This window comes from Tachypleus tridentatus, chromosome 2 (genome assembly GCF_004210375.1).
Source record: "Tachypleus tridentatus isolate NWPU-2018 chromosome 2, ASM421037v1, whole genome shotgun sequence".
Taxonomy (NCBI): domain Eukaryota; kingdom Metazoa; phylum Arthropoda; class Merostomata; order Xiphosura; family Limulidae; genus Tachypleus; species Tachypleus tridentatus.
Genome location: NC_134826.1, coordinates 146233788 through 146293039, shown reverse-complemented (window position 1 = coordinate 146293039; position 59252 = coordinate 146233788). Strand labels below are relative to the sequence as shown.

The window sequence follows — 59252 nt, the reverse complement described above, 5'->3', positions numbered from 1 at the left end:
ACCACACCAGTCTGCAGAAGAGTGGTGGTAAGAGGGCACTCCTGTTTCTCTTGAAGTTATGTTTAAAAATGATAAGGATCTGTCAAGTCTCTGGCCTGTTCTCACTATGACTGATGTAAGAATGACAAACTGTAAACCCGGTAAAGGAGAAGGTGATAGTTTGAATTTTAACACTTTATCTTACATCGAACCTTAATGAGTCATTTATTTTGGTGTGAATTTGTTTTAAAGACCAGCTTATAGGTTTTGGTACAAGTAGAAACATCTTGAATAGGAATAAAATATGAGTTTGATCCCTTTGTGTTTTCAGAAATTAGTAATTTAACTTTGTACGAGGTCTGTTCAAAAAATACGCGGACTGTTTGAATTGCGCGGCTCCAGTTGGTTCCAGTGGAATCCGCTTGGTGTCGCTAGGTTCGCACAGATCAGCTGATTACAATGCCATTTCCCGATTGCAGATATCTTCATTTGTGTATTAGCTACGCGGTTTTAAGTGAAGTGCGATTTTTTTCGTTTGGCGGATTTCAGAATGAATGACCTGAAGGAGCAACGACTTGCTGTGAAATTTTGTGTTAAACTTGGAAAATCTGCGACTGAAACTTTTGCTATGCTTAACACGGCTTACGGTGATGTTGCTATGAATCGTACGGCATGTTTCAAGTGGCATGAACGTTTTAAGGATGGTCGACAGTCCATTGAAGATGATGAGCGTCCTGGACGTCCTTCCACGTCAACTGACGATCCACACGTCGATAAAATCAACACCCTGGTGCGGGCAAATCGACGTCTGACTGTTAGGGAGCTTGCTGAAGAGTGTGGGATATCAGTTGGATCTTGTTACGAGATTTTGACCGAAAAATTGAAGATGCACCGCGTTGCTGCGAAATTTGTGCCTCAGAACTCGTGCGTTTTTGGCCAAACACTCGATCACTGTTCTTCCCCACCCCCCGCACTCACCTGACCTTACTCCTTGCGATGTTTTCTTGTTCTCCAAACTCAAAAGACCCTTGAAAGGAAGAAGATTTGAGACGATTCCCGAGATTAAGGCAAATGCGACGAAGGAGCTGGAGGACATTACAAAAGAAGCGTACTAGGACTGTTTCAACAAGTGGAAACACCGTTGGGATGAGTGTGTGCGTTGGGGAGGAGAGTACCTTGAAGGGGTCCCAGACCTGTAACTTCTAAATAAAGTACATTTTGTTTTATGACGTCAGTCCGCGTATTTTTTGAACAGCCCTCGTATACCCATAACTACAGGCAGCTAATGTTCCTTTCTATCATTTTTACAGGGACCATGGATTGAACACTTAGATTACATTGGTGATGTGTTAAATATTTAATACGTTACTCTCTCTAAAACCCTTTACTGGTCCATCAAACGTCAGTTTTTATGACAAACAGGTGTGTAGTTTCTAAGAGTGTGTTCATCCTATAATTTTTCTGTGTGATAACATTTATGATGTGAAAAATAAAATACTGATAATGTTGCAGTTCACGCGAAGTTTATTTCATTAAAACATTCAGAAACTGAGCAAAACTCATAAACTCATTAATACACATATATTCCCTATTTTTACTTATGCAAATTTAAATATTTATCTATTTATAGACAAAGTCATTCTTTTCTCTGAAACTAAAAAAACAAACAAAAGGTATTTAATATCTCATTCAAAATATAAATAATGTTTTTTTTTCTTACAGTAATATTAGAAATTAATTTGAAATTTTATTTGTAGTTATTAGATTGTCGGGTTTGATTTTATTAATTTATATATTTGTGAATAGCTTATTCTTATTGTACATAGGGTATATGGGTAAGTGCTTTTCATGATGACAAGAAACCTATTAGAAGTTAGAATGTATTCTCAAGATGGCTGGTATGGTATTACAACTTTACTTAAAATAAAGTACAGAACAACGTTTTAACCTTCTTTAGTAATCTTCGGGTTAGGCCATCTTCTCTTGTTTATTTTGTAGGGGTATTGTTCCTGTCGGAGCCACTTCCTTTCTTTTCACATATTTGACCTGCTCTTTTGGATTCTCTTACACAACATTCAAATCATATCATGTTCTGGATACTCTAAGTGGAATCACAGTTTGTTTTCGAATTGCATGTCCTTCCATGGCTTCACAATGCTCACTGGCAACTTTGGCTGTTCCGCAAGATTACTTCAAGGTTAATAACCTTGCGAGGTTTTAGCTTCACGAACATGCCTGTTATGGAGCATATCAACCATGGACTGCATGGGTAAAGCAGAAGAGGATAGCTATCCATTCCTACCATGCTTTCATTGAATAAATTGGTATGGTCTGCTTTCTAGAATAGGGTTTCTTTGTCAGCCATTGCCCTATCTCTGATAATGACATTCTTCCGGACTTTTTACCACCTGTTCGACCTGGCATGGCCAGGTGGTTAAAGCACTCGACTCGTAATCTGAGGGTCGTGGGTTCGAATCTCCATCACAACAAACATGCTTGCCCATTTAGCCTCGGGGGCGTTATAATGTGACGGTCTATCCCATTATTAGTTGTTAAAAGAGTAGCCCAAGAGTTGGCGGTGGATGATGATGATTAGCTGCCTTCCCTACAGTCTAACATTGCTAAATTAGAGATGGCTAGCGCAGATAGCCCTCGTGTAGCTTTGCGCAAAATTAAAAAACAAACAACCCACCAACCAAGTATTCACCCTCCTGTCTTTTAATGGAGTGTGGGAGTTCTTATCACTTTCCAGTTCCAAGTGGCTGAGATGGTTGATCGTGAAGACACAATCCTGAATGGTTTTACAAAAAAAGATGGCTATAACCATTCAGTCGAGAGTAGGGCAGTGGTATTCTTCTGATAAAGATGAGATGTGGTATCCAGAGGAGTTGAGCTGTAACTTTGGTAAATAACGTGACTTCGTGATACTATTTACACAGTCACTGAAGTTGAACCGTCAAAAATGCAGATCACTCATTCGATTGGAAATCCTCATCTTACTGCCTCATGGATGTCAGTGTCCCCTGACCTTGTGTTGGATCCAGAATAAACCAATCAACAAACGTCCTCACATATGTTTTTGGATTGTCAATCTTCCTCCTTCAAAGGAAATCAATTTCTTCTGTGTGTGTTGTTGGTCATGGCGGTGGTATGTGGGATTGTTCCAGTGCTATCCTTAGCTATGCCTTGTTCTCTTTTATTACGAGAATATTATTGGTATTAGGAAGGTCCCAGCCTGTTTCACGCTTGGCGGAGTTGATAACGTGCAATAGGCATCCTTTTTTTTACCAGATGTCAAGTTCCCAGATCAGTAGTGCAGAGGTAGTCCTTATTTCATACCTGGGAATTGGAGCGGTTCTTTGGTTTGATATGAAGAAAGTATGGCCATCATCCTTTTCTCACACAGATGTCGGTACTCCACAAGGGGGTGTGGAATGTAGTTAACTTATTGAGTACAGTCCACCAAGCTGTAGTCACTCTACGTCTAGGAGAACTTCTTTCATTACCCAATTTTCTCATTGTGGGATTGACTTACAATATGTTTCCCTAGTTGGGATCTCTTTCCTACCACATTCTTTTTCATTTGGATGTGTTCCATTCTTATTTGACTTTTTACTACTACACACGTAACTGATGGAAGAAGATTATACCTGGCTCAGATGTGGTGCAGTTTCTTTCTTCAGATCTGGCTCTCTCATCTACGGTTTGTTTCTTTGTTGTTGTTGTTTTTTTTAATTTCGCGCAAAGCTACACGAGGGCTATTTGTGCTAGCCGTCCCTAATTTAGCAGAATAAGATTAGAGGGAAGACAGCTAGTCATCACCACCCACCGCCAACTCTTGGGCTACTCTTTTACCAACGAATAATGGGACTGACCGTCACATTATAACGCCTCCACGGCTGAAAGGGCGAGCATGTTTGGTGCGACAGGGATTCGAACCCGCGACCCTCGGATTAGGAGTCGAACGCCTTAATCCACCTGGCCATGCCGGGCCCTAATCTATGGCGGTATCCTTTGAATGCTTTTTCTTGTGGGGGGGGGTACCTCTGTTCTTCTCTTACACTGTGGGATTTTAGCTAATCCTGTCAGGGGAGGAAAGTACCTTATAGGGAGTTATAATTTTACTATACTGAAAATATATTTCCGATAGATACTTCCATTCTCTCACACTTCCGGCCTGTCATCCCTACACATTTCCAGTGCTCCCGTTTTCTATAATACTTCGAAGTAATAATTCAGTTGGAATATACAGAGAGAATCACGTGCATCGCTTGAGTGTACTGCACTCCTATTGGTGGAGAGGTAATGCGCGGTGATTTACATGAGAGACACACTGAAATCATTTGGTTTCGGTAAGAGAGCAAATGGCATGTAGTTCACATATAGGGGGCAGCAGTGAATGCCAATAGCTAATCTTGTGAAAGGTTTGTTTTTAAATTTCGTACAAAGCTACACACACGAGGGTTATCTGCGCTAGCTGTCCCTAATTTGCAGTCGTCACCACCCACCGCCAACTCTTGGGCTCCTTTTTTACCAACGAAAAGTGGGATTGACCGATACATTATAACTTCTTGTGAAAGGAGAGAAGTACGTATCGAAAACAAATTTTCAGTAAAGGAAAATTATAACTTTCTTGGCTGTTCAAAGTACAGTTTTCATATTTCTGTGTTACATCATTAATTTGATTTCACACTTTCTGTTTATGCAATATTCAAATGTTTTTCAATTAATTACTTAGAATAGTTTCAAAATATGTTAATTAAACATGATTCATCAATTACTTTTGCTTCAGTCTTTAAATCGACATTACCAATTTTGTGTCAGGTTTTCTACTTTCTGAATAAAATCTTAACATTATTCGCAGACAGAAAATCTCTGTATTTGACACTTGTGAAAATTCCTATATGTATGTTCTTACAGAAAATCTCTGTATTTGACACTTGTGAGAATTCCTATACGTATGTTCTTACAGAAAATCTCTGTATTTAACACTTGTGAGAATTCCTATTTGTATGTTCTTACAGAAAATCTCTGTATTTGACACTTGTGAGAATTCCTATTTGTATGTTCTTACAGAAAATCTCTGTATTTGACACTTGTGAGAATTCCAATTTGTATGTTCTTACATCTGGTTGTCTTAATTAAGTTAAGGCACTCAACTTGTAATTCGAGGGTCGCGGGTTTGAATCCCCGTCACACCAAACATGCTCGCCCTTTCAGCCGTGACGGTCAATCCCACTATTCATTAATAAAAGAGTAGCCTCAGAGCTAGCGGTGGGTGGTGATGACTAGCTACCTTCCCTCTAGTCTTAAACTGCTAAATTAGGGACGGCGAGTGCAGGTAGCCCTCGTGAAGCTTTGCGCGAACTTCAAAACAAACCAACATTATTAAATATATTTTGAAGAGTTTGAAATTCGTTATTCGGGATATTGATTCGGTTACAAGAGCTGTTACGTCTCACTTGCAGACATGTGGCCACACTGTAGTTATAGTAATATCAAAGGGTAGTTTTGAAGAAGGTAGGTCTAGTTCTCTGAAAACGCATTCGGAGACAAAGGAAAGCATGGGAACGACCTAGTAAGTTTTTTTAGGACAAAATGAAAGTAGGAAGGCCTAGTTTTAAAATATGTAAATAAACTTGGATCTGTTTCTGATCAACGCTGCAAATCATGTTTTCTAAGAAGTTATTATTTCATCCGTTGTACTTAATTGCATTATACTTAGAAATTATTTTTTTCAAACTGAGTGTGAACAGTGCCATTAGAAGCACTTTCTTCACCATGACTACTCATAAAGTATGACAACATTTGTAAGATGTCTAGAACATACGTCGTTGTTGTAAACGTACTAAATCTATCTATCTATCTATCTATATAAATTTCCGAGCACTATATTGAATTAAATGACCAGAAGGAAGTATGCTTAACTCTGTATAACTGTAGTCATACATTTTTGTACCTATAGAGAATACGGACGTAGCTAGTCCGATCGATAACTGGCTGCGCACCAGTTTGTAACTCGTCGTAATACGAACTCAGCCGTTGAAAAACCTGGAACGGTAGTGGTGAACAAACGCGTTCTTTCACATAAATGATGTTACCATGTAATTGTTAGTTATATTGTTTTTGGTGCGACAGACGAACCACTGGAGGGTCATGCGCCATTTTCTTTTATTCATTATAATATTATTCAACGTCGACTTTATCGGGGGTTTAAGCACTTTGAGGAACGACAAGCGAAAGATTAAGGGCGAAACGAAGAACTTGGACATTGCCGTCGTCTACCCGATCAATGGCACGGGCGGCTGGTTGGGTGGACAAGGTTGTCAACCGGCGGCAGAAATGGCTCTTACTGACGTCAACAATGAGCCTAACCTCTTGCATGGATACAGGCTATGGATACACTCGAGGGATAGTGAGGTAACGCATTTTGAAACCTCACACGTATAGTAGGTAAATGTGAGGATATTATATATCTTATATCGGGCTTGTTGTGTAAATGTAGATGTGAGGATATTATATATCTTATATCGGGCTTGTGTAAATGTAGATGTGAGGATATTATATATCTTATATCGGGCTTGTGTAAATGTAGATGTGAGGATATTATATATCTTATATCGGGCTTGCTGTATAAATGTAGATGTGAGGATATTATATATCTTATATCGGGCTTGCTGTATAAATGTAGATGTGAGGATATTATATATCTCATATCGGGCTTGTTGTGTAAATGTAGATGTGAGGATATTATATATCTTATATCGGGCTTGCTGTGTAAATGTAGATGTGAGGATATTATATATCTTATATCGGGCTTGTTGTGTAAATGTAGATGTGAGGATATTATATATCTTATATCGGGCTTGCTGTGTAAATGTAGATGTGAGGATATTATATATCTTATATCGGGCTTGTTGTATAAATGTAGATGTGAGGATATTATATATCTTATATCGGGCTTGCTGTGTAAATGTAGATGTGAGGATATTATATATCTTATATCGGGCTTGTTGTGTAAATGTAGATGTGAGGATATTATATATCTCATATCGGGCTTGCTGTGTAAATGTAGATGTGAGGATATTATATATCTTATATCGGGCTTGTTGTGTAAATGTAGATGTGAGGATATTATATATCTTATATCGGGCTTGTTGTGTAAATGTAGATGTGAGGATATTATATATCTTATATCGGGCTTGCTGTGTAAATGTAGATGTGAGGATATTATATATCTTATATCGGGCTTGTTGTATAAATGTAGATGTGAGGATATTATATATCTCATATCGGGCTTGTTGTGTAAATGTAGATGTGAGGATATTATATATCTTATATCGGGCTTGCTGTGTAAATGTAGATGTGAGGATATTATATATCTTATATCGGGCTTGTTGTGTAAATGTAGATGTGAGGATATTATATATCTTATATCGGGCTTGCTGTGTAAATGTAGATGTGAGGATATTATATATCTTATATCGGGCTTGTTGTATAAATGTAGATGTGAGGATATTATATATCTTATATCGGGCTTGCTGTGTAAATGTAGATGTGAGGATATTATATATCTTATATCGGGCTTGTTGTGTAAATGTAGATGTGAGGATATTATATATCTCATATCGGGCTTGCTGTGTAAATGTAGATGTGAGGATATTATATATCTTATATCGGGCTTGTTGTGTAAATGTAGATGTGAGGATATTATATATCTTATATCGGGCTTGTTGTGTAAATGTAGATGTGAGGATATTATATATCTTATATCGGGCTTGCTGTGTAAATGTAGATGTGAGGATATTATATATCTTATATCGGGCTTGCTGTGTAAATGTAGATGTGAGGATATTATATATCTTATATCGGGCTTGCTGTGTAAATGTAGATGTGAGGATATTATATATCTTATATCGGGCTTGCTGTATAAATGTAGATGTGAGGATATTATATATCTTATATCGGGCTTGTTGTATAAATGTAGATGTGAGGATATTATATATCTTATATCGGGCTTGCTGTGTAAATGTAGATGTGAGGATATTATATATCTTATATCGGGCTTGCTGTGTAAATGTAGATGTGAGGATATTATATATCTTATATCGGGCTTGCTGTATAAATGTAGATGTGAGGATATTATATATCTTATATCGGGCTTGCTGTATAAATGTAGATGTGAGGATATTATATATCTTATATCGCGCTTGCTGTATAAATGTAGATGTGAGGATATTATATATCTTATATCGGGCTTGCTGTGTAAATGTAGATGTGAGGATATTATATATCTTATATCGGGCTTGCTGTATAAATGTAGATGTGAGGATATTATATATCTTATATCGGGCTTGCTGTATAAATGTAGATGTGAGGATATTATATATCTTATAACGGGCTTGCTGTATAAATGTAGATGTGAGGATATTATATATCTGATATCGGGCTTGCTGTATAAATGTAGATGTGAGGATATTATATATCTTATATCGGGCTTGCTGTGTAAATGTAGATGTGAGGATATTATATATCTTATATCGAGCTTGCTGTGTAAATGTAGATGTGAGGATATTATATATCTTATATCGAGCTTGCTGTATAAATGTAGATGTGAGGATATTATACATCTTATATCGGGCTTGCTGTGTAAATGTAGATGTGAGGATATTATATATCTTATATCGAGCTTGCTGTATAAATGTAGATGTGAGGATATTATATATCTTATATCGGGCTTGCTGTGTAAATGTAGATGTGAGGATATTATATATCTCACATCGGGCTTGCTGTGTAAATGTAGATGTGAGGATATTATATATCTCATATCGGGCTTGCTGTGTAAATGTAGATGTGAGGATATTATATATCTTATATCGGGCTTGCTGTGTAAATGTAGATGTGAGGATATTATATATCTTATATCGGGCTTGCTGTGTAAATGTAGATGTGAGGATATTATATATCTTATATCGGGCTTGCTGTATAAATGTAGATGTGAGGATATTATATATCTTATATCGGGCTTGCTGTGTAAATGTAGATGTGAGGATATTATATATCTTATATCGGGCTTGCTGTGTAAATGTAGATGTGAGGATATTATATATCTTATATCGAGCTTGCTGTGTAAATGTAGATGTGAGGATATTATATATATTATCTCGGGCTTGCTGTGTAAATGTAGATGTGAGGATATTATATATCTTATATCGGGCTTGCTGTGTAAATGTAGATGTGAGGATATTATATATCTTACATCGGGCTTGCTGTGTAAATGTAGATGTGAGGATATTATATATCTCACATCGGGCTTGCTGTGTAAATGTAGATGTGAGGATATTATATATCTCATATCGGGCTTGCTGTATAAATGTAGATGTGAGGATATTATATATCTTATATCGGGCTTGCTGTGTAAATGTAGATGTGAGGATATTATATATCTTATATCGGGCTTGCTGTGTAAATGTAGATGTGAGGATATTATATATCTTATATCGGGCTTGCTGTATAAATGTAGATGTGAGGATATTATATATCTTATATCGGGCTTGCTGTGTAAATGTAGATGTGAGGATATTATATATCTTATATCGGGCTTGCTGTGTAAATGTAGATGTGAGGATATTATATATCTTATATCGAGCTTGCTGTGTAAATGTAGATGTGAGGATATTATATATATTATCTCGGGCTTGTTGTGTAAATGTAGATGTGAGGATATTATATATCTTATATCGGGCTTGTGTAAATGTAGATGTGAGGATATTATATATCTTATATCGGGCTTGCTGTATAAATGTAGATGTGAGGATATTATATATCTTATATCGGGCTTGCTGTATAAATGTAGATGTGAGGATATTATATATCTCATATCGGGCTTGTTGTGTAAATGTAGATGTGAGGATATTATATATCTTATATCGGGCTTGCTGTGTAAATGTAGATGTGAGGATATTATATATCTTATATCGGGCTTGTTGTGTAAATGTAGATGTGAGGATATTATATATCTTATATCGGGCTTGCTGTGTAAATGTAGATGTGAGGATATTATATATCTTATATCGGGCTTGTTGTATAAATGTAGATGTGAGGATATTATATATCTTATATCGGGCTTGCTGTGTAAATGTAGATGTGAGGATATTATATATCTTATATCGGGCTTGTTGTGTAAATGTAGATGTGAGGATATTATATATCTCATATCGGGCTTGCTGTGTAAATGTAGATGTGAGGATATTATATATCTTATATCGGGCTTGTTGTGTAAATGTAGATGTGAGGATATTATATATCTTATATCGGGCTTGTTGTGTAAATGTAGATGTGAGGATATTATATATCTTATATCGGGCTTGCTGTGTAAATGTAGATGTGAGGATATTATATATCTTATATCGGGCTTGCTGTGTAAATGTAGATGTGAGGATATTATATATCTTATATCGGGCTTGCTGTGTAAATGTAGATGTGAGGATATTATATATCTTATATCGGGCTTGCTGTATAAATGTAGATGTGAGGATATTATATATCTTATATCGGGCTTGTTGTATAAATGTAGATGTGAGGATATTATATATCTTATATCGGGCTTGCTGTGTAAATGTAGATGTGAGGATATTATATATCTTATATCGGGCTTGCTGTGTAAATGTAGATGTGAGGATATTATATATCTTATATCGGGCTTGCTGTATAAATGTAGATGTGAGGATATTATATATCTTATATCGGGCTTGCTGTATAAATGTAGATGTGAGGATATTATATATCTTATATCGCGCTTGCTGTATAAATGTAGATGTGAGGATATTATATATCTTATATCGGGCTTGCTGTGTAAATGTAGATGTGAGGATATTATATATCTTATATCGGGCTTGCTGTATAAATGTAGATGTGAGGATATTATATATCTTATATCGGGCTTGCTGTATAAATGTAGATGTGAGGATATTATATATCTTATAACGGGCTTGCTGTATAAATGTAGATGTGAGGATATTATATATCTGATATCGGGCTTGCTGTATAAATGTAGATGTGAGGATATTATATATCTTATATCGGGCTTGCTGTGTAAATGTAGATGTGAGGATATTATATATCTTATATCGAGCTTGCTGTATAAATGTAGATGTGAGGATATTATACATCTTATATCGGGCTTGCTGTGTAAATGTAGACGTGAGGATATTATATATCTTATATCGAGCTTGCTGTATAAATGTAGATGTGAGGATATTATATATCTTATATCGGGCTTGCTGTGTAAATGTAGATGTGAGGATATTATATATCTCACATCGGGCTTGCTGTGTAAATGTAGATGTGAGGATATTATATATCTCATATCGGGCTTGCTGTGTAAATGTAGATGTGAGGATATTATATATCTTATATCGGGCTTGCTGTGTAAATGTAGATGTGAGGATATTATATATCTTATATCGAGCTTGCTGTGTAAATGTAGATGTGAGGATATTATATATCTTATATCGGGCTTGTTGTGTAAATGTAGATGTGAGGATATTATATATCTTATATCGGGCTTGTTGTGTAAATGTAGATGTGAGGATATTATATATCTTATATCGGGCTTGCTGTATAAATAGTTGTGTATAGTTTGTGAAGAAGTAAAAGTAACACAAGGGCGCTCTACTAACACTGATCACTGATATATTTTTGTAACACGAGGGCGCTCTAGCAACACTGATATATTTTTGTAACACGAGGCGCTCTAGCAACAGTGATATATTTTTGTAACACGAGGCGCTCCAGCAACAGTGATATATTTTTGTAACACGAGGGCGCTCCAGCAATACTGATATATTTTTGTAACACGAGGGCGCTCCAGCAACCCTGATATATTTTTGTAACACGAGGGCGCTCCAGCAATAATGATATATTTTTGCAACACGAGGGCGCTCCAGCAACACTGATATATTTTTGCCCGCTTACCTTTTAATCAACAAAATATTTTTCCTAAATTTTATTTTTATTAAACGTCTGTAGTGATCAGGAACAAACTAATTTGTTCAATGTCGTTGTTGGATTACGTTGCATTGTTAGTACTAATACGGTTGTAGAAACCGGGTTTAAATACTCATGATGGGCAGAGCATAGATAGCCCATTGTGTAGCCTTGTGCTTAGATCCAAACAAATCAAGCCATATTACTAGCACTACACTTTGATTTGAAGTTAATAAGAAAGCTACGCAATGGTGTATCTGTGCTCTAACCACCACGGGTATCGAAACCCAGTTTCTAGCGTTCTAAATCCGCAGACATACCACTGTGCCACTGGGGGGAGGGCAATGGTAACCTGTCCACGTTACCAGTTAATAACGAATAAGCCACATACTGCAATATTATCCAGGGTTTGGGCCTAATAAGTATCATGCATGTGCCCATTCATATTTGCCAACTTGCACTATAGGAAGAACAATGTGGTTTGTGCGGTATGGCGCGCACTAAATAATTTCAGAATTTGGCCTTTTACATAATTAAAGTTTTCATGTTTAGTCAGTTAACACGATGACGTAAGACTTTCTTTTGTGTAGATACGATAGCAAGTGATATTCAAAGACAACTGTTACATCACAAATAACTGAAATATTTTCAGTTATTTAAATATTTACCGACTACAGTATAGAACGTTCAGCTGTTTGAACATTACGTGTCATGGTTAAAGTTTGTTTGTTTGTTTTTAAACGAGCAAAAGACGAACTCGCTTTGAACATAACAGTACACATTACACACAAGGATGAACCACATTGAGCTTCTGTCATTCACTTTGAGATTTCAGACATTAGAGGTTTGAGTTTACATCTTCACAAAGGACTGTCTATAGGCAATTGTCATTAATTTCGAATTAAAGGAAAAGTAGCAACCAACATCAGTCACCACCGACGCTTTAGACACTCTTGTCTGACCGACTGGGAATGAAACTACCATTCTTGTAACGCCCCCTACCACGGTGCACACCGAACTTGTTAATACAATTCACTATTGTTTTACGTCTTTGTAGGTTATTAAACGAGAAGCTGCATAGTGAGTTATTTGTGTTGTTCCCACCAAGAGTACAAAAAATCCGATTTTTGGTGTTGTAACCCCACTGACTTACTGTTGAGCCAACGAAGGGAGGGGCGATTTAAATGTTAAACATTTTTGTTTTTGCAAAGCATTAAACTCTTATTAACTACGGTATAAACGTGTTATAGTAAATACAGGCTTGTATATAAACCAAAACACCATAAGGAATGGTTTGGAAGAGATAATCCTATGTTGTTTCTGGAACATTTCATGATAAGGTCCGGGTGTTCGACAATTTTCGACTTCTATTAAAACAAACATACATATACGTAGGTTGAGAAGATATTTATAACAGTTGTATATTGACGCTGTAAGTTTACACATTTTTAAAAAGGAAATTATAACGTGTAATCAGACGAGAGAGCTTTCTGGATAAATTTTTAATGACATAATTTTACAAACATACATTTAACGAATATTGTAGTTTACATAATTATACACGGACCTTTCTCTACGTTAAAACAATTACATTTGAGAACTTTCGGACCTTATACCGGAGCCTTCAAAACAATACACTGAGTGATACAAAATCGTTTAACTGTGGAACACTTTTAAAATACGAACCTAGGCACCAGTTACAACAACAACTGACATCTGACAGTAATGTTATTAACCACTAGCTAGAGTACTTGTTACATGGATACAAATTTATGTAATTTATGAAAGGTTATCTTAGAACACGAAAAGTTTCTTCCCTTATACGCTATCGTAAAAGCTGAAAAATGCCCATAAAAACTGCAAAACTAAAAATGTGTTTCTATCTCTCCGTGGAACCAATGAACCTCCATACCAAACTTGGTGAAGATCCGTCTACAGAGGGAAGTAGTCGTAAAAAAAGCGCAAAACTTATATGTAAATCGAATGCTTCACATAATAAATACAAGGAAAATACAGTTACAGCTGTTACTTAGAGAGAAAATAATCAAGGAATCTTCCACACTTCAAGCTGCAATTACAACAAACGATATATTTTATTAGTTTGGTTTGTTTTAAATTTCCCGCAAAGCCACACGATAGCTATCTGCGCTAGCCATTTCTAATTTAGTACTGTAACACTAGAGGGAAGGAAGCTAGTCATCACCACCCACAACCAAATCTTAGGCTACTCTTTTACCAACGAATAGTGGGACTGACCGTCACTTTATAACGCACCCACAGCTGAAAGGGCGAGCATGTTTGGTGTGACGGGGATTCGAACCCACGGATTACAAGTCGAGTGCCTTAACCACCTGGCCTATTTTATTAATGGGGTCTACAGTATTTAGTAGTTGTTAACCGTTGTTTTGATTAATACCAACTCAACTGGTGGTTCACTGTCGTGTACTTGACCGTTGTTGTTTTGATTAATACTAACCGGTGGTCCACTGTCGTGTGCTTGACTGTTGTTTTGATTAATACTAACCGGTGGTCCACTGTCGTGTGCTAGGATAACAATAGCTTCCTTTTCCCCGTACGTTAGTTTCATATTTTTTAGGTCTATGATGTGGTCGTTTTCTTGAACGTGAAAAGCTATAGCTGATGTGTTTATACCACAGTTCTTAATATCTCTTTGGTGTTCTTTGAACCTTACCTGTAATATTCGATGTGTATCGTTTAATAAACTCACGTCAAGTCTTACAAATCCCTGCATCTCAGTCCTCTCACAGAGAACGTAGTTAAACCACACTAGCCCTTAAGATAAAACAAGTTATTTGTTGTGGTTTCGATGTAAAATTAAACCTTTAATTTAAGAATGTATTATTTGAATAATGAAACTTTCCTTTTTATCTTATTTTAAAATTATTATTTGATTTATGTTTATTATACTGAAGCAATCGATTTATATTCATCATAGTTGTATACGTTTATAAACTTCAGTACGAGATCTTAGCTATGGTTATCTAAACCTTAAATATAAATAACACGAGACTGGAAGTCACGTGGTATTTAGCTCGCGCAAGTGGCCGCCATTGTTAGTTGTTGAGTTTTCATAGGTCGCTAAACGAACTGACAATAGCAACGCGATCCCGCCTTACATGTTACGGCCATTTTCCATATAAACTAGACGTCTGGATAATTTTATTTGATTTTAATATATTTGTTGCGCCAAGGTAATCTAAACCTGATTTTAACTAAGACATTTGTGGAAACATTTTCCACAAAACAAACACATCTGATTTGTCATATGAAAAAAATAAATAAATAATAGGTTTTGCTCAGAGGGAAATCTTAAGATTAAAATCCGTTACTTTACCTCAATTTTTATTATCTGTCACAGAAAAATATACATCTCTAATACTGTTGTCAATGGATAACAGGTGGCGCATCATGTCGTTTTCAAGGGGAGAATAGCATGAGGCATCTTCACCTCCAAAAACTTAATGTTCTTAATTAAAATAGGTTGAATTAATTAAGAAAATTTATTATCTAAATATAATAAAATTTATTCGGATTTATTTGAGACGTTGTGGTAAAAATTCATACAAATGATTCAAATATATACGATAAAACATGGAGTCCAAAAGAAGCAACACAAAATCATTACACATTCTTCATCAATGGTACATTACATGTGGTGTAATAGATCTAAAGACAATTAATTTAGCAATGCTACTTTTCAAAGACTACCTGTATCTCTTTTTATCGAGCTATGACCGCATGATCATGTTCTCTTCTCTTTATCCACTTCTCTCCAGGATCTCATAATTAAAAGATTAAAGTGTAGGAAAAGATTTATCACAATAATCCAATTTTTATTGCAGTTTAACTCGAGTATATAACTAGTCTCATGTTATAATGAATAAATAAATAATTTATCATCACGTTAAAATCCAGTTTCAAACAGTTCACTAACATTATTATTATTCTATAATCAGAACAAATATTTTGGACGAAATTACTAATATTTTCCTCATTAGAACAGCGATTCTCAAAATAACCCTGCCATGAAGACCAAATATAAGTTACTGTAGTGGAATTTACCCGTGACTGTTTGTTTATTTTGAATTTCGCAAAAAGCTGGACAAGGGCTATCTGTCCTAGCCATGCCTAATTTAGCAGTGTAAGACTAGAGGGAAGGCAGCTAGTCATCACTACCCATCGCCAACTCTTGGGCTACTCTTTTACCAACGAACAGTGGGATTGACCGTCACATTATAACGCCCTCACGGCTGAAAGGGCGAGCATGTTTGTTGCGACGGGGATTCGAACCCGCGACCCTCAGATTACGAGTCGAACGCCTTAACTCACCTGGCCATGCTGGGCCGGAATTTACCCATGAATGTCAACATAACATAGTCAAGTTACTTAATTATGCAAAACGTTTTATCTTACATGAAAACCATATATTACCGGTGTATTTCATTAAATCACGAAAATAGTGTTTACATTTGATCTGATATATTTAACCGATGTTGACTTAAAAAAAATATGACAAGTTATGAAATTACAAATTACATAAACTTTCATGTGCAAATAAAGTTCTAAGTTTTAAATACGCCAGATTAATGGATATATACTTGAATAGTTAGAAACGTGTCACTTTTCAGCACCATTTTATTAATATGGCGTTGTCTAATCTGCATACCGTAATATATGTCCAATATTTCTTTTAAGCACCCGTCTTAATAATTGTAGTCTACCAGAATTTATAATAACAAATAAAAAGAACAAACAATTTTCATTCGATACCAAAACTTTTTTTTTTCAGAAAATGGCCGTTTATGTTTATAAGGTTTGTGAAATTACTATGTGGCATACATTATTTAGTGGCCCGGTATGGCCAGGTGGGTTAAGGCGTTCGACTCGTAATCTAAGGGTTACAGGTTAGAATCCCCGTCGCACCAAACATGCTCGCCCTTTGAACCGTGGGGGCGTTATAATGTTATGGCCAGTCCTACTACTCGTTGGTAAAAGAGTTGGCGGTGGGTGGTGATGACTAGCTGCCTTCCCTCTAGTCTTAAACTGCTAAATTAGGGACGGCTAGCACAGATAGCCCTCGTGTAGCTTTGCGCGAACTTCAAACCAAACCAACACTAAATAATCGTTACAAAATAATAAAATAACAATTCGAAGAACCCCCTAGTGGCTGAGCGGTATGTCTGCGGGCCTACAACGCTGAAAACCGGGTTTTGATACCCGTGGTGGGCAGAGCACAGATAGCCCATTGTTTAGCTTTGTGCTTAATTCAAAAACAACAACAATTCGAAGATAGTATGAATTAAAAATTGCTGATTAAAGGTTAAAAGTATTATTTTTACTTAAACTGTTATTTCTGATATGGAGGCGTACACTTGATATTTGTAAGGCGCTCTCCAATTCGAATAGGGTTAAATGGAATGACTGGAGGGTATTATAAGCAGGAAAGAGGGTTTGGTAAAATAACTTGTTTTGTTTTTGAATTTCGCACAAAGCTACTCGAGGGCTATCTGTGCTAGACGTCCCTAATTTAGCAGTGTAAGACTGAAGGGAAGGCAGCTTGTCACCACCACTCACCGCTAACTCTTAGGCTACGCTTTTATCAAAGAATAGTGGGATTTACCGTAACATTATAACGCCCCCACGGCTGAAAGGGCGAGCATGTTTGTTGCGATGGGGATTCGAACCCGCGACCCTCAGCTAACGAGTCGAACGCCTTAACACGTTTGGCCATGCCGGGACCCGGTAAAATAACTACTAACTTGATTAAGTGTTAATTTTTCAGAAATCTTATTTATGTCGCAACACATGAGAATTAGTGGAAGGATATTTTAACATTATATGGTGCTGAGGTATCCAACATGTACATGTTACATTACGTTATCATATGGAGTTTTAGTCGATGTAATATAAAGTGCCATTAGAAAATTGAAAGTTTGATAAATTTTAGTGATAAATAACTTTAATTAGTTACCAATGGTATTTTTACCACAGTTCTGAAAGTTAAGAAACAATAATATCACGACTTAACCTCTGAAATCAAAGTCACGTACTACAGTTAATTGCGATAAAGAGAGAGATAAAAAAAAACACATTAACTCAGCTACATGCATAATTTAATTAACTCAGCCACATGTATAATTCAATTAACTCAGCCACATGTATAATTTAATTAACTCAGCTACATGTATACTTTAATTAACTCAGCCACATGTATAATTTAATTAACTCAGCTACATGTATATTTTAATTAACTCAGCTACATGTATAATTTAATTAACTCAGCCACATGTATAATTTAATTAACTCAGCTACATGCATAATTTAATTAACTCAGCCACATGTATAATTTAATTAACTCAGCTACATGCATAATTTAATTAACTCAGCTACATGCATAATTTAATTAACTCAGCCACATGTATAATTTAATTAACTCAGCTACATGCATAATTTAATTAACTCAGCCACATGTATAATTTAATTAACTCAGCCACATGTATAATTTAATTAACTCAGCTACATGTATATTTTAATTAACTCAGCTACATGTATAATTTAATTAACTCAGCCACATGTATAATTTAATTAACTCAGCTACATGTATACTTTAATTAACTCAGCCACATGTATAATTTAATTAACTCAGCCACATGCATAATTTAATTAACTTAGCTACATGCATAATTTAATTAACTCAGCCACATGCATAATTTAATTAACTCAGCTACATGCATAATTTAATTAACTCAGCCACATGTATAATTTAATTAACTCAGCTACATGCATAATTTAATTAACTCAGCCACATGCATAATTTAATTTACTCAGCTACATGCATAATTTAATTAACTCAGCCACATGTATAATTTAATTAACTCAGCCACATGTATAATTTATTTTCATTTGCTTCATTATATATCTTTTAAACTTTTACCCCATAAGGTTATTCTAGCATTGTGTGGAAAAACCTATACTATTACAATTAGAATTCTTATCCATTTCTGTTAATGTGTATAACTGCACATTCAAGGCATTTTGAACATTATTAGTAAAGATAACAAGTACTACAATAAGTTATAATTTCGTGTGTACTTTTCAATGAAATAAATAACTATTTGAAATCACTCAGTAAAATTGCTACTTGTTTTCTTTTTATAGATTTTGGCATTAGATGTATGACAGTAAATTCTCAAAATCTTTTTTTCAGTTCTTGTTGTTAAATCGTTTTTGTTTTTTTTTTGTCATCTAAAACAATCCATAATATAAACATATTATTTTTGTTAACAGTGCAATCCAGGACTTGGCGCAAACGCCCTCTATGATCTTCTTTACAACTTGCCAATTAAACCGATATTGTTGTGCGGCTGCAGTATCGTCTGCTCTACTGTCGCCGAAGCTGCGAGAATGTGGAACTTGGTTGTGGTATGTTCACTGATTTATTATTGTTATTAACATGCTATTAAACTTACATTGTGTAATAGCGTTGTTGTTTGTTGTTTTTTGGGTTGTTTTTTTCAGAATATTTGTATTTTCTGTAAGTAATCTTAAAGTGTGAAGCGAGTTACCTTGAAAAGATCCATTTAAATCAAATATAAAACAATTATAGGACGAAACGACTGAATTAGAGAAGTATTTTCTTTAGGCGTACAATGTTTTTCTAAATAACACGTGAAAAAATGTCTTTGGAGTATTTGTTAAAGAATAAAAACATGGTGTAGTCTTTTCTTCGTAATATAATTTTCAACTGATCTTTTCCACAACTTGCCATTAAAAAAAAAGACTTGGTTTTGGTTCAAAATGTTTGTTATTGATTTTCTTAAGGAGAAGAATAATTGAATATAAAATTGATATAATTTTAGGTCTCCTATGGCTCCAGTTCTCCAGCCCTCTCAAACCGGAAACGTTTCCCGACATTCTTCCGAACTCATCCCTCAGCCACAATTCATAACCCGACTAGAATTAGATTATTTGAAAAGTTCAGTTGGTCTCGGATTGCTATAATTCAGGAAGCAGAGGAAGTGTTTATGTCAGTGAGTAAAACAGAATTACTTGAGTTGAAAATATACTACTAAAGAAACAAGAAGAAGAAATAATGAACGCTGCTACGTCGGGCGTTGTCCTCGATGTTTTTTGTTGTAGTTTCCATATGAAACTAAATCGACTACTTTTTTTACAGTATTTAATTGAAAACGCTTAAATAAATTCTGCCTTTTTAATTATATATATATATATATCTGCCTTTATTTAAAATGAGGAATTTTAAATGAAAATTCATGGTTAGTGCGTCAGGTCGTTCATGAAATATTCAGAAGGTTAAAATATTCCCTTTCTTCCCCCAAACTTATTTTACGTAGATCAACGCTCTGATCAACGTCCGTGGAAGTTCACTTTATATGTAGCTTGAACATTATTACATCATTTATTATTCTACTTAGATATTAATATTTTATATGAAATAATACATACTTGTTTCTGTCAAGACTGGCGAGGACCTAGAAGAACGATGCAAGATAGCTGGGATCGAGATTGTTACCAGACAGAGCTTCCTTACCGATCCAACAGATGCTGTCAGAAACCTGGTGGTAAAAAAACAAATTACGTATATGAATAAAACAATGCCAGAAATAAATTAATAATAATAAAAATTATATATTATTATTATATACTAAATATCATAGTATCTATATATTTTTTCACTCATGGAAACACATCTAACTTTAGATATTTAGAAATAAATACGTAACTAAACTTTAGATGTCTTTGAATATTTTATTGAATTTTGATGATTAGAGACAAAGATTACAATGCTTCTTCATTAAATTCAAATAGAAACTTCTTATATATTATAAAAACATAAAATGTACAAAAAAGATTCATCTTGTTTAATGTTTGTGTCTTAACTGGAAGAGAAAATACACTTATGTAATACAGTGAAATTAACTTGGAAGTTGCGCTACAGTTCTACATTGTCTTCACATACCACAGTTGTTGTTGCTTTTGTGAGTTATAAGTTGTTGTTCTGATTTGAAAAGAAACATAAACAACAACTTTACAAAATTTTAACGATGATTAGAGATTATGATCTCTTTATTTTTTAACATTCTGATAATTAAAATATGTTTCCATATGTTAAGTCGTGATTCAAGATCTCTCCAGTTCTTCTTCTAAAGGCCCGGCATGGTTAAGCGTGTTAAGGCGTTCGACTCGTAATCTGAGGGTCGCGGGTTCGCATCCCCATCGCGCCAAACATGCTCGCCCTTTCAGCCGTGGGGGCGTTATAATGTTACGGTCAATCCCACTATTCGTTGGTAAAAGAGCAGCCCAAGAGTTGGCAGTGGGTGGTGATGACTAGCTGCCTTCCCTCTAGACTGCTAGATTAGGGACGGCTAGCGCAGATAGCCCTCGAGTAGCTTTGTGCAAAATTCAAAACACAAAACAAATTGTGCAGGTCTACAGATCCCCTTGTCAAATGGTTTTTGTGCCTAACTGAACAATAGATTTAAGAAGAACAGGACACGATCTGTGTATGCGAAATCAGAGATAACTATATTCAAAATATAAAGTAGCAAAATTGTTGACTTTCATAACATTGAAAATGTAAAGCAATGATGGTTTTGATCACTAGTACTTTCACAATAAACGACAGTTAAAACTATCACTGTCATAATAATCTAGATATACAATCAAGAAAGTTCCAACCACTCATACATTCACATTTGTTGGTGTAAGCTCTTTAAAATGTTTTTCTTTTTACATTACGTAGTACTGAAAGCTAGGAATTCCACGTTTCAATATTTGGACGTGTTATTTGAGTGAAATATATTTATTTAATAAGTAATAGTACTGTTGGAACGAAAGACTAAACTTTAACATTTTCATTTTATCTCACTTCAGCGTGCCAAACATGCTCGCCCTTTCAGCCGTGGGGGCGTTATAATGTGACGGTCAATCCCACTATTCGGTAGTAAAAGAGTAGCCCAAGAGTTGGCGGTGGGTGGTGATGACTAGCTGCCTTCCCTCCAGTCTTACACTGCTAAATTAGGGACGGCTAGCACAGATAGCCCTCGAGTAGCTTTGTGCGAGATTCAAAAACAAACAAACAAACTGGTCATATAAATTTAGAAACAGGAGTATATGATACGATGTTATTGTTACTACATGCGTTCAGGTGTTATCTACATTCGGAGATAATATCCAAGTAATTGGAGAGTTTTAAATCTACAGTTGCCAATAAGGACACCATTACATTTTAAAGTGATTTGTAATATTATTTATTCGTCTATTACTTTGTTGATTATAGGGTCACGATTAATATGTGAACTCTGCAGTCTACTCGGTATTTTGGGTTAATTATTTACAATTAACAATGTGATAAGGAAAAACATAAAATAATTCAATAAGGTATAACAGTAGTTTACATTAGTAAACAATATGTAAACAGACGGGTAATTCAAGGGTTAACTGTTCACAGTATGTAAAGAAGTTGGTAATCTAGAGGTTAACTGTTTACAGTATGTAAATAAATTGATAATTTAAGGGTTAAATGTTCACAGTATTTAAATAATTGGTTACTTATGGATTAGCTGTTCATAATATTTAAGAAAGAATCGGTAATTTGAGGGTTAACCGTAGATTTAAACAAACTGGCCAGTTGAGGGTTAAATTTTCGCGAACGTTATGAAAACCAATCGATAATTTAGGGAATAGCTATTCATGATATGCAAACAATTGATACTTTGGGGGTTAAATGTTTAACATCTGTGGTGTGGCAGTTTCGTTTAATTCAAACTAATTATCAAACTAGGATCATTCTGTGATTAATCAACTGAATGTTAATTATCAAACTAGGATCATTCTGTGATTAATCATCTTAATGTTAATTATCAAACTAGGATCATTCTGTGATTAATCATCTTAATGTTAATTATCAAACTAGGATCATTCTGTGATTAATCATCTGAATGTTAATTATCAAACTAGGATCATTCTGTGATTAATCATCTGAATGCTAATTATCAAACTAGGATCATTCTGTGATTAATCATCTGAATGTTAATTATCAAACTAGGGTCATTCTGTGATTAATCAACTGAATGTTAATTATCAAACTAGGATCATTCTGTGATTAATCATCTGAATGCTAATTATCAAACTAGGATCATTCTGTGATTAATCATCTGAATGTTAATTATCAAACTAGGGTCATTCTGTGATTAATCATCTGAATGTTAATTATCAAACTGGGATCATTCTGTGATTAATCATCTGAATGTTAATTATCAAACTGGGATCATTCTGTGATTAATCATCTGAATGTTAATTATCAAACTAGGATCATTCTGTGATTAATCATCTGAATGTTAATTATCAAACTAGGATCATTCTGTGATTAATCAACTGAATGTTAATTATCAAACTAGGATCATTCTGTGATTAATCAACTGAATGTTAATTATCAAACTAGGATCATTCTGTGATTAATCATCTGAATGTTAATTATCAAATTAGGATCATTCTGTGATTAATCAACTGAATGTTAATTATCAAACTAGGATCATTCTGTGATTAATCAACTGAATGTTTTAAGCTACATGTAAACATGATTTTTAATAGCTGTATCAATACAGTCCTTAAAATAACAAATAATGATTTCTTTAGAGGCAGGATGCACGAATAATTGTCGGAATGTTTTATGGAGCTGCCGCTAGGAGAGTTCTGTGTGAGGTGAGTTTTCTGTACTCCGAAATTTAATACATTTACCTATGTATGAACTATCTAGTTCTTTGATAATACCCTTTAAATGGTAAACATTATCATGAAGTTCGTGTTTCTGTTTTTGATAATGGTATGAATATTCTCGACCCTAATACTTAGGCTTATAAACAAAAAGTTTACGGGAAGCAGTACGTGTGGTTTCTTATTGGTTGGTACGAAGACGACTGGTACACCATTCAAGAACGTGGATACAACTGTAGCGTCGAACAGATGAAGGAAGCACTTGAAGGCCACTTCACGACGGAAGCGTTGATGTTGAACCAGGGAAGTGAACATACTATTTCTGGAATGGTCAGTAACACTTACTTATCGTGGATTTAACATAACGAAAACACCAAAAATTCAAATGTCTCAATAAAGCTACAGTGTAAATACAAATTAGTGATAAATATTGTATGAAAAACTGTTTTGAAGTATTTAGAGCTTAAACAATGAAAATTAACCTGTTTTGATCCACACTGACCTTTTCTCGTGAGCAATGGCGTACCTTTCTAACAGAATGTTTAATCAGAGATATTGTTAAACAAACCTCAGAACGGCGTCTCTCACTCAGTTCGTCTTGTATTACCAAAAATATTATTTGCAAAATAATGTAACAGGCCAAATATTAATATTTTATTTCATGTATAATTATCTTTAAAATATATTCAAACCTCTGTTTAATTAATGATAACGAAAATTATTTTATTTCGATAAAAAAAAAAAGACTACAGTTCACGAAGTTATACATCTGAGTGTAATTGGTTAATTTATTGTTTTTTATCCATTTTTAAAACTTTTCTTCGCTGATGAGTTTTAATGTATTTTGTTTGTTTGCTTTCATTTGTGGAACTATAATTACAGACGTCCAAAGACTTCCTTAGACGTATTTTGTTTGTTTGCTTTCATTTGTGGAACTATAATTACAGACGTCCAAAGACTTCCTTAGACGTATTTTGTTTGTTTGCTTTCATTTGTGGAACTATAATTACAGACGTCCAAAGACTTCCTTAGACGTATTTTGTTTGTTTGCTTTCATTTGTGGAACTATAATTACAGACGTCCAAAGACTTCCTTAGACGTATTTTGTTTGTTTGCCTTCATTTGTGGAACTATAATTACAGACGTCCAAAGACTTCCTTAGACGCTACTTTCATTTGTGGAACTATAATTACAGACGTCCAAAGACTTCCTTAGACGCTACTTTCATTTGTGGAACTATAATTACAGACGTCCAAAGACTTCCTTAGACGTATTTTGTTTGTTTGCTTTCATTTGTGGAACTATAATTACAGACGTCCAAAGACTTCCTTAGACGTATTTTGTTTGTTTGCTTTCATTTGTGGAACTATAATTACAGACGTCCAAAGACTTCCTTAGACGCTACTTTCATTTGTGGAACTATAATTACAGACGTCCAAAGACTTCCTTAGACGCTACTTTCATTTGTGGAACTATAATTACAGACGTCCAAAGACTTCCTTAGACGCTACTTTCATTTGTGGAACTATAATTACAGACGTCCAAAGACTTCCTTAGACGCTACTTTCATTTGTGGAACTATAATTACAGACGTCCAAAGACTTCCTTAGACGCTACTTTCATTTGTGGAACTATAATTACAGACGTCCAAAGACTTCCTTAGACGTATTTTGTTTGTTTGCCTTCATTTGTGGAACTATAATTACAGACGTCCAAAGACTTCCTTAGACGCTACAAAGAAGCTTTAGTGGAGTTCGGTTACGTTGATCGACTACCAGAGGGACACCAGGAGGCGCCACTAGCGTACGATGCAGTGTGGGCTGTAGCGCTCGCCTTAAACAAGACCATAAAGAGACTGTCTGAAATGGGCATATCGTTGGACGATTTTACATATGAAAACTCGAAAATCGCCCAAGAAATTTATTCAGCCATGAACTCGACCCAGTTTCTGGGCGTTTCGGTAAGCATCTATTAGGTTTTGTTAATTTATACTAAGTATGATTGATACAAATGTCGTCTGACTGCGTGTGTGTTGAACTCACCACTTGCGTGTTAAGACACTTCTGTGTTTCTTCATAACAGTTATTCTATTGAAAAGAAAAATAAGATATATTTCCGAAAATATTTCGTTAATTTCAAACGCCATCTGATGTGTTTCGTTCGTTATACGTAGAATAGTTCTCAATATACTCTGTAAGCGATTTATAAAGATGAATATATATTTGTACGTATAAAGAAATAATAAATATTTAGTGAAAGGAAACCAATGACTAGTTTGGGGTTGTTTTGCAACAACACATGTTTGATATAATCAGATAATTATAACATTAAATAAGGAAGGAAAGTAGAAAAAAATGAATTGATATTTATATATATATGTGTGTATTCAGTCTTGAATTTTCAGAAGGTTTTAGGTTTTATAAGTTACACACACGTATATGTATAAACATTAAAATATAATCATCTCTTTTAAGTGTGGTCCATTTGAAAATAAGTTTTCCTTGCATTTCACGACTTTTTATTATAGTAGAGATACTGTGAAGACAATAAGGTTTTAAAGAAATGAAATCGAATACTTTGGATCACATTCGATATTAAACTGTGAGGAGACAATATCACGTAGTACGTTGTACTTAATATAACCTGAAACAGTAAGAATATCTTATGGAACTGTAGGAAAACAAACCTTTCTTTTATCTTTAGGGCAGTGTTGCATTTTCTTCTAAGGGAGATCGTATTGCTCTGACACAAGTCGAACAAATGATAGGTAAGAAATCTTTCCAGATGTTAACGGGTTATTTGGTAAAAAAGACAATTCGCTTTGTATTACATTCAAACTTTCTATTATATGCCAAAGAAGCATTAGAAACAGCTTTCTGCGGTATACAAGCTTGTTGACCGTAATCAGTAATGTCGAGAAACCCACTTGTAGAGAAATATATATGTAAAAACGGTTCGTTTGGGTTGAGAAAATATTTTACATAGAAGAGCGAACAACGTTTCGACCTTCTTCGGTCATCGTCAGGTTCACAAAGAAAGAGGTAACTCACCGGAAGCTGGCCACATCTTTGGAAGGGTTGTGTAAGTGAGTGTCGGAATGTAGAGGGCGATGTTAGATGCTCACCAGATAAAATTAACGATGAATTAGACAAAATAAAACAATACTTCATCAACATCAATAAGTTTCCTCCACAAACCGTAGAAAACATTATACGTACCCCCCTGGACAGAAAGCAAAATCAACCAACAAAAGTAAATATATCTCACGAATCAAAAATCACAAAACCATATACTGCTGTATACCATATATTCCCGACATCAGCAGACAAATAACCAACATTTGGCAAAAACTAGTAACAAAACACAACATTCCAGTGAATACCAAATTTATTCAAAAACCAGATACAAAACTGAGGTCTATACTATGTAAAAACTACACTGACAAACACCACACCAACATTATTTATAAAATACAATGTGATAACTGCCACGACTTCTATATTGGAGAAACAAGTAGAAAAATGGAAACCAGATTCAAAGAACATAAAAAGTAACCTTCACACGTTTTCGAACACTGCAAGTCAAATAAATACAACATAACCATAGAAAACACTCAAATACTAAATAAAGAAACAAACATAAACAAACGCAAAATTAAAGAAGCTTTACTTATACAACAACTTAAACTCAAAATAAACCAATACAAAGGAACTCCTTTATATCTATATTAAAAAAATATAATAAATAATAATAATAAAATAATATTATATATTATATATTCAAACATCTAAGCCCGCCCTCTACATTCCGACACTCAGTTACACAGCCCCTTTCAAACATGTGGTCAGCTTCCGGTCAGTTACCTCTTTCTTTCTTTGTGAACCTGACGATGACCGAAGAAGGTCGAAACGTTGTTCGCTCTTCTACGTAAAATATTTTCTCAACTCAAACGAGCCGATTTTACATATATATAGCATCTATTGTTTGTCAGTGAGAGAGTTCTTCATTCATACGAGTTTGGAGAAAAATACTGTTTCGCAGTGTGTCCAGTCTCTTTCAAACTCAGTCGAAGTTAAGCGAAATCAGTTTTACTCAGTTAAGCATCCTCCAGAGCTTCCAGTTATTCTGGGGCTCCTACCCGATTACTCAGTAAATCTGAGAATACAACGCTTCTAACGTATCTTTATCATATCATAAAATATTTATCATAACTTGTCAAAACTTTCAAGGATCGAAACATTACATTGTAAATACGTGGAATTTTATTTCGTTAGGCCTACTTAGAATACATATATTTACAACTACTGTTTCATTTTTCTGTATCATAAGATGGTTATTAATTTTTACTTTTTCTTCAGTTTCTACTAAATAAATTTTGAACAGCTGATAAATAGAAATAACAGTGGTAAGTCTACGGATTTACAACGCTAAAATCAGGGGTTCGATTCATCTCATTGGGCTGAGCAGATAGCCCGACGTGGCTTTGCAATAAGAAAAAACACACACACAAGACGACTGCATTAGTTCCGAGCTAGTTAAGAACAAATTGGGAAGTTTATAAAACAATAAGGCTCCTGGACCAGATAATATTTTCCCAAGGATTTTGAAGTAAGTTAAGGATTGGACATTTGAGCCATTTACTACTGTTTTTGTCAGTCCTTGAAAAGAGGACAGGTACCAGTACCACACGATTATAAGTCAGCTGATGTCCTCTTTTGAAGTGGAGTGATAAAAATTGTCCTAGTAATAATAGAGCTGTTGGAAGTTACATTACACGCTGGAAAAGTTTTGGACGGTCTGGATTCCTTACCTTAGGAAGGACATTGAGTTCTTAGATTGGGTTCGTAGATAGGTTACTAGAATGGTGCCTGGGATAGAGGACTTGTTACATGAGAAAACGTTGAAATCTCTCAAATTGTTTTATCTTGAAAAGGTAGAGATCGAAGTGTTTAAGATTGTAAATAGAACTGATACTGATGATGTATCAACATTTTTGTTTGATAATTAACAGTGAGAACAGTAGGACTAGTGACAAAAATATAAATTTTGGCAAGGTAGGAGTCATCTTCAGTTAAGACAGCTATTTTACTAACAGGGTGGTTGACCTTTGGAGTGGTTACCTACTGATGTTATAGAGGCAGTAAATATAAGTGAGTTTAATAGAAAGCTTGATAGCTATATGAGTGATAAGGGTTGGCTTTAAAGTTTTGTTTTTAAATTTGTACATTAATATTTTTAGTTTAGTTTGGAGGATGGGACAGCTGAGATGAACTAACATGTTCCATGTTGTCCCAAAGCATTATGTTAAGTTTTACTTCAGGTAAGCCTTCTTTGAGGCCATAGTTGAGTTAATGGAAGCAAGGCTTTATGGTTTTCTGAGCTTCTAATACACGTATTATCTTACTCGTGAGGCTTGTAAAGCTTGACTTAAAAACAAATCTTAAATCTTGTCAGAATTAATACATGATGTACACCTTTATACAGTACATTGCTAAATTAATGTGAATATATAGTATAGTATGTTTGGTTTAGTTTGAATTTCACGCAAAACTACACGAGGGCTATCTGCGCTAGCATCCCTAATTTAGTAGTGTAAGACTAGAGGGAAGGCAGCTAGTCGTTACGACCCACCGCCAATTATGGGGCTAGCCTTTTACCAACGAACTGTGGGATTGACCGTAACATTATAACTCCCCCACGTTTGAAAGGGCGAGCATGTTTGGTTTGACGGGGATTCGAACCAGCAACCCTCAGGTTATGAGTCGAGTGCTTTAATCACCACCTGGCCATGTCGGGCCTACGTATAGTATGTTTAGGGTTAATTGTAATAGCAAAACTGTTGAAAAGTATAATATATTATTGAATTTATGGCTTTAAATGTCATTAGTAGTATTGTATAGCCTCTCGCTAGTGCAGCGGTAAGTCTACGGATTTACAACGCTAAAACCAGGGGTTCGATTCTCATCGATAGGCTCAGCAGATAGCCTAATGTGGCTTTGCTATAAGAAATCACACAGTACTGCATATAATATATATTATATAATATTCTTACTTTTAGTATTAATCGATTTTAAATATCTTTTATTATACCACCACCACCACCCCCTAAAAATATTATTTCATGTTGGCTTAAAACTCCCGTATGATAGACGTGTTTAAAAAGATAATTTTCATCATATTATGTAAATAAAACAAATGTGATAACAATGATTGTTTATACCTGTACTTCAATATTTTCTATCAATACTTTAGAAAATAATTGTTTAAATCTTCTTATAAGTAACATATTTACTTCATGGTTCTATCTTTAGACGGTCAGTATAATCTACTGGGATACTACGACACCCAGATGGATAACCTGACCTGGTTTAAGAGAGCAGTGGAAAGGTAAGGTCATTAATATTACATGATACGTGTTTGAGTAGATGTTAGAAAACATCCTTTGTTGTTGTGATTTATAGTTACTGTTTGTAAAATATTAAAGACAATTCTAATATTTACAGCAACATTTAACACATTTTTACCATTTGAGTATGTGTAGTTAAGGTTTAAAAGTGGTTCATATCAGGTAAGATTACACCTTCACTCGACGTGGAACTTTTAATAACTAACACTGCTACAACTTGTATTCTCAAGATGTCTGGCATAGGTATTAACATGTTAATACCCATACCAGCCGTCTTGAGGTACATTTTTACTTCAAGTGGGTTTCTTGTCATCACGAACTTGAGAGTTGAAACATTCGAACATTCACAATTACTGAAAACACGCAAAATCAAAAAAGTAGCATGTGTTTATAGTTTAAGTGTGAAATAATAGAGGCTGCTTGGTATGCATCCCCTGGTGGTACAGAGATAAGCCCGAGGGCTTATAATGCTAAAATCAAGTTTCGATACCTAATGGGCAGAGAAAACATAGAATAGCCGATTGTGTAGCGGGTTGTTCATATGCTTAACGTTATTTATTGACAAATACAACTCTGTGTGAAAAAATGTACAGCTAGAGAGTGAACCATCCAGGAAACTTAATGAGACAGTTTCGCGAACATACATTTATTATCTTAGTCGTAGCTTCTTGTCACTGTAATATTCAATTATGATGGGTTTCATTGTGTATACACCCATGAGTTTAAAGACAATAGTAACATCTGATCGACCTAACACGTCAGATTGGAGTTACACAATCACAGTTTTAATGGCTTATATGTCAGATATCCTTTTGCAGCTCAAATGATTTATAGACGTAGGTGTACAAGGGATTATTCAGAAAAAGTGGGTTGTAAACTTTTTATGTGAACGAGGTTATAGTAAGAAACTTCTGTTACAAGTTTTATCCGAATGAACATGTCCCTCCTCCATGTATAAGTTGGTTTTACTGAATGAAACCTATAGTTGAGTGACAAATTCATCATGAAAACTTATTAATGTGCTGTACTCTTAATCTGTAGAAGTTCAACAAATATTCGTGTTTCTTGTAGCCAACGAAATGTATTTAACAGCTCAGTAAAAATAAATTTATTTTGCAAAATAACGAGTTATTACTCTAAGTGAAGACGCTAGATGGCGCTTAAAATCAGTACAAAACAACAATCTGTGTTACAGATGACTCAACTTGTTTCCGGTGTAACACAAGTTCAAGTTAGAAATAACACAATCATTGTGAGCATAAAAAATAACGCATTGTGTTGTATTTTATACGATCAAGATACATATAATAAAACACAATAAATGATTTAAATAAACACGCGTTTCAGATGGAAGCCACACGTCAACTGTATTTATATCGTTACAACAGTAAGTTGTGATATATATCGCAAATATTGTGTTGTGAAATAACACAATGTCTCTACTGAATTAGAACACTTTTCTATACTGACTGCTTAACAACCAGTAAATTCATGCTTTGGATGTCTATAGCATAATTTTCTTCAAAATTTTGAAAAACATCTGAATCTCAGAAGGAATAACCTAAATCACCAAAATGTATACGATAGTTTGTTGAATATCTCTGAAATCTGCTCGACAGCTATCTGTGCTACCAGTCCCTATACTAAAGCGATACACCTGGAGAGAAAGCAGTTAATCAACATCACCCACCGCCAACTGTCAGGGTACTTTTTACGAACGAAAAGGGAGTTGAACGTCACGCCACAGCAACCTCACCAGGCCATGTCAGACCTCCTATAGACGACTATTATTAGATAATTGACGATAGGGCTTATATTAGTTTTTGTGTATTGTGAATATTCGAATGTTTATAGAAATTTTTGAACTTGTAATATGATAATCTATGTAAAATATCTAATTAAATAAGATTTTATTTACACAAGCATTATGAAATAAAAAATTAAAATGGTTTTTATTTCCGAATTTCGCCGAAAGGGCTATTTCTTCATGGCAACTTACAGCAGAGCATGTTTTTACAGTAATGGGCTGACAAATATAAACCAAGTCTGATCACATTAAGCATCAAGCCATGCCCAGTTCCTATGCCGGTGGATCACACATAAATTGGACTTCACATACCTAATTAATAACTCATGTTAAAAAAAAATCCAGTAATGTTTGCAGCATAATCCTTAAAAATGTCAGTTAATGTTGAAACACCGTACTTAACAAATAATTATTTTTGATTTATTTCCTGTAGATGGCCGGCCACCCCCTGACCGTACGATTATCAAACATACATTAAGAACAGTGTCCTCGAGTCTGTTCATCAGCATGTGTGTTATTTCGTTCATTGGAATCATTTGGGCCATTGGACTATTATTGTTTAACTGGGCTTTCCACATGTCAAGGTGAAGATGTTTATATTTATACGTGAGAAATAAAGGGTATGATAGAACTGTTCTGGTATGTTAAGGTAAAGATGGTTATATTTATACGTGAGAAATAAAGGGTATGATAGAACTGTTCTGGTATGTTAAGGTAAAGATGGTTATATTTATACATGAGAAATAAAGGGTATGATAGAACTGTTCTGGTATGTTGAGGTAAAGATTGTTTTATTTATACGTGAGAAATAAAGGGTATGATAGAACTGTTCTGGTATGTTAAGGTAAAGATGGTTATTTTTATAAATGAGAAATAAAGGGTATGATAGAACTGTTCTGGTATGTTAAGGTAAAGATGGTTATATTTATAAATGAGAAATAAAGGGTATGATAGAAATGTTCTGGTATGTTAAGGTAAAGATGGTTATATTTATACATGAGAAACAAAGGGTATGATAGAACTGTTCTGGTATGTTGAGGTAAAGATGGTTATATTTATACACGAGAAACATAGGGTATGATAGAACTGTTCTGGTATGTTAAAATAAGGATTGTTATATTTATACGTGAGAAATAAAGGGTATGATAGAACTGTTCTGGTATGTTGAAGTAAAGATGGTTATATTTATACGTGAGAAATAAAGGGTATGATAGAACTGTTCTGGCATGTTGAGGTAAAGATGGTTATATTTATACATGAGAAATAAAGGGTATGATAGAACTGTTCTGGTATGTTGAGGTAAAGATGGTTATATTTATACGTGAGAAATAAAGGGTATGATAGAACTGTTCTGGTATGTTGAAGTAAAGATGGTTATATTTATACATGAGAAATAAAGGGTATGATAGAACTGTTCTGGTATGTTGAGGTAAAGATGGTTATATTTATACATGAGAAATAAAGGGTATGATAGAACTGTTCTGGTATGTTAAGGTAAAGATGGTTATATTTATACATGAGAAACAAAGGGTATGATAGAACTGTTCTGGTATGTTGAGGTAAAGATGGTTATATTTATACATGAGAAATAAAGGGTATGATAGAACTGTTCTGGTATGTTAAGGTAAAGATGGTTATATTTATACGTGAGAAATAAAGGGAATGATAGAACTGTTCTGGTATGTCAAGGTGAAGATGGTTACATTTGTATATGATAAATAAAGGGAAGGATAGCAATATTCCTGTGTATTATAAACGTTATATGCTTCTATGGGTTCTATTGTAATTAAACAATGAATTTAAACTGATCTTAGGTCTCAAATACTGTTAACTTTCTACTATTTGAATGTATAACTTCTGGTTATCTTTCTCTCTCTAAAAACAGTCCCCCCGCTGGGACAGCGGTAAGTCTTCGGATTTACAACACTAGAATAAGGAGTTCGATTCCCCTCGGTGGACACAGTAGATAGCCGATGTGGCTTTGCTATAATAAAAACACACACTCTGAAGAAAAGCGACTACAACTGACTACTCAGGGACAATTTGCTTTGAATAAATGCAAAAATTAATTTTTTTACGCGTTAATAGTTTGTGAATATAATAATAGACAATAATATGGTAATATATACCTCAGTTAAAATACATCTTGAATAATACACGTTCATATCTTTTGTATCTTCTTTCCCTGATGAGGATATCGCGAGTTTTGTTCGCTTTTTTATAACGGATTGTATACCTATTTAATATTAGACCATACATGAGACTCAACATTCCTGTTTTTATCTCAGTATGTTGTCATTAACAGTTATGTATTTGAATTTTGTGTTTTTTTACAGGTATATTCAACTGTCACACCCAATGTGTAACAATATTATGTTAGTCGGAATTATTATCTGTCTGTTATGTGTTTGTCTTCTGGGTCTCGATGGGAAATTTATCAGTCCTAGCGGTTACGGACACCTATGTGAGGTAAAACGCTGGACAAGCTGTTTAACAACTATATTCAGTTGATGAAGATATATATATATTTAGTTAGTAATGAATTTCAGTAAAGTAGTGGACTGGTGGTTAGGGTGCCAGACTCGCGGATTCGAATCACATCACCCTTTAAACCGTGGAGGCTGTACAATGTTATAATTAATCCCAATTTTTATTGATAAAGATTATTCAGAAAGTTGGCGGTGGGTGATGATGACTAGTTGCCTCTCTACTAGTCTATCACCTTTAAATTAGAGAGGACTAGTGCAAATAACCGTTGAGTAGCCTTGTGCGAAATTCAACAAATAAACGGTGCACTTTTTTAAGGTAAAAATTTACGTTTCGGAACATATTAATTTACCAGTGAAACTCGCCAGTTCTTTGAAATATTATTTGACCAGCTGGTGTATACGTCTTATGGACGGAAATAATGTAAATCTGCGATTAATGAAAGGTTATCTTAGGACATGAAAAATTGCTTCCTTTATACGTGCTAAGGCGTGCGACTCGTAATCTGAGAGTCGCAGGTTCGCATCCTCGTCGCGCTAAACATACTCGCCCTTTCAGCCGTGGGGGCGTTATAATGTGACGGTCAATCCTACTGTTCGTTGGTAAAAAGAGTAGCCCAAGAGTTGGCGGTGGGTGGGGATGACTAGCTGCCTTCCCTCTAGTGTTACACTGCTAAATTATGGACGGCTAGCACAGATACCCCTCGAGTAGTTTTGTGCGAAATTTAAAAACAAAACAAAACAAAACAAATCCTTTATACGTAATTGTAAAATACCCCAAAATTCAAATAGAAAATTTGTGGGTATCCCCGATTAACCCTAATGAGCATCTATACCATTTTCTTTGTGAAGATTCACCCACACCCTGCGAATGTCAGTATTTACACGGACGTACAGTCATATTATATTTGTACAGATGCTGTCAAACAAATATTTGTTCGAGTTTTCAAAACGAGGAAATGTATTAACTACATCATAATGTTTTCAAGTAACTTAAAAACACATTTATAATAAACCAATCTGACTCTTAGGAAGAAGTGATTATAAAATGTATCTAAGTATATTTTAACTATAGCTTTATCCATTCGAGAATCTATGAATATTTAGTTATATAACTTGATAACAAACAGTACACTCATACACTGTTTATATAACTAGATAATAAACAGTACACTCATACACTGTTTATATAACTTGATAACAAACAGTACACTCATACACTGTTTATATAACTTGATGGTAAACAGTACACTCATACACTGTTTATATAACTTGATGGTAAACAGTACACTCATACACTGTTTATATAACTTTATAATAAACAGTACACTCATACACTGTTTATATAACTAGATAATAAACAGTACACTCATACACTGTTTATATAACTTGATAATAAACAGTACACTCATACACTGTTTATATAACTTGATAATAAACAGTACACTCATACACTGTTTATATAACTTGATAATAAACAGTACACTCATCACACTGTTTATATAACTTGATAATAAACGGTACACTCATCACTGTTTATATAACTTGATAATAAACAGTACACTCATACACTGTTTATATAACTTGATAATAAAACAGTACACTCATACACTGTTTATATAACTTGATAATAAACGGTACACTCTACACTGTTTATATAACTTGATAATAAACAGTACACTCATACACTGTTTATATAACTTGATGGTAAACAGTACACTCATACACTGTTTATATAACTTGATGGTAAACAGTACACTCATACACTGTTTATATAACTTGATGGTAAACAGTACACTCATACACTGTTTATATAACTTGATAATAAACAGTACACTCTCATCTACTGGTTATATAACTTGATAATAAACAGTACACTCATACACTGTTTATATAACTTGATAATAAACAATACACTCATACACTGTTTATATAACTTGATGGTAAACAGTACACTCATACACTGTTTATATAACTTGATAATAAACAATACACTCATACACTGTTTATATAACTTGATGGTAAACAGTACACTCATACACTGTTTATATAACTTGATAATAAACAATACACTCATACACTGTTTATATAACTTGATAATAAACAGTACACTCATACACTGTTTATATAACTTGATAATAAACAATACACTCATACACTGTTTATATAACTTGATGGTAAACAGTACACTCATACACTGTTTATATAACTTGATGGTAAACAGTACACTCATACACTGTTTATATAACTTGATGGTAAACAGTACACTCATACACTGTTTATATAACTTGATAATAAACAATACACTCATACACTGTTTATATAACTTGATAATAAACAGTACACTCATACACTGTTTATATAACTTGATGGTAAACAGTACACTCATACACTGTTTATATAACTTGATAATAAACAGTACACTCATACACTGTTTATATAACTTGATGGTAAACAGTACACTCATACACTGTTTATATAACTTTATAATAAACAGTACACTCATACACTGTTTATATAACTAGATAATAAACAGTACACTCATACACTGTTTATATAACTTGATAATAAACAGTACACTCATACACTGTTTATATAACTTGATAATAAACAGTACACTCATACACTGTTTATATAACTTGATAATAAACAGTACACTCATACACTGTTTATATAACTTGATAATAAACAGTACACTCATACACTGTTTATATAACTTGATAATAAACAGTACACTCATACACTGTTTATATAACTTGATAATAAACAAGTACACTCATAAACAGTACACTGTTTATATAACTTGATGGTAAACAGTTTACACTCATACACACTGTTTATATAACTTGATAATAAACAGTACACTCATACACTGTTTATATAACTTGATAATAAACAATACACTCATACACTGTTTATATAACTTGATAATAAACAATACACTCATACACTGTTTATATAACTTGATAATAAACAGTACACTCATACACTGGTTATATAACTTGATAATAAACAGTACACTCATACACTGTTTATATAACTTGATGGTAAACAGTACACTCATACACTGTTTATATAACTTGATAATAAACAGTACACTCATACACTGTTTATATAACTTGATAATAAACAGTACACTCATACACTGTTTATATAACTTGATAATAAACAGTACACTCATACACTGTTTATATAACTTGATAATAAACAATACACTCATACACTGTTTATATAACTTGATGGTAAACAGTACACTCATACACTGTTTATATAACTTGATAATAAACAGTACACTCATACACTGTTTATATAACTTGATGGTAAACAGTACACTCATACACTGTTTATATAACTTGATAATAAACAATACACTCATACACTGTTTATATAACTTGATAATAAACAATACACTCATACACTGTTTATATAACTTGATAATAAACAATACACTCATACACTGTTTATATAACTTGATGGTAAACAGTACACTCATACACTGTTTATATAACTTGATGGTAAACAGTACACTCATACACTGTTTATATAACTTGATAATAAACTGTTTATATAACTTGATAATAAACAGTACACTCATACACTGTTTATATAACTTGATAATAAACAATACACTCATACACTGTTTATATAACTTGATAATAAACAGTACACTCATACACTGTTTATATAACTTGATAATAAACAGTACACTCATACACTGTTTATATAACTTGATGGTAAACAGTACACTCATACACTGTTTATATAACTTGATGGTAAACAGTACACTCATACACTGTTTATATAACATAAACAGTACACTCATACACTGTTTATATAACTTGATAATAAACAGTACACTCATACACTGTTTATATAACTTGATAATAAACAATACACTCATACACTGTTTATATAACTTGATAATAAACAATACACTCATACACTGTTTATATAACTTGATGGTAAACAGTACACTCATACACTGTTTATATAACTTGATAATAAACAGTACACTCATACACTGTTTATATAACTTGATAATAAACAGTACACTCATACACTGTTTATATAACTTGATAATAAACAGTACACTCATACACTGTTTATATAACTTGATTTATATACACTCATACACTGTTTATATAATAAACAGTACACTCATACACTGTTTATATAACTTGATAATAAACACTGTTTACACTCATACACTGTTTATATAACTTGATAATAAACAATACACTCATACACTGTTTATATAACTTGATAATAAACAATACACTCATACACTGTTTATATAACTTGATAATAAACAATACACTCATACACTGTTTATATAACTTGATAATAAACAATACACTCATACACTGTAACTTGATATAACTTGATACACTGTTTATAAACAATACACTCATACACTGTTTATATAACTTGATAATAAACAATACACTCATACACTGTTTATATAACTTGATAATAAACAATACACTCATACACTGTTTATATAACTTGATAATAAACAATACACTCATACACTGTTTATATAACTTGATAATAAACAATACACTCATACACTGTTTATATAACTTGATAATAAACAGTACACTCATACACTGTTTATATAACTTGATAATAAACAATACACTCATACACTGTTTATATAACTTGATAATAAACAATACACTCATACACTGTTTATATAACTTGATGGTAAACAGTACACTCATACACTGTTTATATAACTTGATGGTAAACAGTACACTCATACACTGTTTATATAACTTGATGGTAAACAGTACAGTCATACACTGGTTATATAACTTGATAATAAACAGTACACTCATACACTGTTTATATAACTTGATAATAAACAGTACACTCATACACTGTTTATATAACTTGATAATAAACAGTACACTCATACACTGTTTATATAACTTGATAATAAACAGTACACTCATACACTGTTTATATAACTTGATAATAAACAGTACACTCATACACTGTTTATATAACTTGATAATAAACAGTACACTCATACACTGTTTATATAACTTGATGGTAAACAGTACACTCATACACTGTTTATATAACTTGATAATAAACAGTACACTCATACACTGTTTATATAACTTGATAATAAACAGTACACTCATACACTGTTTATATAACTGATAATAAATGGTACTCATACACTGTTTATATACACTCATCATACACTGTTTATATAACTTGATAATAAACAGTACACTCATACACTGTTTATATAACTTGATGGTAAACAGTACACTCATACACTGTTTATATAACTTGATGGTAAACAGTACACTCATACACTGTTTATATAACTTGATAATAAACAGTACACTCATACACTGTTTATATAACTTGATAATAAACAATACACTCATACACTGTTTATGTAACTGGATAATAAACAGTACACTCATACACTGTTTATATAACTTGATAAATAAACAGTACACTCATACACTGTTTATATAACTTGATAAATAAACAGTACACTCATACACTGTTTATATAACTTTATAATAAACAGTACACTCATACACTGTTTATATAACTTTATAATAAACAGTACACTCATACACTGTTTATATAACTTTATAATAAACAGTACACTCATACACTGTTTATATAACTTTATAATAAACAGTACACTCATACACTGTTTATATAACTTTATAATAAACAGTACACTCATACACTCTTTATAACATTAACAAAGGTATTTAACCACGATTTATTCTATTACACTAATTCGTAAAATTATGATGTCAGAGAACTTCGCGCAAAGTTACACGAGGGCTAACTGCGCTGGTCGTCCATAATTTAGTTGTGGAAGGAAGGCAGTTAGTTAACACCACCCAACCCCGACTATCAGACTGCTCTTCTTACTACCAACGAATAATAAATTGACCATAACATTATTATACCCCTACGGCTGAAAGAGCGACCATGTTCTTTATGACGGGTATTTGAAATCGGTGGCCCTCAGATGATGAATGAAGCGCTCTAACCATCAGATCACGTTAGGCCTTATATACAAGAGCCTGGTGTTAATAATTAAGAGGCTTAGATAACACATATATATAGCATGAAATGTTTACGAATCACTGTGTGTATCAATAAACTAGAATAGACACTGACAGTTTTTAATATTTTTCTGTATTAATAAATATTTTATTTTGAGAGTTAATTGTCCATATATATTATCGTGTTTTTCATAGGATATACGAGTATTAGCGCTATAAACGACAAAGGGGAGCACAATGCTGTTTTGTTTATTTGTCATTAAGCCCAGAGCTACACAAAGGGCTCTGACTACCACGGGTATCGAAACCCGGTTTCTAGCAATATAACTCTACAGACACAGCACTGTCTCACTGGGGTGCAGGAACACAATGAATTTTGATGGTTCAAAGATAGTAACCGTCTCGAAAAAGTGATAACAATGTTATCCCAAACCAAAAAACCGTAATATTAATAGTAAAATACCACAATAGTACGAGTTATTTAAATTTACAACATGTTACAAATTAGTGATGTCGAGAAAACCCACTTGTAGAGAAATATATATGTAAAAACGGTTCGTTTGGGTTGAGAAAATATTTTACGTAGAGGAGCGAACAACGTTTTGACCTTCTTCGGTCATCGTCAGGTTCACAAAGAAAGAAAGAGGTAACTGACCGATAGATGACCACATGTTTGAAGGGGGTTGTGTAACTGAGTGTAGGAATGTAGAATGCGTGCTTAGATGTTTGGTTATATTTATTAATATAGGTATAAAGGCGTTCCTTTGTATTGGTTTATTTTGGGTTTAAGTTGTTGTATGAGTAAGGCTTCTTTAATTTTGCGTTTGTTTATGTTTGTTTATGTTTGTTTCTTTATTTAGTATTTGAGTGTTTTCTATGGTTATGTTGTGTTTATTTGACTTACAGTGTTCGAAAACCAGGCACAAAACTGAGATCTATACTATGTAAAAACTACACTGACAAACACCACACCAACATTATTTATAAAATACAGTGTGATAATTGCCACGACTTCTATATTGGAGAAACAAGTAGAAAAATGGAAACCAGATTCAAAGAACATAAAAAGTCACCTTCACACGTTTTCGAACACTGCAAGTCAAATAAACACAACATAACCATAGAAAACACTCAAATACTAAATAAAGAAACAAACATAAACAAAGAAACAAACATAAACAGACGCAAAATTAAAGAAGCCTTACTTATACAACAACTTAAACCCAAAATAAACCAATATAAAGGAACGCCTTTATACCTATATTAATGTAATAAAATAAATAAATAGTAATAATAGAATAATATTATATATTCAAACATCTAAGCCCGCCCTCTACATTCCGACACTCAGTTACACAACCCTTTTCAAACATGTGATCAGCTTCCGGTCAGTTACCTCTTTCTTTCTTTGTGAATCTGACGATGACCGAAGAAAGTCGAAACATTGTTCGCCCCTCTACATAAAAAAATAATAAAAAAAATCTCAACCCAAACGAGCCGTTTTTACAAATATGTTAGAAATTTTTATGCCAGAATATTAAAAATGATGAGTTGTTTGTATAAGACACTTACTTTAAAAGTGCCTCCTTCCCTCAGCGATAAACCCAGTGATTTACAACTCTGCAAGTCGGATTTTGATATCCGAAGTTGACATATAACAGATAGTTCATTGTATAGCTATGTGCTTAACAAAAAAAAACCTAATTTATGTTAGTGAGACCTGAAATGTTAAACTGGTGAGCGTCGGGTTAATAAGATTCAAAATGTTAAAACTTGAGTATACAGTAACACATCAAAGTGAAGTATTTTTTAAAGAAATCAAAATCGTAAATATCTAGATTTTTTATCATTTTTAAATAAGAATAAATCTCATAGTTACTTCACCAAATAGAGCCACAAATGTTTTTTTATACATTTCACGTGTAAAACTTTATATATCTAACACTGAAAAACAAATAAACTGATATTACAATTCTCATATAGTCGTCATCTTTTGAAAACTCTTTGATTAAAGTTCTTTACCGGTGGTCAGCTGTAATTTTCTGGACTTATAACGTAAAATTTGGGATTTGATTTTTCGCAGCAGACGGAATACAAATGATCTACTGTGCAGTTAGCTTTTAACAAAAACAAACACATATTTTTTGCTACATCTCCCAGTGTTAAGCCTAAGAGCTTATGTCCCTAAAAATTGGATTTTAGGCTTAACACGAAACAACAACAAAAAATGTTTATTTCAAATTACATAAAACGAAAGTTTAATATATTAAAAACTTGATAATTATTTATCTTATTATTATGGAAATAAAAATCTTTGGTACATTTTCCTTATTCTCATAGATGCAGTCAACTTCCTAAGTAGAATTTTTTGTTGTTCTAAGATCTGAAAATTATTGAAGTCCGCCTGTAACGTTTGAAGCCGAATAAGTCATTTTCTAATTCACGTATACCTGGTTTTGAGACTAAATTGTTTTTTTCCTATTCAGATAGATCACCATTTGTAACACATTGTGTTTAAACATGAATAGATTAAAGTCACTCATTTCGTTTTCCCTTTTCTGAACACAGGCGAGAGCCTGGCTGTTGAGTATAGGTTTTACCTTGTCCTACGGAGCCATGTTTTCCAAGATTTGGCGAGTCCATCGGCTTACAACCAAATCAACCAACGACAGCAAAGTAAATATTAATGTTTATTAAATAATTTGTTTGAAGAAAAGTTAGCGTAAATAAAATACGTTTAAATAATAAAATAAAATACACATTTCATGTAAACTAAATTTGTTTTTAATAAAAAAAAGTACTGTTATATCCTCTGGATGACTTCAAACCCCTACCTTTCTGTTCTTATGTCCGCTAAATGTCCTTCGTCTCAGGTCCGACATAGCCAAGTGGTTGAGGCACCCGACTTGTAAGCTGAGGGTCGCGGCTTCGAATCCCCGTCACACCAAACATGGTCGCCTTTTCAGCCCTTGGGGGCGTTATAATGTTATAGTCAATCCCACTATTCGTTGGTAAAAGAGTAGCCCAAGAGTTAGCGGTGGGTGGTTATAACTAACTGCTTCTCCTCTGGTTTTACGCTGCTAAATTACGGACGGCTAGCACAGATAGCCCTTGAGTAACTTTGCGCGAAATTGAAAACAAACCTTTCTTCTCAGTTATAAAAATATTTACATGATCAGCCCATGTGTAACTTAGACAACCCAAAGTTTTTCTTGACTGCAGACTCTCTGAACGCGAGATAGAGTATAAACTTTCCGAGTACGTTTCAACTATCACAAAGCGTTCAATAAAATGCAACGTAACGTTTCTCTCTACCTGCCTTACTGGTTGAATCAAGTCCACGGGTACTCGAAACCCAAGCCTACAGTCTCTCGGGCTCTCTCATATTAAGAATTCCAGCTAATTTTACTCACCTAATTGCGCCAGTGTTTCTTATATGACCCCAGCGGCATGTCTCGGATTTACAAAGATAGAAACCAGGTTTCGATACCGATGTTTGGCAGAGCACAGATAGCCCACTGTGTATCTTTGTGCTTAACTTCAAACAAATAAACTTTATACATTATTAAATACAATCAAATATTAGCGTGTTTATTAACTACAAATCAGGCGTGATATAAAATAAGTGTAATAATTACTCCTACTAGTGCAGTTTATCAAAACTGTTTAAAACCTTTTAGACACATATATATATAATTACTTTAATACTGACTTAGCTCACCTGTTACACGGGAAGCTATTTTTGTTTATGAATTTTGCGCAAAGCTACACGAGGGCTATCTGTGCTAGTCGTCCCTAATTTAGCAGTGTAAGACTAGAGGGAAGGCAGCTAGTCGTCGTAACCCACCATCAACTCTTTGGCTTCTCTTTTACCAACGAATAGTGGGATTGATCGTCACATTATAACGCCCCCACGGCTGAAAGGGCGAGCATGTTTGGTGTGACGGGGATTCGAACCCGCGACTCTCGGATAGGGAATGTTTGCATTCAATCCTTTTAATTCGATATTATTTAAAGAATGAATCCTGTTTTCAAGAATAATTATTACCATAGGATTTTGTTGTAGACTCTAAAAAGAACAAATTAAGAAATTTCTTAATTTTTATTTATTAGTGAAAAACCCTAGAACCGTTTATAATGTTTCTTTGTTGTCGTTGTTTTTAAAAATATGCTTACGTGCAATTTAACTTTTACACAGTTATAAAATTATCAAACTCTCTTTAATAGTCTAAATTCTATCAAGCAGTTCGGTAATAAGACGTTACCACGTAATTTCACTATTAATATTTTTCTTCAGAAAGTAGAAAGCTGGAAGCTGTATGCCTTGGTGGGATTTCTCCTTTTTTTGGATATATTAATTCTCACAGTGTGGCAGGCCACAGATCCTCCTAGGAGAAAACTCGAGTTGTTTCCTTTAGAAAATCCAGAGATTTTGGACGAGGACATTAAGATACAGCCAGAACTGGAACACTGCGAGTCTGAAAACAACGCCATCTGGCTTGGTGAGATTAAAATACTAATAATATTTTAGCAGTGACTTCACAATGATTATAGTTTGCACATTTTAACTAACTTCTCACGTTATTACAAATCGCCAGTGTTTAGTCTGTTCTAAACAATAAAAACAAATAAACTAAAAATATTCAAGCTAATATAAATGTATGAATCGAAGGACACGTTGTAATTAGGTAACGGAAACAAGCTATTTATGTTACAAAGATAAAAAGAAACACCATGATGGGTTGACCACTATGAAGAGACGCGTTTTTAAAATTACACGAATTAATTTACACCGGATAATGTTTAAGTTTTCTGTACCAATCAAACATTCATTCAAACGTCTTGCGTAATTATAAGTTTCGAATATTTTATATTAGGACTTGTGTTTCTGGTATTAAGTGGTAAATAAATTATAGTAAATTTGTACAGAAAACTTAATTAATCTGGGTTTCTGGTATTAAGTGGTAAATAAATTATAGTAAATTTGTACAGAAACCTTAATTAATCTGGGTTTCTGGTATTAAGTGGTAAATAAATTATAGTAAATTTGCATAGAAAACTTAATTAATCTGGGTTTCTGGTATTAAGTGGTAAAGAAATTATAGTAAATGTGTACAGAAAACTTAATTAATCTGGGTTTCTGGTATTAAGTGGTAAATAAATTATAGTAAATTTGCATAGAAAACTTAATTAATCTGGGTTTCTGGTATTAAGTGGTAAAGAAATTATAATAAATTTGTACAGAAAACTTAATTAATCTGGGTTTCTGGTATTAAGTGGTAAAGAAATTATAGTAAATTTGTACAGAAAACTTAATTAATCTGGGTTTCTGGTATTAAGTGGTAAATAAATTATAGTAAATTTGCATAGAAAACTTAATTAATCTGGGTTTCTGGTATTAAGTGGTAAATAAATTATAGTAAATTTGTACAGAAAACTTAATTAATCTGGGTTTCTGGTATTAAGTGGTAAAGAAATTATAGTAAATTTGTACAGAAAACTTAATTAATCTGGGTTTCTGGTATTAAGTGGTAAATAAATTATAGTAAATGTGTACAGAAAACTTAATTAATCTGGGTTTCTGGTATTAAGTGGTAAATAAATTACAGTAAATTTGTACAGAAAACTTAATTAATCTGGGTTTCTGGTATTAAGTGGTAAATAAATTATAGTAAATTTGTACAGAAAGCTTAATTAATCTGGGTTTCTGGTATTAAGTGGTAAATAAATTATAGTAAATTTGTACAGAAAACTTAATTAATCTGGGTTTCTGGTATTAAGTGGTAAAGAAATTATAGTAAATTTGCATAGAAAACTTAATTAATCTGGGTTTCTGGTATTAAGTGGTAAATAAATTATAGTAAATTTGTACAGAAAACTTAATTAATCTGGGTTTCTGGTATTAAGTGGTAAATAAATTATAGTAAATTTGCATAGAAAACTTAATTAATCTGGGTTTCTGGTATTAAGTGGTAAAGAAATTATAGTAAATTTGTACAGAAAACTTAATTAATCTGGGTTTCTGGTATTAAGTGGTAAAGAAATTATAGTAAATTTGTACAGAAAACTTAATTAATCTGGGTTTCTGGTATTAAGTGGTAAAGAAATTATAGTAAATTTGTACAGAAAACTTAATTAATCTGGGTTTCTGGTATTAAGTGGTAAAGAAATTATAGTAAATTTGTACAGAAAACTTAATTAATCTGGGTTTCTGGTATTAAGTGGTAAACAAATTATAGTAAATTTGCATAGAAAACTTAATTAATCTGGGTTTCTGGTATTAAGTGGTAAATAAATTATAGTAAATTTGCACAGAAAACTTAATTAATCTGGGTTTCTGGTATTAAGTGGTAAATAAATTATAGTAAATTTGTACAGAAAACTTAATCTGGGTTTCTGGTATTAAGTGGTAAATAAATTAGAGTATATTTGCATAGAAAACTTAATTAATCTGGGTTTCTGGTATTAAGTGGTAAAGAAATTATAGTAAATTTGTACAGAAAACTTAATTAATCTGGGTTTCTGGTATTAAGTGGTAAATAAATTACAGTAAATTTGTACAGAAAACTTATTTAATCTGGGTTTCTGGTATTAAGTGGTAAATAAATTATAGTAAATTTGTACAGAAAACTTAATTAATCTGGGTTTCTGGTATTAAGTGGTAAATAAATTATAGTAAATTTGTAAAGAAAACGTAATTTATCTGGGTTTCTGGTATTAAGTGGTAAATAAATTATAGTAAGTTTGTACAGAAAACTTAATTAATCTGGGTTTCTGGTATTAAGTGGTGAATAAATTACAGTAAATTTGTACAGAAAACTTAATTAATCTGGGTTTCTGGTATTAAGTGGTAAATAAATTATAGTAAATTTGCATAGAAAACTTAATTAATCTGGGTTTCTGGTATTAAGTGGTAAATAAATTACAGTAAATTTGTACAGAAAGCTTAATTAATCTGGGTTTCTGGTATTAAGTGGTAAATAAATTATAGTAAATTTGCATAGAAAACTTAATTAATCTGGGTTTCTGGTATTAAGTGGTAAAGAAATTATAGTAAATTTGTACAGAAAACTTAATTAATCTGGGTTTCTGGTATTAAGTGGTAAATAAATTATAGTAAATTTGTACAGAAACCTTAATTAATCTGGGTTTCTGGTATTAAGTGGTAAATAAATTATAGTAAATTTGCATAGAAAACTTAATTAATCTGGGTTTCTGGTATTAAGTGGTAAAGAAATTATAGTAAATTTGTACAGAAAACTTAATTAATCTGGGTTTCTGGTATTAAGTGGTAAATAAATTATAGTAAATTTGCATAGAAAACTTAATTAATCTGGGTTTCTGGTATTAAGTGGTAAAGAAATTATAATAAATTTGTACAGAAAACTTAATTAATCTGGGTTTCTGGTATTAAGTGGTAAATAAATTACAGTAAATTTGTACAGAAAACTTAATTAATCTGGGTTTCTGGTATTAAGTGGTAAATAAATTATAGTAAATTTGTACAGAAAACTTAATTAATCTGGGTTTCTGGTATTAAGTGGTAAAGAAATTATAGTAAATTTGTACAGAAAACTTAATTAATCTGGGTTTCTGGTATTAAGTGGTAAATAAATTATAGTAAATGTGTACAGAAAACTTAATTAATCTGGGTTTCTGGTATTAAGTGGTAAATAAATTACAGTAAATTTGTACAGAAAACTTAATTAATCTGGGTTTCTGGTATTAAGTGGTAAATAAATTATAGTAAATTTGTACAGAAAGCTTAATTAATCTGGGTTTCTGGTATTAAGTGGTAAATAAATTATAGTAAATTTGTACAGAAAACTTAATTAATCTGGGTTTCTGGTATTAAGTGGTAAAGAAATTATAGTAAATTTGCATAGAAAACTTAATTAATCTGGGTTTCTGGTATTAAGTGGTAAATAAATTACAGTAAATTTGTACAGAAAGCTTAATTAATCTGGGTTTCTGGTATTAAGTGGAAAATAAATTATAGTAAATGTGTACAGAAAACTTAATTAATCTGGGTTTCTGGTATTAAGTGGTAAATAAATTACAGTAAATTTGTACAGAAAGCTTAATTAATCTGGGTTTCTGGTATTAAGTGGTAAATAAATTATAGTAAATTTGTATAGAAAACTTAATTAATCTGGGTTTCTGGTATTAAGTGGTAAATAAATTACAGTAAATTTGTACAGAAAGCTTAATTAATCTGGGTTTCTGGTATTAAGTGGAAAATAAATTATAGTAAATGTGTACAGAAAACTTAATTAATCTGGGTTTCTGGTATTAAGTGGTAAATAAATTATAGTAAATTTGTACAGAAAACTTAATTAATCTGGGATTTTGGCATTAAGTGGTAAATAAATTATAGTAAATTTGTACAGAAAACTTAATTAATCTGGGTTTCTGGCATTAAGTGGTAAATAAATTATAGTAAATTTGTACAGAAAACTTAATTAATCTGGGTTTCTGGCATTAAGTGGTAAATAAATTATAGTAAATTTGTACAGAAAACTTAATTAATCTGGGTTTCTGGTATTAAGTGGTAAATAAATTACAGTAAATTTGTACAGAAAGCTTAATTAATCTGGGTTTCTGGTATTAAGTGGTAAATAAATTATAGTAAATTTGCATAGAAAACTTAATTAATCTGGGTTTCTGGTATTAAGTGGTAAATAAATTACAGTAAATTTGTACAGAAAGCTTAATTAATCTGGGTTTCTGGTATTAAGTGGAAAATAAATTATAGTAAATGTGTACAGAAAACTTAATTAATCTGGGTTTCTGGTATTAAGTGGTAAATAAATTATAGTAAATTTGTACCGAAAACTTAATTAATCTGGGTTTTTGGCATTAAGTGGTAAATAAATTATAGTAAATTTGTACAGAAAACTTAATTAATCTGGGTTTCTGGCATTAAGTGGTAAATAAATTATAGTAAATTTGTACAGAAAACTTAATTAATCTGGGTTTCTGGCATTAAGTGGTAAATATATTATAGTAAATTTGTACAGAAAACTTAATTAATCTGGGTTTCTGGTATTAAGTGGTAAATAAATTATAGTAAATTTGTACAGAAAACGTAATTAATCTGGGTTTCTGGCATTAAGTGGTAAATAAATTATAGTAAATTTGTACAGAAAACTTAATTAATCTGGGTTTCTGGTATTAAGTGGTAAATAAATTACAGTAAATTTGTACAGAAAACTTAATTAATCTGGGTTTCTGGTATTAAGTGGTAAATAAATTATAGTAAATTTGTACAGAAAACGTAATTAATCTGGGTTTCTGGCATTAAGTGGTAAATAAATTATAGTAAATTTGTACAGAAAACTTAATTAATCTGGGTTTCTGGTATTAAGTGGTAAATAAATTACAGTAAATTTGTACAGAAAACTTAATTAATCTGGGTTTCTGGTATTAAGTGGTAAATTAATCATAGTAAATTTGAACAGAAAACATAATTAGTCTGGGTTTCTGGTATTAAGTGGTAAATAAATTACAGTAAATTTGTACAGAAAACTTAATTAATCTGGGTTTCTGGTATTAAGTGGTAAATAAATTACAGTAAATTTGTACAGAAAACTTAATTAATCTGGGTTTCTGGTATTAAGTGGTAAATAAATCATAGTAAATTTGTACAGAAAACTTAATTAATCTGGGTTTCTGGTATTAAGTGGTAAATTAATCATAGTAAATTTGAACAGAAAACATAATTAGTCTGGGTTTCTGGTATTAAGTGGTAAATAAATTACAGTAAATTTGTACAGAAAACTTAATTAATCTGGGTTTCTGGTATTAAGTGGTAAATAAATTACAGTAAATTTGTACAGAAAACTTAATTAATCTGGGTTTCTGGTATTAAGTGGTAAATAAATCATAGTAAATTTGTACAGAAAACATAATTAGTCTTACTACTTTATTTTTGTTTTAAGTTGAACGTTTATAAATATTCACATCCTTTAAGGCTTGACAATAACATTAAATTTCAGCGCGAAAGGTGTAAGGAAAAATGAAAAATGTGAGTAAGTTTTGTGTACTTAATGAGTTTTTATTTCTAAAATGAATGTGTTATTATTTCGCTTCCGGTAGGACTTATGTACGGATATAAAGGCCTACTACTTATATTTGGTATCTTTCTCGCCTACGAAACTCGAAGTGTGAAGATCAAACAGTTGAACGACTCGAGGCTGGTCGGAATGAGTATTTATAACGTCGTGGTAAGGAAATATAAACATGATAAATAAATATCAAACTTATAGAGTAACGAAATGAACAGAAATCTTCAAATATTATTTATAAATAATTATATTATCTGCCTTAAAGTATTATATATATATCGAATTATTTTGATACGTGCCACGTATCGTTTAAACTTTTTTTTCTTCTTCGCAGAGTTTAGTGAATTGAGGGCCCCGGCATGGCCAGGTGGATAAGGCACTCGAATATTTAACCTATTTTTTAAATCATTAAAATATCAATTTTTAGGAGTCCTTGCTCTCGTTTGAGCCAAGAAACAGATGCGACACCTATTGCAACCGTTGTCTGTTGTGTTTTAACTGTTGAAAAAAATCTTACTGTTAAGTTATGACAACGGTATAATTTTAAAACTAACTCACCAAGAAACATTCACATTATCTTGATAAAGCAAAGTCTGAAAGAATCACACTAAGTACAGTTTTGTTGGAATTGTCATGTATTCACAAAATCGAGGTATTTAATAAGTAAAAACGAACATATCATAAACATCGAAACAAATCTCTTTCTTCTGGTAATTAATTTTGTGAGAAATAATTATGATAAGTAAGATATCCGACTATAAAGAAAATAATCGTTACCCAGAACGTTCTAAAATATAACTTTAGGCCCAGCATGGCCAGGTGGGTTAAGGCGTTCGACTCATAATCTGAGGGTCGCGGGTTCGAATCACCGTCGCATCAAATATGCTCGCCCTTTCAGCCGTGGGGGCGTTATAATGTGACGGTCAATCCCAATATTCGTTGGTAAAAGACTGGCCCAAGAGTTCGCGGTGGGTGGTGACGACTAGCTGCCTTCCATCTAGTCTTTTACAGCTAAGTTTGGAACGGCTATTATCAAAACATATAATTAGAAAGAATAAACGGGAAATACTTATATTAAGTAACAGTACAATTTTTTTAAACTTTGTCAAAAGAAATAATTTACAAAATACGAATGTTTCACATTAATTCTCAGAAATATAAAGAATAGTGGTTACTTAGTGTAATATTTATTTTGAATACTTGATGGAATAGCCACACGTTTGAGAGCTTACAATGTTAATATGCCAGTTTTAATTCATCGCAGGAACGCAATATACAGACCACTATGGCTTTGTTATCAAATAAATTTAATTTAAAATAGCCGAAAATAAACTGACTGTTAGTGTTTTACTTATTTATATGTTCTCAAGTAGTTTTGTATTAACGGAATAAACGTTTAGTTTTTATTAATAATTTACTTGAAATTGCTTTTAGCCATGACTTTGAACTTATCCTAATGATTTAAGATGCGGTTTTATTTGTTATATGATCTCAGTTCGCTCAATGTTAGTCGAAATATTGAAGTTTTGTTATAACGTTAACCCTAAGTAACCTTGATTGCACTCTCGGTCATGTTTGTTTGTTTTGTTTTTGAATTTCGCGTAAAGCTACACGAGGGCTATCTACGCTAGTCGTCCCTAATTTAGCAGTGTAAGACAAGAGGGAAGGCAGCTAGTCATCACCACCCATCGCCAACTCTTGGGCTACTCTTTTACCAACGAATAGTGGGATTGACCGACACATTATAACGCTCCCACGGCTGATAGGGCGACCATATTTGGTGCGATGGGATTCGAACCCGCCACCCTCAGATTACGAGTGGAACGCCTTAACCCACCGGTTCCAGACTTGACTAACAGTATAAATCATAATATAAATAAAGCAAAATATCAGATTCTGTCAAGATGTTAAGTTTCACCCTGTGGGAAGCGGTACTTTACGTACTTACAGTGTTAAATCCTGGGCTCGATTCCACGGAGTGAACACAGATAAAATGTCTAATTCATCGAATTTTATTTTTCTGTCCGGCTAAGTATTCAAACAGATTAGTCGTGTTTCTATTAAGTATTTAAATACATTGGTCGTATTTCATATTTCGTAAACATGTCCAGCCGTTGGGTCTTACTTAAAGTTATAAGTGGTAAGTAATTACGACTTATCGAATGAACTGCATTCATCTGCGTTAGAAGAGGGCCTGACATGGCCACGTGGCTAGGGCGCTCGATTCATAATCTGAGGGTCGCGGTTTCGAATCCCCGTCACTCCAAACATGCCCTTTCGTCCGTGAGGGCGTTATAATGTGACGGTCAACCCCACTATTCGTTGGTAAAAGAGTAGCCCAAGAGTTGGCGGTGGGTGGTGATGACAAGCTGCCTTCCCTCTAGTCTTACACTGCTAAATTAGGGACGGGCAGCTCAGATAGCCCTCGAGTAGCATTGTGTGAAATTCATAAACAAACGAGCGTTAGAAGAGTTGATACAGATGTTTGTTGTCCACCACCCGAATTAAACTGTTAATTATACTTCCAAGTCCCATCAAAGAGAAGCATTTGTTTTTCACAGATATTTGGCCTTAGACATGCACGAGCTCTTTAAAATTATATGGCTCAAGGAAACGATCTGTTTATAGCACACTAATAATTTTATTTTACTGTTTCCAGGTCCTCTGTCTCATTACTGCTCCTGTCACACTGGTTATTAGCAGTCAACAAGACGCAACTTTTGCTTTCGTGGCTTTAGCAATTATTTTCTGCAGTTTCCTATCGATGGCTCTTGTTTTTGTTCCTAAAGTAAGCTTACAAGCAAAAGTGTTTCTTAACTTTAATTAATTATAAATAGTTTTCAGTTTCTAATTTTAAACTCTCAAATCATATTCAGTTATTAGTGATGTCCTATCGATGGTTCTTGTTCTTGTTCCTGAAGTTGGCTTAAAAACTTTTTAAAAATTACAAATAGTTTTAGTTCACAATTTTAAACTCTTAAAAATTAAATGAATAATATACCGTTACTAGTAATATAGTTATTGAATATAATATTTAAGTTACTTACTTAAAAAAAAAATTGCTGTGGTCAGTTAGCAGCTGACAGGAGAAGGGCTTTTAAAAATGCACAAACCTTGATTTTATAGTAAAATATCTGTTTTGCTTCCTGTAAAATATTTTTCTTCAAATAGGCTTAGTTTTGACCCTTGTTTTCCCACCTAGAGAAATATTTGTATTTTAGCGACATCTATAAAATAAATACGTTTTATTTTAAAATCTTAAATTTCCATATTTTTTTCACATATTAAGTATTTAAGTTTAGTAACATTTTTATAAGCAGATTAATATTTTAAAACCTTAAGTATATTTTTGCCTACTTGATATCCATCGTTGTAGGGAAAAGTATTAGTAATACGTTTTTGAACTGTTAGAAGGTTATTGATGTGTTCTTACAGAATATATTCTGTTCGTGAAAACACTCTCGCTTGTGTAACTGAAAATGTCAAGACGCCACCTTCATAAAAAGTAATTGAAATATAGTATATTTTGTTTGGTTAGAAAACATTAAACTACACTTTGCAAAATTTACAATCCATAAAATTCTTATCGGTGGGAAACGTAGAAATAACAATTTCTAAGTGGCTAACTTGTCGACGTTTCAAATTATATTACTCAAGTACTTTAATATCTTTCTAATTCTAATTCACTTTTATGTTACCTACATTGATTTTGTTCAAATTACTCATTTAATGCTTTTTAAACCATAAACGATAAATAATATATAATTTATTCGTAATGGCATCTAGACTAAGCTATAAAACATTTTCTGTGAAAATAGGAATATAACCTAAATAATACAACTCTACTTATTTTATAAGATTTCTATGATTTGAGATTAATAAAACTCTATTATATTCAATAGTCGCTTTCTTCTCAGTTTTAATATAACTAATATTTCTTCATGACTCTCAACCAATATTTTTTATAAAGTATTTTAATAACTTCCTTAGGCCCGGCATGGCCTGGTGGTTAAGGCACTTTACTTATAATTTGAGGATCGCAAGTTTGAATCCCTGTCACCAAACATGCTCGTCCTTTCAGGCGTGGGGGCGTTATAATGTAACTATCAATTCCACAATTCGTTTGTAAAAGAGTAGCTCAAGAGTTGGCGGTGGATGGTGATGACTATCTGCCTTTCCTCTACTCTTACACTGTAAAAATAGGCACGGCTAGCGCAGATAGCCCTTGAGTCGCTTTGCGCGAAATTTAAAACAAGCCAAACCAATAGCTCCCTTAATTTACATACACACACAAATACAAATATATGATTTAACCAAGGTGCTGTGTTGTTTGGTGTTATCAACAAGTTATTTCTTAAACTTTTTACCGTTCAGGGACACATAATTTAATTGTCTATCTTTCATACAACTTATGCATTGCTAACCGTAATTTTCCCCTCGGTGGACTCGGCAGATAGTGCGATGTGGCTTTGCCCTAAGAAAACATACACACTCTAACAATAACGAAAAATGAAATACTTATTTATAACAACAATTACAAATTACAAATAAGTGTCTTATTTTTACTTTTGTAGATTATTGAGCTCGTGAGACGACCAAAGGAACGGTCCGATGCTAGAAACCTCACTGACACAATCACCAGCAAGGAAGAAGAAGAGAGACACCAACGTCTGTTAGCTGAGAATGAGGAACTGAAGCGCCAAATAGCGGAAGTAAATGAACTTATTAAATTCGTATTTACTGGTTTGTTTTTTTTATCTGTGTATCCAAAATCTTTTTTATTGCGTTACCGACGACCAAGTTCGTCTCTCATCACGATAAAAGTTGGTAATTTTCTTTATTTATTCACACGAATACTGTAACATTTCATTGTTTATTTACAGAAGGAAGAACAAATTAAACTATTGAATCAAGCACTGCGAGAGAAGAATGCTTTGCGATCCATTCACGGAACGGCCTCTATCGGCGAGAGAGTGCGAATTACCCTTCCGGTTCAATATGGTGATGGCGTGATGCTCTCGCCAAAAGAAAAGATTACTATTGATCCTGTATCTGATTCTGGTTACGTCACGGGTACCACGTGCTCCATGGTCCGTGGATCCAGAGCTTCGCACTCGGACTTTGAGTTCTCAGAGTCCTATCTGTGATCTCTGACTATATTGTTCTTGGGTCGTGTTGCTTCTAAACCACTTGTGTTAATTTGATTTTAAAAAAATCATTTTAAGTAAAAAGAAATTACATGCTTTGAATACATTGTTTGGTCCACGTTACTGTTTATTGTTAAGAGTTATGAAAACTAAAAGTGGCTTTCCTTAAAACGTTACATTTGTTATAAATCATAACATGGTTTGGGGGATATGGAGCTGAGTGCTGAATGATATTTGTTTTTTTTTTGTTGTTTTTTTTACAAAATTGTCTGAAACGCCCGAGAAATGATAATTTCGATGTTTTTCATAATTATTTATGTTAATGAATTTGGAACTTGGCCAAAGTTTATCATAAATATTTTCAAAAACAATGTCCTTCAGAAGGCGGATTTTATATTGATATACATTCGCGGTATCAGGTCATATCCAAACTAAGAGAAGAAAAGACTTTGAGAGTTACGTTTATTGGGTTACGTTATGACACGAGGTTTACGTTTAGTGTGCTAAATCACGGTACAAGAGTTTCGTTTAGTGGATTAAATTATGGATTATTTTTTTTAAAACATCGCGTAAGTTGTTTATGGTTTACCTTAAATAAAGTATTGGTTTCTCATTCTCATGTAGTACTTGATTTACGCCACCAGGGGGTAAAAGAAAAGATTTGAACCTTTACTTTTAACTAGAAGAAATTGGTGAAGAGTTCGAATAAATTGTTTGTTTTTGAATTTCGCACAAAGTTACTCGAGGGCTATCTATGCTAGCCGTTCCTAATTTTGTAGTGTAAGACTAGAGGGAAGGCAGCTAGTCATCACCACCAACCGCCAACTCTTGGGCTACTCTTTTACCAACGAATAGTGGGATTGACCGTCACATTATAACGCCCCCACGGCTGAAAGGGCCAGCATGTTTGGCGCGACAGGGATGCGAACCCGCGACCCTCGGATTACGAGTCGCACGCCTTAACGCGCTTGGCCATGCCAGGCCAGTTCGAATAAAAGTAAAATGGGGTGGGGTGCTAAATCTAGTTTGACATGATATTAATTTATGGCTAGTCAGTGAACGTTTGAATGTTTTTTAAAGAATGCTCCAGAGCCCCTGTGATATTGTTTTATTTTGTTCTAATGGAGAAAAAACAGGATTTTGCTTACTAAGCACATTTAGAGATAATCGGTTACAAACAGTTGATGTGTAATGCTTAGAGATGTATGACTTATAATTAAATACAACACATTTTCTTTGTCGTAGCTGGAATGGATCCGAAGTGATGCTATCAGTCTTGAAATAAATTAGTTGATTGTTGTAATTTAACCACTGTTTTCTTCTTACAGTTGTACACAACTTAAGTGTTGTTAGTGTCGTATTACCAACTTATGTCTGACGGTAACAGGAAAAATTAGACGCGCGATACGTTACAACTGAATATATGTATATACACATGCAATATTTAATTTCTGATGGATGTCTTCGGATTTCATGTCCCAAGCCTATTTTGGAGGGCTACATGAGGACTGTTGGTGCTCGCCGTCCATAATTGAGCATTTAATGGCTAGATGGAAGGCAGCTAGTTGTCACCACACACCGCCAACTCTTAGGCTTCTCTTTTTACGAACAGGATGGACCGTTACATTATAACGTCCCCATGGAAGAAGAGGTAAGCGTGTTTCACGGGATAAGGACTCGAACCCGCGACCTTCAGATTGCGGGTCAAGATTTGTAATCACCTGACCTTGCTAGGCTTTTTGAAAGAATTAATGTTGAAATTCCTACTTTTTTTCGTTCCATGCATAAAATTAAATATTTCGCGTATTTGTAAAGATAGAATTGGATCTGGAATTCTGCATTGTCTTCAAGAGTAGCCCAAGAGTTGGCGGTGGGTGGTGATGACTAGCTGCCTTCCCTCTAGTCTTACACTACTAAATCAGGGACGGATAGCGGAGATAGCCTTCATGTAGCTTTTTGCAACATTCAAAACAAACAAGCATTACCTTCCCATAAACGTCGTCCAAGACTTGAAATTCTACTGTTTTACTGACATGTAAGGTTTTGGGGAAGACATTTAAAAATCAGTCATTAATAACGTAGTAAAAAATTCTGTGTCATTAAATTTAGGGCCATCTATTTATTGTTACCTTAAGAGCAAGCAATATCAAGTTGTTTCTGGCACATGTTGCGTATTCATTGTTAGGTCTCCACAGTTTGGATACGATTATGTGTGACACTGAGGTTATGAAAAATAGAAGTAACCAAAGGCATATGATTGTTACTTTTTTATTTATTCGGAAAATAAGAAAGAAAATATACATTTCAAGGATGTCTTTGATAACAGGACTAAACGCACATTTTGTACATTTTTCGAGTTTGAGGGCTGAAACACTAAGAGGTGATTTGTTAGCCAGTTATCATCTCCCATTTTGTAACGTGTGGAAAGCTGCGTGACAATTTGAAAGACAAGAAGAAACGCAAACTTTGCTGATTTGTGTTTTGCAATTGGTTGTCCAGAAAAGCCAAGAGAGGGTATAATAATGGGGTTTAAATCACTACAGAAACTTCAGTATAACTCGTTTGAAGAAACAGTTTTAAAAAATGTATCTTTTACGTAATTCAAAGTGATCAGTTCTTTGTCTCGGGATATTTTTATCAGTGAATTTAGCAAGGAGATATTCGCCCTCCTACACAGAAGTAAACGGTATAGAACAACGGTAGGTCCGGTATGACCAGGTGGTTAAGGCGCTTGACTCATAATCGGAGGGTCGCAGGTTCGGTTCCCCGTAACACTAAACATGCTCAGCCTTTCAGCCGTGGGGGCATTATACTGTGACGATCAATCCCACTATTCGTCGGTAAAAGACTAGCCCAAGAGTTAGCGGTGGGTGGTGATGACTAGCTTCCTTCCCTCTAGTCTTATACTGCTAAATTAGTGACGGCTAGCGCAGATAACCCTCGTGTAGCTTAGCGTGAAATTCAAAAATAAACAGAACAACGGACCAGAAACACATTTCGTAACATTTCAGATGGTTACCAACGCTGTTCAACCTTCCTAGTCAGCCAAACATTCCATGAGACTGCCTTTTCGAGAAATACTAAATAATAATAAAAAAAAAAAAAAAACACGATAAAACAAAAATTAAACCAACACGTTTTGAAAGGCACGTGTTTGGTTGAGAAAATATTGTTAAGTGTTTCATTCTGAGGCCGCAGGCTCAAATGTTGAAAGTATTCATTATGTTTCAGGGTTATTAAAATCCAGAGCTTCGAATCGACAAAACTAGTGTTAAAAGATGGACCACACACCTTCTACGTCTGATTGTTGTGCACTCTAATGTGAAAGTAATTTATTGTTTTCGAAATACAATCTCGTTCTCTGTATTGTAAATGTATTGATAGGTTGAGATTCTACAGATTGTTAAAAAACTCAGTATCTTTACTCAAAAATTGAGAGTTTGGGGTTGAAAATATTTTCTAGTCTTTAATTAAATAATCGAAAATTACCGTTGCGTTGTAAACGTTCATGTTGCTAGAAGTTCATGTGTATATATATATTGTTTAAATGTATATTAAACAC

At 33.4% G+C, this 59252-nt stretch overlaps 1 protein-coding gene and 1 long non-coding RNA gene across 2 annotated transcripts; one reads left to right on the top strand and one right to left on the bottom strand.

The window, feature by feature from the left end:
* Nucleotides 1–5891: 5891 nt before the first annotated feature.
* On the top strand, nt 5892–56998 carry LOC143245312 (gamma-aminobutyric acid type B receptor subunit 1-like). Its single transcript, XM_076491509.1, is given in 18 exon segments — nt 5892–6399; nt 19276–19410; nt 19848–20018; nt 20469–20570; nt 23647–23712; nt 23863–24054; nt 25433–25684; nt 26428–26491; nt 30036–30096; nt 30098–30111; nt 32371–32521; nt 34274–34406; nt 43045–43152; nt 44774–44978; nt 50575–50702; nt 53203–53331; nt 55118–55255; nt 55427–56998. Coding segments are annotated over 18 exon segments (2577 nt in total). The 5' UTR covers nt 5892–6135; the 3' UTR covers nt 55691–56998.
* On the bottom strand, nt 44816–53740 carry LOC143245313 (uncharacterized). The gene is made up of 3 exons (XR_013025568.1): nt 53591–53740; nt 51321–51569; nt 44816–44954 (listed from the first exon to the last, which is right to left on the bottom strand). It is a non-coding gene; the product is annotated as an uncharacterized LOC143245313 (long non-coding RNA).
* Nucleotides 56999–59252: the final 2254 nt, after the last annotated feature.